This window comes from Salvia miltiorrhiza, chromosome 7 (genome assembly GCF_028751815.1).
Source record: "Salvia miltiorrhiza cultivar Shanhuang (shh) chromosome 7, IMPLAD_Smil_shh, whole genome shotgun sequence".
Lineage (NCBI taxonomy): Eukaryota > Viridiplantae > Streptophyta > Magnoliopsida > Lamiales > Lamiaceae > Salvia > Salvia miltiorrhiza.
Window position 1 is genome coordinate 2948859 of NC_080393.1, and position 72089 is coordinate 3020947.

The following is a 72089-nucleotide window of genomic DNA, read 5'->3' on the forward strand; positions in this document are numbered from 1 at the left end:
TTATTTTACATTTTTATCCGTCCATCAAATTTAAAATACTCGTAGAACTATATACTCTCTCTGTCCTGTAAAAATAGTCCTAATTTTTCTTTTTGGGTTGTCTATAAAATATAGTCCTAATCCATTTATGAACACTACCCCACAATAGATTACCCTACATATATTAACTTATTTACCTATTCTACCACATGGTGGGACCCTCTCTTCACTCACAATACAATTAATTATCATATTAACACTACATTTATGGTGAGATCCTTACTCCACTCATAACAAACTTAACCACTTTTATTAAAATTCATGCCACTTCCTCCTAGGACTATTTTTACAGGACAGAGGGAGTAATATTTTATTTCATCTGTCTACAAAAATCATAGTGTAATTTGAGGTATATATTTTAATAACTAGATGAGAGATGTGTATAAAATGGAGAAAAAAAATCATTAAATTTGATGTGTCAAATCAAAATTGATGTGTTAAATGATTGATTTTTTTATATAAATATTAAATGTGAATGATAAAATTTAATTTTCAAAAAAGGAAAACTTGTCACTCCATTTTATTGGACACACGAAATTAGTGATAAAGTATTTTTTGTTCCCGAGAAAATTAAAATAACTAGAATATTCACTAGCCAAGTTTAAAAAAGCAATATTGCCTTACTACTACTCTAATCAATTACTTGATCATAAAATAGAATTCAACAATAAAATATCACCAACTAACCATCCATCAAATAATATGAGGCAATTTGTACGAGCTCTTTCTTATTTTTCATTAACGGCACTACTGCGAATTCACCCTCAATTCTTTTCTGATTCTTCTCCATGGAAAGGGAACACCTCCAAAACTAAGTCTTACACATAAATCTTACATTATATACGAAACCATGAAAGGATATGATGTATACCCAATTGATGCACAGTCCCTCAAAACAGAACATAGTTACTACATAGCACAAAAACTTAACACCTTCACTTACTAAAGACATAATTGAAACAACAAAAAGTCTTGTAAGTATGTAGATTCAAAAATATATACATATAGGATAACAAAACAGTAGTTCAAAACAGAGAGGAGTTAGTTCATCATCATCACCACTTCAAATGGAAACGACTCTTCCGCTGGTTCGGTATTTCATCTTGCAGTAGAAGAGGCCGCCACTCTGCTGCATCGTCGTCGTATACTTCCATGTTTACTTCCTTGAGATCAAACTGCCCAAACACATACTGCTCACAATTCGGACCTATAAGGCTCTCACAAAGATTTCTAATGGACTGATCGTCCAACTTCCACCAACTGCGACCAAGCCAGCAATGAGTCACGAACTTGGGGCGACATATACCAAAAAGACCAATCAGAATGCAACGCGCATCATAGTTTGCCTCGAGCCTCAACTTCTCCACTGATACGGGTTTCGCTACAGCTTGAAAGTCATCCACATCAGCAATCCCACGCGGCTGTGACCCAACAATACTTATAGTGAGATTGATTCTTGATTGGTTCAACTGAGCCAACAACTTCTTCAAATCTAGGTACCATGAGGAGGTCTCAATGTGATGGCGCTCAATCGATATATGAGACTCCGATTCATCCCTTGCTTCTATAGAGATGGACGGTATGCCCAAACCTGAATAGCTAAACACGACAAGATTTGGAACTTCAAACTCGAGTTCCAATGCAACTGCCTGCACAATGCTTATGCTTTGGAGTGAAAAGCTCGTTACACGTATTGCTTGCAATCCGTAGCCATGGCAGGAAACAAGGCTCAGATCATTCAAGCAAGGGAAGCGAGTTTCCAAGTCGAACAAGAATGTATCAACACGCACTGCCTCAAGATGCAAACGCTTAAGCTTATGAAGCTCGGGCACATCCTTCCCACTCAATCCAATGCAACGATTCGTACAAATATAAGAATGTGAAAGTGACAGTTCCTCGATCAAATTGCAACAGGAAATTATATCTGCAAGCATATCTTCACTTTTCAAAAGCACACGGTCTAAGCTGAGTGCCTTGAGCATCGGGCAGATGACGTGTCCATAAATTTCACACCCACTTACAGATAATCGGAGGAGGGTTTCAGAACGGAGAGTGTATGCAGTAGGGAAGAATTCGAGTTTGAGATCAGTAGCTCCCATTTTCATGGCATCCATGATCAAGTTACGGGCAAGACGTTCAGAGCTACTCGTACATCCCTGCATTTTTAGCCTCAAACTCTCTATCTTCAAGTTCGAGTCTTGATACCTTCGCATGGTCTTCACTGCAAATTTTGAGAACTCTTCCAATGCTTGATTTTTGAAGTTGCGTTGATTGAAGGCGAGAGCAGGACGAGTTAGCCAAGCGTCGTACCATGATTTACAGAGAAGAGTGGTTTGAGCAGCTTCTTTCGCACTCAAGAAAGACTGTATGAGGTGAATCATGGATTCCGGCAATGGGGTTTCGATTCGATTGCTCTTTCTCTTTTCCATTTCAAGACACAACCACTGCAAGCTTTTAACTAAGAAACACAAAATCAACCACAAATACAATAAATAAATTTATCACAATCAACAATCCAACGGGACAAACTGTCTCCGAAAGTAAGAATTCTTTCTAATCGATTGAGTCATTACTTTTATATGGAAAATAATCAGTCTATTTGACTATTATCAAGTATACATATGCCTTTAACTAGGGCTAATTTTCATGAGATAAGTCACAATATCATCAACATGGGAAATATATATGAAGAAAACCACTCACGAGATTCAAATTAAAATGCAATTAAGAAGCAAATCATTTCAAGATTCAAAGTAGAACGCAATTAAATAAACAAAACAAACATTTGGGTCAAATGACTGACCTTTTCGAGACCAAGCATACAATCTGTAGAGCTGCTCAGGTGACTGTGAGTGATTAATGAAGCATCAAAATCTTCATATCAACCTTGCAACAGCTATGTTGAGAGGAAAAGAAAGAAAAAAGAAGGAAGAAAATAGAGGGTAGTGGAAGAGAAAGAGGCGTTGGAAGAGAAATAGGAAAACCAGAGTTAAAATTTAGAGGTACCCCTATGATGGAATGAGTACTTGAGCAAGTGGAATTAATGCCACCGACTCACCATCGTCCACTCCATGGGAAACATAACTTCCATTAATTCTACTTAATCACCCCCTGATATTATGTATTTTTTTAAGAATATATCTTTGACATATATGTATTTTTAATTTTTAAATTATCTCAGGTGCTCCCTCCATCTAGAAAAAACTTTCTAGTACTTTTTTCACCTATTTCATATCTTATATTCATATTACTTAATTTGTGTTGCAGCATAAGAGCATATTATAATTAACTTGAATAAGAGCTTATAAACTATAAGCTCCAAAAATAAACTCTTAAACAGCTTATAAGCTTCAAAAATAAATTTCAAGAGCTTATAAGGTCTCAAAAAAGTAAATTCATCTATCCCAACTTATTTTTTATAATCTCATATGCAACAATCTTTTTACAAATATTTTTCAACTATAATTTATTATTTTTATCATATATGATTCAAGTTCATTTTTCTTCGATTTTCTGTGTAAAAAAAATTCTCTTTCTAACAAAAAAATTCTCTCTCTGACTTATAAGCTCAATTATCTAAACACTTATGACAATTTATAAGTTCTTGAAACATCTCTTGGAGCTTATAAGCTCTTTAAAATAAGCTTAGCCGAACACCCTCCATATAACAAGTAATGAATTCAATTAATTAAATCTCTTTCCGACATCTAAAATCACTCAACCAAACGTGGGCTGAGTAAGTAGGCTTTGCTCTTGCCTTGTTGAAAATTCTGTCTTGTAATAGCATAGGCATAGAAAAATTCTTAGTTTGATTTTTTTAGGGTATCTTCCTTTAAGATCCCTGTCTACACCAATCTTTTTTGGGTAAAGGTCACTTTCTGTCCCATCGTTTCAACGAATTCTCAAAAATGTCTCACCCTAACGATAATATCAAAACGCAATAATATCACGCGTATCCCGTAAAAATTTTCCGGGAATCGGAAACTTACGTGGATTGCCGGACTTACACCATGGCAATTCCATGTGGACTCATTTAATCTAGGTGGAATGATTTTTTTTTGCAGCCATTTTATTGACCCTAAACGGCACCGTTGATGCAGCCGTTCTTCTTCTTCTTCTCCTCTTCAAAGAACGCAGCACTCTTCGTCAAATCTAAAGGAAAATCTAAAGGAAATTTCAGCATGTAGATGTATTTTGTGCTTCTCCCTAAATCCATTATGTTTCGAAAATCCATTTGGAAATTTGGAAATTCTGGGCAACATGTATTCTGTACAGCAGATTCGAAAATTTTGGGAATTTTCGAAAAAATTCTGGAAATTTTCGAATGAAATTCTGAAACAAATATGTAGAAAGAAGCTGAAGAAGTAGCATTGAAGAACATCGCGATTGGGGACGGCGATACCTACCGAAAATTTTGAGCCGCCACTAGGGCTTCTTCAGCAGCCGCCAACGTTTCCTGCGCAATTTGAAGAAGACGAAGGAATCCGCCGCGATTTTAGGAAGACGAAGAAAGCCGCCGACGCGATTTCAATAAAATTCTACTTTAGTATAATCCGATTTGAAGAAGGCCGCCGTGAATTGAAGAAGACGAAGACAACAACGTTTCTGCGTCTGAATTTTTCTTTAAAGAGGAGAAGAAGAAGAAGAACGGTGCCGTTTAGGGTCAATAAAATGGCTGCAAAAAAAATTCATTCCACCTAGATTAAATGAGTCCACGTGGAATTGCCATGGTGTAAGTCCGGCAATCCACGTAAGTTTCCGATTCCCGGGAAATTTTTGCGGGACACGCGTGATATTATTGTGATAGGTTGGGTACCGTTTTGATATTATCGTTAGGGTGGGACAATTTTGAGAATTCGTTGAAACGATGGGACAGAAAGTGACCTTTACCCATCTTTTTTTATCTTTTTCATGATCTGGTGGGTATGCCCAAGGTAGTTTGTAATTTATTCTCTCTCTTTTTTTCTACTTTATTTAATAATATTGCATTTTTCATCAAAAAAAAAATTAAGTTGGTCTGGATACACATAACTACCCGATTAATGCACGGTCCCTCAAAACTGAACATAATTACCACATAGCACAAAAACTTAATAACTTCACTAACTAAAGACATAATTGAAACAACAAAAAGTCCATAATTACGTAGATTCAGGAATATATACATATATAGGAAAACAAAGTAGTTCAAAACAGAGAGGATTTAGTTCATCAGTCATCACCAGATTCACCACTTCAAGTGGAAACGACTCTTCCGCTGGTTTGGTATTGCATCTTGCAGCAGAAGAGGCCGCCACTCTGCTGCATCGTCGTCGTATACTTCCATGTTTACTTCCTTGAGATCAAACATATCCTGCTCACAATTCGGACCCATCAGTTTCTCACGAAGGCTTTTAATGGACTGATTGTCTAACTTCCACCAACTGCGACCAAGCCAGCAATGAGTCACGAACTTGGGGCGACATATACAAAAAAGACCAATCAGAATGCAACGCGCATCATATTTTGCCTCAAGCCTCAATTTCTCCACTGATACAGGTTTGGCTACAGCTTCAAAATCATCAGCAATCCGACATGGCCGTGACCCGACCATATTTATAGCGAGATTGATTCTTGATGGGTTCAGCTGAGTCAACAACTTCTGCAAATGTAGGTGCCATGAGGAGGTCACAATGTGATAGCGCTCAATCGATATATGAGACTCCCATTCACCCCTTGCTTTGATAGAAATGGACGGTATGGGCACGTCTGAATAGCTAAACACGACAAGATTTGGAACTTCAAACTCGAGTTCCAATGCAACTGCCTGCACAATGCTTATGCTTTGGAGTGAAAAGCTCGTTACACGTATTGCTTGCAATCCGTAGCCATAGCAGGAAACAAGGCTCAGATCATTCAAGCAAGGGAAGCGAGTTTCCAAGTCGAACAAGAATGTATCAGCACGCACTGCCTCAAGATGCAAACGCTTAAGCTTATGAAGCTCGGGCACATCCTTCCCACTCAATCCAATGCAACGATCCGTACAAATATAAGAATGTGAAAGTGACAGTTCCTCGATCAAATTGCAACAGGAAATTATATCTGCAAGCATATCTTCACTATTCAAAAGCACACGGTCTAAGCTGAGTGCCATGAGCATTGGGCAGATGACGTGTCCATAAATTTCACACCCACTTACAGATAATCGGAGGAGGGTTTCAGAACAGAGGGTGTATGCAGTAGGGAAGAATTCGAGTTTGAGATCAGTAGCTCCCATTTTCATGGCATCCACGATCAAGTTACGGGCAAGACGTTCAGAGCTACTTGTACATCCCTGCATTTTTAGCCTCAAACTCTCTATCTTCAAGTTCGAGTCTTGATACCTTCGCATGGTCTTCACTGCAAATTTTGAGAATTCTTCCAACGCTTGATTTTTGAAGTCGCGTTGATTGAAGGCGAGAGCAGGACGAGTTAGCCAAGCGTCGTACCATGATTTAGAGAGAAGAGTGGTTCGAGCAGCTTCTTTCGCACTCAAGAAAGACTGTATGAGGTGAATCATGGATTCCGGCAGTGGGGTTTCGATACGTTTGCTCTTTCTCTTTTCCATTTCAAGACACAACCAGCTTTTAACTAAGAAACACAAAATCAACCACAAATACAATAAATAAATTTATCACAATCAACAATCCAACGGCACAAACTGTCTCCGAAAGTAAGAATTCTTTCTAATTGATTGAGTCATTACTTTTATATGGGAAATAATCAGTCTATTTGACTATTATCAAATATACATATGCCTTTAACTAGGGCTAATTTTCATGAGATAAGTCATAATATCATCAACATGGGAAATATATATGAAGAAAACCACTCACGAGATTCAAATTAAAATGCAATTAAGAAGCAAATCATTTCAAGAGATTCAAAGTAGAATGCAATTAAATAAACAAAACAAACATTTGGGTCAAATGACTGACCTTTCGAGACCAAGCATTCAATCTGTAGAGCTGCTCAGGTGACTGTGAGTGATTAATCAAGCATCAAAATCTTCATATCAACCTTGCAACAGCTATGTTGAGAGGAAAATAAAGAAAAAAGAAGGAAGAAAATAGAGGGTAGTGGAAGAGAAAGAGGCGTTGGAAGAGAAATAGGAAAACCAGAGTTATAATTTAGAGGTACCCCTATGATGGAATGAGTACTTGAGCAAGCTGAATTAATGCCACCGACTCACCATCGTCCACTCCATGGGAAACATAACTTCCATTAATTCTACTTAATCACTCATTTGACCCAAATGTTTTTAAATTATCTCAGGTGCTCCCTCCATCTAGAAAAAACTTTCTAGTACTTTTTTCACCTACTTCATATCTTATTCATATTACTTAATTTGTGTTGCAGCATAAGAGCATATTATAATTAACTTGAATAATAGCTTATAAGCTATAAGCTCCAAAAATAAACTCTTAAACAGCTTATAAACTTCAAAAATAAGTTTCAAGAGCTCATAAGCTCCCAAAAAAATAAATTCATCTATCTCAACTTATTTTTTATAATTTCATATGAAACAATCTTTTTACAAATATTTTTCAACTATAATTTATTATTTTCATCATATATGATTCAAGTTCATTTTTATTCAATTTTCTCTCTGTACAAAAAAATTATATTTATAACAAAAAAAATCTCTCTCTAACTTATAAGCTCAATTATCGAAACACTTATGATAATTTATAAGTTCTTGAAACATCTTATAAGCTCTTTAAAATAAGTTTAGGCAACACCCTCTAAGAGTAATGGTTAACTCATTACTCAAACCAAACAACAAGTAATTCATCTAAAGTAAACTATATGAGTTTTAAATTATATATAACTATATTAGTTTTAAATTTTTCTATTATATGTGCATTAGAATTTTAAATTTTTTTAGCATAACTATATTAGTTTTAAATTATATTTTATTAAAAAATTAATTTATTCATGTAATTATATTAATTTTATTGAAGTAAACTATAATACAAAAATTAAAATGCATATATATATATATAGCTAGGAATAATAATAATAATAGTGAGGTCCATAAATAATTAAATATGAGGTACGTAGTGCTATAGTGGATAAATATAAGATACTCCCTCCGTCCCACGAAGCATGACTCAGTTTCCTTTTTGGCTTGTCCCAGGAAGCTTGACATGTTTCTAAAAATGGCAAAAAAAATTACCTTTTATTCAACTTTTAACTTTTTCACATACCACACTAAAACACAAAATATCAATTTTTTAATTATCGTGCCGAAAAGAACTGAGTCATGCTTCATGAGACGGATGAAGTAATTAAAAAAGAAGATAGTTGTTGATGTGACACACATGTGACACCACTATAGGGTAGCACCATCGTGGCTTAGTTGAGTAAGAGTTGGTGCTGTCGTAGCACTTTTGTTAATGTATCCAATGAAATTCGAACCCACATCCATGGTATAGAAGAATTAAGACATACATCGAACCCACATCTATGGTATAGAAGAATTAAGACATACACTGTTGTCATTGTGCTACAACGTCGCCTTTTATTTTAATCTCTGAATACAAAAATATATACGCTATTTTACGCGACTGGACTCCTATATGAGACGAGTCGTATATACACTATTTTACGCGACTGGACTCCTAGATGAGCACTACAAAAAAACGCGCAAATAGCGACGAAAACTACCGACGGCGGCGCCGCCGCCGGCAATTACCGACGGCACGGCGGCGGCAAAAACGGCGACCCGCCTTTTGACTATTACCGGCGAATTACCGACGGCAAAACGGCCGCCGCTAATTAGCGGCGGTTACGCCGTCGCTAATTTAAATATATATTAATATACATATATATTATTTATTACCGACGGCATTTGCCGTCGGTATTTACCGGCGGCAATCGGCCGCCGCTAATCGCCACCGCCGGTGACATCAGGCGATAGCACAACCGCCGTCCGGCCAACGTTACCGACGGCATTTTTTCGCCGCTAATTACCGACGGCAAATGCTAATTACCGACGGCATTTGCCGTCGGTAATTAATTTTATTTTATTTTAATTTTTTTTAAATTTTTTTTAAATTTTTTTTTTATTTTTTTTTTATTTTTTATTTTTTTTTCATTTTTTTTAAAATTTTTTTTCATTTATCATCTAATAAATTGATCAAAGATAAAAATACAAAAACATTCAAATCAAATATATATTGAAATAAAAGTGAAAATTTAAACATTGATTATTACTAATCTAAGATTATTACTAAGAATTCAAGATTCTTAGTAAGAATCTTATAATTATAACTTAATAATGTTAATTTGATTAGTGATTCACTCATCAATCATCACTAATCCAAAATTATTACTAAGAATTCAAGATTCTTAGTAAGAATCTTATAATTATAACTTAAGAATGTTAATTTGATTAGTGATTCACTCATCAATCATCACTAATCCAATATTATTACTAAGCATTCAAGATTATTAGTAAGAAACTTATAATTATAACTTAATAATGTTAATTTGATTAGTGATTCACTCATCAATCAACACTAATCTAATATTATTACTAAGAATTCAAGATTCTTAGTAAGAATCTTATAATTATAACTTAAGAATGTTAATTTGATTAGTGATTCACTCATCAATCATCACTAATCCAATATTATTACTAAGCATTCAAGATTCTTAGTAAGAATCTTATAATTATAACTTAAGAATGTTAATTTGATTAGTGATTCACTCATCAATCATCACTAATCCAATATTATTACTAAGAATTCAAGATTCTTAGTAAGAATCTTATAATTATAACTTAAGAATGATAATTTGATTAGTGATTCACTCATCAATCATCACTAATCCAAGATTATTACTAAGAATTCAAGATTCTTAGTAAGAATCTTATAATTATAACTTAAGAATGATAATTTGATTAGTGATTCACTCATCAATCATCACTAATCCAAGATTATTACTAAGAATTCAAGATTCTTAGTAAGAATCTTATAATTATAACTTAAGAATGTTAATTTGATTAGTGATTTACTCATCAATCATCACTAATCCAAGATTATTACTAAGAATTCAAGATTCTTAGTAAGAATCTTATAATTATAACTTAAGAATGTTAATTTGATTAGTGATTCACTCATCAATCATCACTAATCTAATATTATTACTAAGAATTCAAGATTCTTAGTAAGTAACTTATAATTATAACTTAAGAATGTTAATTTGATTAGTGATTCACTCATCAATCAACACTAAGGTTATGAATGGTGTATAAACTAGATTGATAAAAAAAAAAAAAAAATTCAAAAATTCAAAAATTAATAATAAATTAATTAATAAATATTTTTCCGACATAAAAATAAGAACGGAAACGAGCCCAATCCGTAATTAACAACATTTTTTGTATATCATCTCGACATATTCTAAGGTTATGAATATATATGATATTGTATATTGAAGTAGACTTTAAATGAATTAATTGATACTATATATATCAATAATACGAGTGTTCTGTACTGGTGACCATTCGAAAAGAACTTCAAGGTTAAGCGTGCTTGACTTAGAGCACAACTAAGATGGGTGACCGACTGGGAAGTTCGTCTAAATTATGCAATACTGTATAAATACCGAAATAAATTGTGGATATACAATAAAATAAATAAATAAATAAAATAAATAAAATTAAAAAATATTACCTAGGGCAAATGCCGTCGGTAATGCCGTCGGTAATTACCGACGGCATTTTGCCCTCGGTAATATCGTGAACAACCCCGGCGTGTGCGCCACCACCGTCCGGTGGAAATTACCGACGGTGATCTCGCCGCCGCTAATTACCGACGGCAAACGCCGTCGGTAATTTTCCGGCAAGTCTCCGCCGTTCAACGGCGGTATTTAACGGCGGAAATGCCGGCGGCTTCGCCGCCGTTAATTGCCGGCGGCGGCCGATCGCCGTCGGTAATGGCGTTGCCGACGAACCGTTTAGCGACGGCGAGTTGCCGCCGGTAACGCCGCCGGTAACACTATTTACCGGCGGCCGTCTTTTGTTACCGACGGCATTTCGCCGTCGGTAATCAACGATTTTTTTGTAGTGGAGACGAGTCGCATGCAAGTATTTGCATATTTGTTTTAATTTTTATTTTTGTCGTATTATTATTAGATCGTGTTTAGTTAGGTTTTTACTGTATCTTATTATTTTTGTGACATGTTAACATGCATGATTCAAATTATATTGTTATCATTTTTTTGTCGTGTCAATACGATTCAAATCATATTGCTATCATTTTTGTGTTGTGGTTGTGTAGATCATGTGTATTCATGTTCAAAACAAACACACCCTTGTAGTTCATTCTCTAGCTTATAATATTCTTCTTCTTTTCTTTTCTCTAATTTATAACAATTGTATCTCCTCTTATAACATTTTGCCGAAAGCAAATTAAATCCGTCGAAATTTTCTCGTTTCACACGGCTTTACCCACAAAATTCAAAGGATACAGCCAAAAACAGCAAATTTTCTCGAAATTTTCTTGTTCAAACGCCAATATATATATATAGAGAGAGAGTTGCAATCTAATGAGAGTAATATCTTTCATGGGAATACTAATACTCCCTCCGTCCCACTTCAAATGTCCCACTTTCCATAATAGGGTGTCCCACTCCAAATGTCTCATACCTTATTTGGCAATACACTCTCTCTCTATACTTAATATTTAAACAATTTCCACCAACCCACTTTATCTACTTTATACCCACTTTATCTACTTTATACTCATTTCTTAATCTCCGTGCCAAAAAGTAAGGGGACATTTGGAGTGGGACGGAGGGAGTAACAAATAAATTGATCAAATCTATAATAAATCAATGCAACACATAAAAAACCAAAGAGGAGCCGATGATCAGTGATCACCACTTCAAGTGGAAACGAACCTTACGTCCCAATGGTGGAGCTCTTAGTGCATCTTGCAGTAGAAGAGGCCGCCATTCTGCTGCATCCTCCTCGTATACTTCCACTTTCCCTTCCTTGAGATCAAACACCTTAAACATATTCCGATTCCTCTTCGGACCCATCAGTTTCTCGCAGAGACTTTTAAGGGACCCATCAGTTCCTCTTCGGATCCAACCTTCACTATTAAGCCAGCAAAGAGTTACCAACTTGGGGCGACATATACCGATATAGACAACGTATAATACGACCTACAACATATTCTGCCTCAACCCTCAAATTCTCTACTGCTACAGGTTTGGCCACAGCACCAAGTATATCACTCACGCTACCAGACCCAATATTTATAGCGAGATTGATTCTTGATGAACTCAGCTGAGTCAACAGCTTGTGCAAATCTCGGTACCATGACGACGAGATCCGAAAGTGATGGCACTCCATGGATATATGAGACTCCCATTCATCCCTTGCTTTGATAGAAATAGAAATGATGGACGACAGTACATGCTTGTCTGCTGAATAGCTAAATATAGCAAGATTCGGAACTTCGAATTCGATTCTCGATGCAAGGCACTGCACCATGCTTATCCGTTTGAGTGAAGAGCTCGTCAAAAGTGTGGGGGGGCAGGAGCAGAGAACGAGGCTCATATCCTCCAAGCAAGGGAACCGAGATTCCAAGTTGTCGAAGAAGGAGTTACAAACAATCACCATCTCAAGATACAATCGCTTGAGCTTATGAAGCTCGTGTATATTCTTCCCACTCAATAGTGTTCTATAATTAGAAATATTATTAGAAATATCATAAGAATTTGAAAGTGACAGCTCCTCGATGGAATTGCAGCAGGAAGTTATACTTTCAAGCAAATCAGCACTTTTCAAATGCACTCTGTCCAAGCTGAGTGATTTGAGCATCGAGCAGTTGACGTTTCCATCAATTTCGCACCCACATAGAGATAGTCGGAGGAGGGTTTCAGATCCGAGCACCTCCTGCGGCATAACGATTGTGGGCATCCACATGGTAGGAACGAATGTGGGAGGGATAAATTCGAGATTAAGATCAGTAGCTCCCATTTTCATTGCATCCACGATCAATCTGCGGGCAAGAGGCTCAACGGTACAATCGGTAATTGTACATCGTGGCATTTTTAGCCTCAAACTCTCGATCTTCAAGTTGGAATCCTGATACCTTCGCAAAGTCTTCACTGCAAATTCCGAGAACTCGGCCGATCTCCGGTGGAAATGTCTGAGCACAAGCACGGGGCGAGTTAACCAAGCATTGTACCATGATTTGGAGATTAGAGTTGTTCGAGCAGCTTCTTCTTCACTTAAGAAAGACTGTATTAGGTGAATCATAGCTTCCGGCAATCGGATTTCCATTCGCTTGCACTTTTCCATATCAAGAGACGACTGCAAGTATTAATCTTAACTTATAAATACAAATCAGCAGCAACATAACCAAAATCAAGCACAAATACAAGAATTAAATCTATCAACTTTCAAACATATATAGGCAGGAAAAGACCATGGTATTCAATTAGGAAAATTTACATATATGAAGAAAATCAATGAGTCAATGGTGCTAAGAAGCAAATCCTTTAAGGTGATGCCAAGTAGAATTAGGGATGTCAATCGGGCTAGCCCACCAGGTTTCGGGCTAGCCCTATCGGGTTTCGGGATAATCGGGTGCGGGCTAATCAGGCTGGAGATTTTGTCGAGTTATAAATTTTCAACCCTAACCCTAAACGTTCGGGTTTCGGGCCAGCCCATCGGGCTAGTCGGCTTAAATGCGTAAAAATAAAATAATCATTTTTATTTTGTTATTTTTAATGATCTAATGTATAATGTATAAAATATACATAAAAAGATATAAATTATATAGCAAACATGAAATGCAAAAATATAAGATATTGAAAAAAACATCAAATATACATAGAAATCAAAGATATAAATTATATAGGAAATATGAAATGCAAAAATATAAGATATTGAAAAAAACTTCAAGATTACATAATATATAAAATAAGTTGGTAACAATTAAATGTTCAACTTTGCTAACGAAAAAACAATAAAATATCCAACAATAGTTTGAATTCATAGAATCAAAGCATCTCAAAGTGAAATAATGAGACTATATAATATTTTGTCTTTTTTATTTTTATATCTAAATATTCAATAATAGCCCATCGGGTTAGTCGGGCCGACCCTATCGGGTGCCGGGCTATTCGGTTATGAGTAATCGGGTTGTAACTTTTATCTAGTTGAAAATATTCAACCCTAACCCTCTCGGATAGTGGGTTAATCGGGCCATCCCACGAGTTTCGAGTCAGAGACATCCCTAAGTAGAATGCATAAATAAGCAAAATAATTATTTGGGGTCAAATGACTGACCTTTTCGAGAAGAAATATCCGAATTCAACCAAGCATTCAATCAGTAGATAAAAGAAATTAATCAATCATCAAAATCTTCATAACAACCTTGTAAAGTTGCAACAGCTATATATGTTGAGAGGAAAATAGAGGGTAGTGCCGTAGTGGAAGAAAGAGGCGTTGGAAGGGAAATAGGAAAACTAGAGCTATAATTTAGAGGTATCCTATCGATGTGGGATGATTACTTGAGTTGGCGTCGTCTTATGTTGTGGCTCTCCATGGAAAACATATCTTTCATTAATTCTACCTAATCATTGGTTTCAAAAAGGGAAAATTGCACCTAAATACACAAACTTTGTCGAAAATCCATATTTGACGCGAAGTTAGAAATTTACATTTTAATACACCAATTTAAGAAGTTGTTCAATTTTGACACATTTTTCAATTCCGGCGACCGGCATTCTGACGTGGACGCCGGAATGCCAGTGTCGCAGCCACGTCACACACCCACTCTCTCTCACTCTCTACACGTCACCTCCCCCCTCCCCCCCGTCGGACCCTCCCCCTCCCCAGAACCGCGTCGCACCACCGCCGCCAAGCCCTCCCTCCCGCCGTCAGCCACTTCCCCCTCCCCAGAACCGCGGCGCACCCGCCATCTCCACCAACCAAACCAACCGGATTTCCCACCACCACCGTTTTCCCTCACCTCCACCATAACCACCAAAAACGCCATATCCACCGTCACCAAATCTCCACCATCATCGTTTTTTTTGGTTTGCACAGATTTGCAGATCTAGGGTCTGTGCTTGGCCGTGAGCGGCGGCGGCGGCGGCGTGACTCAGGATCGAGGGAGTACAGGCACGGAGGCAGCGAGGATCTGCTGTTGATGTCGGAGGTCAGAGAGAGCGGAGTCGATTTTGGGCTGCGGGTGGTGGGGGAAGTGGCGGCGCGGTTCTGGGGAGGGGGAGGGTCCGACGGGGGGAGGGAGGGTTTGCGGCTGAGGCCCTGTGGGGCTCGACGGCGGCAGTGCGGTGCGACGCGGTTCTGGGGAGGGGGAGGGTCCGACGGGGGGAGGGAGGGTTTGCGGCTGAGGCCCTGTGGGGCTCGACGGCGGCAGTGCGGTGCGACGCGGTTCTGGGGAGGGGGAAGTGGCTGACGGCGGGAGGCTGGGCTCGGCGGTGCGATGCGGTTCTGGGGAGGGGGAGGGTCCGACGGGGGGACGGGGGGGAAGGTGACGTGTATAGAGAGAGAGAGAGAGTGGGGTGTGAGAGAGAGAGAGTGGAGTGTGTGTGTGTGTGTGACGTGGTGATGATGTGGCATTCCGGCGTTCACGTCAGAATGCCGGTCGCCGGAATTGAAAAATATGTCAAAATTGAACAACTTCTCAAATTGGTGTATTAAAATGTAAATTCCTAACTTCGCGTCAAATATGGATTTTCGGCAAAGTTTGTGTATTTAGGTGCAATTTTCCCTTTCAAAAAATAAGAAATCCCTTGATATTAGTATTTTTTTTATATAATATATCTTTTTTTTAGATTCAGTGTATCTTTCAAATATATGGATTCATTTTTTATTTTTTTTAGTATGTTCGGACTATTTAATTTTTATAATTTACAGTTATTTGCTCCTAATAACCTTAATAATATTTTTAATATAAAACTTTTTTTTAATTATGAATACTCTTAATAATTTTTTATTAATCAAATTTTATCAATAATCGAGAAAAGTAAACAGCTATCGATGAATCACATAAAATTAATGAATTAGTGTCAAGTCTTATCAATTTATGTTCTTATCAAATAATAAATCTAATAATTTGAAAATAATAAATCAAATAACATGGAAAATAATATCTAAAATAATAAATCTAATAATAATAAATCTAATAATTTGAAAATAATAAATCTAAAAATTTATTAAATCTAATAATTTATTAGTTTAAAACAATAAATCAAGTTAAATATCCATTCGATGTTAAAATTTAAAATATTCTGAATAATTTAAAAATTAGAATAAAATAAAAAAATTAATTAAACATAATTTAAAAATACTTAAATATTTATATGTATATAAACGAAAAATTAAATAAAATAAAAAAATAAAAAATAAATAACTCCAAAAAATAAAAATAAAAATATTAGCGATCGAAAATTTCAATCATTAATTTCCGATCATTATACGCGTGTTTTCTTGTAGTGGTAGTTCATTCTCTAGCTTATACTGTACTAATATTCTTCTACTTTTCTTTTCTCTAATTTATAACAATTGCATCTCCTCTTATAACATTTTGCCGAAAGCAAATTCGACGAAATTTTCTTGTTTTAATTCACGCTTACACAATTGAAACAACAAACGCCAATATATATAGAGAGAGAGAGAGTTGCAATATCTTTCGTGAGAATAATAATAACAAATAAATCAATAAATCAATTAATGAGATGAAAATTTTTATCCACTCCATAATTCGAATTTAAATCAATAATTCCGCCCTCTTCAAAATTCGAACTAAGATGAGAATAGCTATTCGTTTGTTACATTAATTTAGTCATATATTTTTATTCGTTATTCTCATTTCATATTATTAATTCAAATAAATATATATGAGCCATATGTATAGAATTAACACGCTACAAGAGTGTAGATTAAAGAATACATATAACAAAGTACTTCAAATATATAGGATAACAAAATACTTGGAACAACAAACGGACTAGAAGTCTCTGTCATCAGTCGTCACCCACTTCGGATCCTCTGTACCACTTTTGTGTGTCACAATCAAAACTACGTAGTTTTGATACCATTCATAATAAAACACAAAAATAGAGATATATATGCACAGTCCGACTCATCGGCTCGGCTTCACGCAGCAAAATCAAATCTCTCTCTCTTTCCCTGCAAAGAGCAAATCTTCTTGTTTATCCATCTTTTTTTTTTCTTTTTGAAAACTGCATCGGTTCGTAAGGAAATCTTTAGTCCTCCCTCTATTCTCTGGACTCAAACTTTTCGTGAATCCCACAGTCACGATTCTATTCAACATCAAAATTTCTTAATTGTTCACTGATGCTTCTATTCACACAGTTCTTCTCTTCCGATGAACGCCAACTGCTCGATGAAAGTTCTGTAAGAGAATCGTGTATTCTCGAGGCTTCGATTGCCTGTGGTGTGTTGCTAGTAAAGACAAATGAAGAAAACATCAACCCTTCCACATCTTCTTCTTCCATATGATGGCATGCGAATAGAAAATACTCAATACCATGAACCAAGCTTTAACTTTTAACATAAAGAACTACAACTTTTATGGCCTTGTGAAAAAGATAATATTGCAGTAAGGGAAAAGTTTTTCATAGATATCCATAGATGATTTTGCAGCAGCGAATTCCTGATTTTACGGTAGAGGATTGAAATTTTTCAAAAGATAAACAAGAAGATTTGCTCTTCGCAGGGGAAGAGAGAGAGATTTGATTTTGCTGCGTGAAGCCGAGCCCATGAGTCAGCTGTGCATATATATCTCTATTTTTGTGTTTTATTATGAATGGCATCAAAACTACGTAGTTTTGATTGTGGCACACAAAAGTGGTACAGAGGATCCGAAGTGGTCATCACCACCCATAACATAATACATACAGATTCAGGAATCCATATAACAAAATACATAGTTCAAAGCACAGAGAAACGAACTCATTAATGATCAGTGATCACCACTTCAAGTGGAGACGAACATTACGTCCCATTGGAGGAGTTGTTAGTGCATCTTGCAGTAGAAGAGGCCGCCATTCTGCTTCATCTTCATCGTATACTTCCATTTTCCCCTCATCGAGATCAAATATTCTCCGACCCCTCTTCGGACCCACGAGTTTCTCACAGAGGCTTTTAAGGGAGAGTTCGTCTGATTTCCAACATTCACTATCAAGCAAGCAATGGGTTACCAACTTGGGGCGACATATACGAAATAGACAACGCAGAATGCAACCTGCATCATATTTTGTCTCAACCCTCAAATTCTCCACTGCTACAGGTATGGCTACACCACGAATATCATTCACGATATGAGCCCGTGACCCAACCATATCTATAGTGAGGTTGCTTCTTGATGGATTCAGATGAGTCAACAACCTGTGCAAATCTCGGTACCATGAGAAGTAGGTCTCATTGTGATAGCACTTCATATATATATGAGACTCCCATCCCTCCCTTGCTTTGATAGAAAGCAACGGTATGCCAATGCCTGAATAGCTAAATACAGCAAGCTTCGGAACTTCAAACTTTAACAAGAGTCCCCATGCACGGAGCTGTACAATGCTTATGCGTTTGAGTGAAGAGCTCGTGATATGTATCCCAGTGTTGTAGCAGTGAACAAGGCTCAGATCCTCCAAGCAAGGGCATTGAGATTCCAAGTAGGTGAAGGAGTTACGAACAGTCACCCTCTCAAGATACAATCGCTTAAGTTTATGAAACTCGTGTAGATTCTGCCATCTCAATTCAGTTATGTAATTAACAATGGGAGAATTTGAAAGCGACAGTTCCTCGATGGAATTGCAGCAGGAAGTTATGATTCTAAGCATATCATCCTCTCTTTTAAAAAGCACGCTGTCCAAGCTGAGTGATTTGAGCATCGAGCAGTTGACGTTTCCATCAATTTGGCACCCACTTACAGATAATCGGCGGAGGGTTTCAGATCCGAGCACCTCCGCCGGCAGCGCGAATCCGGAAGGGAAGAATTCGAGTTTGAGATCAGTAGCTCCCAGTTTCATGGCATCCGCGATCAATTTGCGGGCAAGAGGTTCAGAGCTGTTTCTACATCCTCGCATTTTGAGACTCAAACTCTCGATCTTCAAGTTCGCGTCATGATACCTTCGCATGGCCTTCATTGCTAAGTTCGAGCACTCGGCCGCCGATGATTTCCGATGGAGATTTCTGAGCACGAGCACGAGCACGGGACGAGTTAGCCACGCGTTGTACCATGATTTGGAGACAAGAGTGGTTCGAGCAGCTTCTTTTTCACTCAAAAAAGACTGTATCTGCTGAATCATGGCTTCCGGCAGCAATCGAGTTTCGATTCTCTTGCACTTTTCCATATCAAGACACGACTGCAAGTATTGATCTTAACTAAGAAATACAAAGCAGTAGCAACATAACCAAAATCAAGCACAAATACAAAGAAATAAATCTATCAACTTTCAAACATATATATAGGCAGGAAAAGACCATGGTATTCAATTAGGAAAATTTACATATATGAAGAAAATCAATCAGTCAATATATGGTGCTAAGAAGCAAATCCTTTTAGGTGACTCCAACTAGAATGCATAAATAAGCAAAACAATTATTTGGGGTCAAATGACTAACCTTTTCGAGAAGAATTATCCGAATCCAACCAAGCATTTAATCTGTACGTAGATCTGCCATGTGAGTGATTAATCAAGCATCAAAATCTTCATAACAACCTTGTAAACTTGAAAGAGCTATGTTGAGAGGAAAATAGAGGGTAGTGCCGTAGTGGAAGAGAAAGAGGCGTTGGAAGAGAAATAGGAAAACTAGAGACTATCGATGGAATGATTTCTTTGAGTTGGTGTATCTTTGAAATATATGGAATATATTTATTTAGATTCAGTGCATCTTTGAAATATATGGATTTATTTATTTATTTGAGTATTTTTAGACTATCTAATTTTTATAATTTACAGCTATTTATTCATAATAACCTTAGTAAAATTTTTAGTATAAAACTTTTTTAATTATGAATACAATTAATATTTTTTTATTAAACAAATTTTATCAATAATCGAGCAAAAAAAAAAAGAAGAAGAAAAAAGATAAAGTACATTTTATTCATCAACCTCCATCAATTGTTTGTATATTTGGTTCAACCCATCTAAACAACTAAACAGGGTAATTTTAAACACAACATAAAAATATGATACAAAATCACATAAAATTAATGAATTAGTGTCAAGTCGTGTCCTTATCATGTCGACTGAATAAGAATACGATAATTTTATGTCGGATTCGTGTAATCCGTTAAAATTGATATTACTCCCTCTACCCATAAAAATATTATCATAATTTGTCATTTTGATCCGTCCACAAAAAAGTTGTTCTAATTTATTTTTATTTATAATGTGTGAGTCTCTTTTATTCATTTGGGGCCTCATTCTTCACACATTAACTTAATTAAATTTTTCTGCTTTTATTTATTTGTGGGCTCATTTCTCCACTCAATAAATAACACAATACGTTTTTTCTTAAAGCTCGTGTCTCCCATCCTTATGACAACATTTCGTGCACGGAGAGAGTATTATTTAAATGAAATACTCCCTCCGTCTCACGAATCTTGAGTCATTTATTTTCGGCATGAGATTTAAGGAATTGGAAATTAGTTTTTTAAGTGTGTAGGTAATAAATTAGAAAAGTGATTAGATATGTAAGCTTTGTATTTTAATCCTTTTTTATTTTATTTTTTTAAATGATTTTTAATTAATTGAATATATAAATTTAAATTACATTTTTGTTTTTTTTAATGCAAAAAAAAATTAAATAAATTTTATTTTCATTTTTTAATTTAAATTACATTTTTGTTTTATTTCTCATTTTTTTCAAGAAGCTTCCTTGTAATCAGGCAGATTTTAATTAGTACAATTAGGAGATTTGATTAACTTAACTTAAATTATGCAACCCTTATTTTTTGCCTAATTTTTACTATAAATAAATGTGATAAAAAATTTCCATCTTTTCTTTTTCCTTCTTTTCCCATAATAAACGTACAAAGAACACACCCTTATTAGTCAAATTTACCAATAACACAAAAAAATAAAGAAAAAGATAAAATATACTATTTATTTCGTCAACCTCCATCAATATTTGTATATTTAGCTAGCAGACCCATTCAAACAACTAGAGCTGGTAATTTTAGATACGACAAGAAATCATGATACAAAATCGCATAAAATTGATGATTTAGCGTCAAGTTTTATCGTGTCCTTATTGTGTCGACTTGATAAGGATACAATAATTTTGTTTTGAATTCGTGTAATTCATTAAAATTAATATTATAATGGGTTAATGACTGGAAATACACGAAGTTTCACCGAATTTGCATTTTGCACATTACCTTAAAAATTAGCTCCACAATACATCATCTTCTGATTTAATTGAAATTTGCACAAAGCAAAAGTTCCGATTAAGATTAATTTTGATCGGCCATGATGTGGACAACATTTAATATTACATGGCATGACACATGGAGTTTTTTACATGCTGGCATGTAGGTAAAACGACGTCATTTTGGATAGAAACTAAGTTGTCTTCACTTTTGATATTTTGAAGAATTTTCTCAAAAAAAAAAAAAAAAATTGAAGAACCCTCCTCCCCTCTCATAGGCCGACCAATCCCTGCACTCCAACACCGCCATCATTGAGTTGGCCGATGAGACCGATGTTCAAGAATCAGAGGCCGCGGATGACGACGACGAGGATGAGGGGGCAGGACGACGATTCCCAGCCCGTAGACAAGACGTTTAACAAAACACTAAATAAAATTGAAGTCCTTATGGTCTCAAAAAAAAAAAAAAAAAAAAAAGTTGAAGGCCTTACTACCGTAGTCCCGTGTGCACAAAAAAATTCCATCAAAAAATAATTTATTTCTCTTTTCGTTTATGAACAACCGAGCATCAAAGTTCATAACTGTAAGACTAAAAAGTTACAAAAAAAAAAGAAAAAGAAGCAAGAGCTGAAAAACCTTAATAACTAGTAAGAGCACTCACAACGACTAACTCGATGTGATTACTCGAGTCAACCAATCTGATAAGTCGCTCGATGCAGCCTCCCCGACTCGAGCTATGATTCGTTCCAACGAGTCATAGCTCAATGATCATTATGTATGACGCATGTATTACACGCTTGTTTAAATTTGAAAGGGTTGGAGCTCGACGGCTATTTTAGCCTTTTTATTATTAATAGTAGTATTATTTTTCTTCTACTCAACTGCTACTTCCTTTTTTTTACTCACTCTTCAAACAAAAAACTTACTATAAGTCTTTATGATCAGTCAACACCACTTCAAGTGGAAACGAACTTTACGTCCCGTTGGAGGAGTTGTTAGTGCATCTTGCAGTAGAAGAGGCTGCCATTCTGCTGCATCCTCCTTGTAAACTTCCATTTTCCCTTCCTTGAGATCAAACTGCCCAAACATATTCCGATCCCTCTTCGGATCCGTCAGTTTCTCACAGAGGCTTTTAAGGGAGTGATCGTCTGACATCCACCATTCGCGATCAAGCCAGCAATGACTTACCAACTGGGGGCAACATATACAACATAGACAACTTGCCTCAAGCCTCGTATTCTCCACTGCTACAGGTTCGCGTCTTACATGAACTTTATACACGCCAGCAATCCTCTCTGTATGATACCGTGACTCAACCATATTGATAGTGAGATTGATTCTTGAGGGACTCAGTTGAATCAACAACCTCGGCAAATATCGGTACCATGAAGAGGTTGCAAAGATACACCACTCCACAGGTAGTAGTATAAGACACTCGAATTCATCCCTTGCTTTGATAGAAAAGGACGGTATGTAACTAGAGCCTGAATAGCTAAATACAGCAAGGTTTGGAACTTCAAACTCGACTTTGAATACAAATAATGTCTGCACAATGCTTATGTGTTGCAGTGAAGAGCTGATAATGCGTATTTCTTGAGATCTGTAGTAGTGGCAGCGAACAAGGCTCATATCCTCCAAGCAAGGGAACCGCGATTCCAAGTCGAAGAATAAGGAACTATCAAAATCCAACATCTTAAGATACAATCGCTTAAGCTTATGAAGCTCGTGCATATTCTTCCCACTCAATATTATTCTAGGCTTAGAAAAATAAAAATTTGAAAGTGACAGCTCCTCGATGGAATTGCAGCAGGAAGTTATAATTCTAAGCATATCATCACTTTTCAAAACCACTCTGTCCAAGCTGAGTGATTTGAGCATCGAGCACTTGACGCTTCCATCAATTTCACACCCAAATACAGATAATCGGAGGAGGGTCTCGGAAAGGAGCACCTCTGGTGGAAGAACGAATGAGAAGAATTCGATTTTGAGATCAGTAGCTCCCATTTTCATGGCATCCACGATCAATCTGTGGGCAAGAGGTTCGAAGCTCATTCGATACCCCGGAAATTTCAACCTCAAACTCTCGATCCTCAAGTTGGAGTCTTGATACCTTCGCATGGCCTTCAATGCAAATTTCGAGAACTCGGTATCCGATGTTCTCCAATCGACATTTCTGAGCACGAGCACGGGGCGAGTTTGCCAAGCGTTGTACCATGATTTGGAGATAAGAGTGGTTCGAGCAGCATCTTCTTCACTCAAGAAAGACTGTATCAGCTGAATCATGGCTTCCGGCAATCCGGTTTCCATTCGTTCGCCCTGAATCATGGCTTCCGGCAATCCGGTTTCGATTCGTTCGCCCTGAATCATGGCTTCCGGCAATCTGATTTCGATTCGTTCGCCCTTTTCCATTCCAAGACACATCCACTGCATGTATCGAATCTTAACTAAGAAATAGAAAGGCAATAGCAAAACCAAGCACAAATACAAGATATAAATCTACCACCATCAAATAATACAACGGCACAAACAGTCTCAAAGAGTAAGAATTCATTCTAACTTGTTCAGTTATTTCTTTTATATGAAAAGAATCAATCTATTTGATTTATGTGTTTTGTGCAGTAAATACTAGTGTACACGAGTGTCTTTATGCCTTTAACAAAGGGCTGATTTTCATTATATACGTCTGAACTGAATAGCATAAACAGAGATGAACAGCATCTTTCAAACATATATTCAATTAGGAAAATGTATATGAAGAAAAACACTGAGTCAATGGAGCTAAGAAGCAAATTCTTTAAGGTGATTAAAAGTATAATGCAATTAAATAAACATAACAAACATTTAAGGTCAAATGACTGACCTTTTTGAGAACCCGAAGAATTATCTGAATCTTCATATCAGCCTTGAAAATTTGCGACAACTCTGGTGAGATAAAATGGAAAAAAAAAATGAAGAAAACAGATGCAGAAGTGGTAGTGGAAGAGAGAGGCATTTGAAGAGAATGGGAAAACTAAACCTAAAATTTAGAGGCACCGTTGTCGCTGAAATGGTTACTTGAGCAAGTGCAACGCTTTTCTCCCACTAATAAACCTAAAGAGGTAAAAATTAAATGTAAATAAAGTATTATTAGTGATGAAGTATATATAATTCCACCCCTAAAAGAAAAAAAAAATTGATGATAGCCCAAAAAAATGTTAAGAAGTTATTTAATGGATAAAGAGAGTAACAAGTTTATATATTTGAACAGGGCAGAAAAAATCGCTAAAGCTATGTTATTTTAGAGGGAAATCCAACTCCCAAATCTCTATACCACGATTAGATCAAACATAGTTTAAACTATGCAATTTTTTTATTTAAAAGGAAAATTTACAGTACAAAATTTTGGACATTCGAAAATCGAATCAAAACCAAAATTTGAAGTTGGTTCGAAGAAAATTGTTGGTCGAATTTGGTTGAGAATTCTAAAAATTTCAATTGCAATGTTTGATTGAAAAATGCTCCCTTCAAACATGAGATCAATCCAACGTAATGTTTCATTGCATATACAATTGCCTCATTGGTACAAAGAGAAATCCAAGGTTGTCATAACCGATCTATTATCGTAACTAGTACGACCATTTGTGCGATGCACGATGAACATTGAAACTAAATGATATATTTAAATAAATAAATAAGTATGAATATCAATAAAATCAAAATATAAATTTTCAATTTTGTATAAAGCGTAATGATAATTATTTTTATTAAATAAATTTAAAAATTAATTTATGATAAAAAATAGTATGGCACATTATTATTATTATAAAGTATTATGTATCATAATAAATAAATATTTTCATATAAAAATATAAATAAAAAGTTACTCTGTAAAATTATAATGAAAAAAAATATTTTAAAACTTTCATAATTTATTCATTTTAAATTCATTTTTAATTATTTTTATACTATATTAAACTTAATACGTACTATTGAATATTTTTTCATGAATCAATTATTTGACAATACGTACAAAAGAATTAAAATATAAAAAAAAAACAAAAAAAAAATTAGTGGAAAAATTGGTGAAAGAAGATTGAGAAAAAAAGCAAAGGCTCGAGTCTAACTGTCTATATAGGAATCAATTCACATGACAAAACAAATCATCAAAACAATGACTATATAAAAATCGTCTTAAAAGAACACTTCAAAGCTAAAACCAAAAAGAGGTGGTATTGGGTACATTCACCCTTCACTTAAACTTTAACCCTCACTCTAATTTGAACATATATCCTGACCCAATCTATATAAATAATATTATTTTAAATACGTGTCAACTCGGTTGTACGGTACACTCAGGTGTATCCAAGATTTTGTGAACCAAAAAACTGATCTTGGTTGATGGAAACTACTATGAAAATAAGACAATAAGTCCAACCCAATGAAAAATAGAATCCAACAGTCGAACCCAATGCAAATAAACCAAATTAACATGGCAAATTAATAGCTAGTATCCTAAATAATAAACTAAAAAAAAAAAAAAAATCATTCATCAAAAAGGCTCGAGTCAATTTTTCCATCCATGAAAACTGCCTTCCATGGGTGAAGCTCCACATTCACTTTTTCAACTACTCCCTTGCCAGTGAGCTCGAGCAAGTATTTCCAACTTTCATCAAGCAAGCAATGGGTTACCAACTTGGGGCGACATATACGAAATAGACAACGCAGAAAGAAACCTGCATCATATCTTGTCTCAATCCTCAAATTCTCCACTGCTACAGGTATGCCTACAATAGGAATATCATTCACGCCAGCAATCCTCTTTGTATAAGGCTCTGACATATTTGTAGTGAGATTGATTCTTGATGGACTCAGCTGAGTCAACATCTTGTGCAAACCTCGGTACCATGACGAGGTCTGAAAGTGATCGCACTCCATTGATATATGAGACTCACATTCATCCCTTGCTTTGATAGAAATGGACCACGGTAGTAGGCTCCCGCCTGAATAGCTAAACACAGCAAGATTTGGAACTTCAAGCTCGAGTTTTGATGCATCGCGCTGCACAATGCTTATGCGTTGGAGTGAAGAGCTCTTGACGCGTATTGCAGTGCAGTAGCAGCTAACAAGGCTCATATCCTCCAAGCAAGGCAACCGAGATTCCAAGTCGTTGAAGAAGGAGTTATCGACAGCCACTGTCTCAAGATACAAACGCTTAAGCTTATGAAGCTCGTGTATATTCTCCCCACTCAATAGTATTCTATGACGCTTAAGAATAAGAAGCTGATGCACATTCATCCCACTCAATAGTATTCTATGATTAGAAATACAAGAATTTGAAAGTGACAGCTCCTCGATGGAATTGCAGCAGGAAGTTATACTTTTAAGCATATCAGCACTTTTCAAAACAACATTGTCCAAGCTGAGTGATTTGAGCATCGAGCAGTTGACGTTTCCATCAATAATTACACACCCACTTACAGATAATCGGAGGAGGGTTTCAGATCCGAGCACCTCCGGCGGTAGAACGAATGTGGTAGGTTTGAATTCGAGATTAAGATCAGTAGCTCCCAATTTCATGGCATCCACGATCAATCTGTGGGCAAGAGGTTCACCTCTACTTGTACATCTCTGCAATTTTAGACTAAAACTCTCGATCTTCAAGTTGGAGTCTTGATACCTTCGCATAATCGCCGATGATCTCCGATCGAGATTTCTGAGCACGAGCACCGGACGAGTTAGCCAAGCGTTGTACCATGATTTGGAGATAAGAGTGGTTCGAGCAGATTCTTCTTCAGTTAAGAAAGACTGTATCAGCTGAATCATAGCTTCCGGCAATAGGGTTTCGATTCGTTTGCGCTTTTCCATTTCAAGACACAACTACTTCAAGTGTCAATCTTAACTAAGAAATACAACGCAATAGCAACATAACCAAAATCAACCACAAATTCAATAAATAAATCTGTCAACTTTCAAACATGTATGAGGAGAAAAAGACCACGGTATTCAATTACAAAATTTATATCTATATATATGTGTGAAGAAACTCAATCAGTCAATGCTTCTAAGAAGTTCTAATCAGTCAATGGTTCTAAGAAGTTCTAAGAAGCAAATCCTTTAAGGTGATTCCAACTTCCAAGTAGAATGCATAAATAAACAAAATAAATATTTGGGGTCAAATAACTGACCTTTTCGAGAATCCAAAAGAATTATCCGAATCCAACCAAGCATTCAATCTCTGTAGATCTGCTCATGTGAGTGATTAATCAAGCATCAAAATCTTCGTAACAACCTTGTAAATAGAGGGTAGTGCCGTAGTGGAAGAAGAGGCGTTGGAAGAGCTATATATATATATATATATATATATATATATATATATATAATTTAGAGGTACCCTATCGATAGGGTGATTAATTGAGTTGGTGCCGTCTTCTTCAGCACTTTTTATGTTGTGGCTCTCCATGCGAAACATATCTTCCATAGGAGTATCTTTTTTAGATTCAGTGTATCTTTTAAATATATAGATTCAGCAATTGATATGTATTAATTGTTATTTTTTATTTATTTTATTTAACAATTATTTGGTCACTTTATTTTGGACTTTAATAATTAATTTTTTCTTTATCTTTTTTTTTTAATATAGCCACTTTTGTTGGCAAACGATATGTATTAATATTATTTTTTTTCTTCATTTTATTTAACATATCATCATGTCATTTATCTTGGACTCTAACCACTCCCTACGTCCCACGAATCTTGATGCAATTCTTTAATTTAAAAGGAAAATTTACAGTACAAAATTTTGGACATTCGAAAATCGAATCAAAACCAAAATTTGAAGTTGGTTCGAAGAAAATTGTTGGTCAAATTTGGTTGAGAATTCTAAAATTTCAATTTATTTGGTTTCGAATTTTAGGTTTGGTTGAAAAATGCTCCCCTCAAACATGAGATCAATCCAACACAATGTTTCGTTGCATATACAATTGCCTCATTGGTACAAAGAGAAATCCAAGGTTATCATAAGTTCATAACCAATCTATTATCGTAACTACCACCATTCGTGCGATCGATGAACATTGAAACTAAATGACATATTTAAATAAATAAATAAATAAGTATAAATATTAATAAAATCAAAATATAAATTTTCAATTTTGTATAAAGCGTAATGATAATTATTTTTATTAAATAAAATTTAAAAATTAATTTATGATAAAAAAAAACTACACATTATTATTATAAAGTATTACGTATCATAATAAATAAATATTTTCATATAAAAATATGAATAAAAAGTTACTCTATAAAATTATAATGAAAAAAAATATTTTAAAATTTTCATAATTTATTCATTTTAAATTCATTTTTAATTATTTTTATACTATATTAAACTTAATATGTATATTGAATATTTTTTTCATGAATCAAATTTGACAATACGTACAAAAGAATTAAAATATAGAAAAAACAAAAATAAAAAATTAGTGAAAAAAATTGGTGAAAGAAGATTGAGAAAAAACCAAAGGCTCGAGTCTAACTGTCTATATAGGAATCAATGCACATGACAAAACATCTCATCAAAACAATGACTATATATAAAAATCGTCTTAAAAGGACACTTCAAAGCTAAAACCAAAAAACTGATCTTGGTTGATGGAAACTACTACGAAAATAAGACAATAAGTCCAACCCAATAAAAAATAGAATCCAACAATCGCACCCAATGCAAATAAACCAAATGAACAAGGCAAATTAATAGCTAGTATCCTAACAAAAATGAAGAAAAAAAAAAATCATTCATCAAAAAGGCTCTAGTCAATTTTTCCATCCATGAAAACTGCCTTCCATGGGTGAAGCTCCACATTCACTTTTTCAACTACTCACTGGTGAGCTCGAGCAAGTATTTCCAACTTTCATCAAGCAAGCAATGGGTTACCAACTTGGGGCGACATATACGAAATAGACAACGCAGAATGCAACCTGCATCATATTTTGTCTCAATCCTCAAATTTTCTGCATCATATTTTGTCTCAATCCTCAAGTTCTCCACTGCTGCAGGTACAACACGAATATCATTCTCCACTGCTACAGGTTTGCCTACAACACGAATATCATTCAAGCTACGAGCCCCTGACCCAATATTTATAGTGAGATTGATTCTTGATGGACTCAGCTGAGTCAACAGCTTGTGCAAATCTCGGTACCATGACGAGGTCCGAAAGTGATCGCACTCCATCGATATATGAGACTCACATTCATCCCTTGCTTTGATAGAAATGGACGGTGGTACGCTCCCACCTGAATAGCTAAACACAGCAAGATTTGGAACTTCAAGCTCGAGTTTTGATGTATTGCGCGGCACAATGCTTATGCGTTGGAGTGTGGTGCTCTGGTGTTTTAATGCATTGCGCTGCACAATGCTCATGCGTTGGAGTGAAGAGCTCTCGACGAGTTTTGATGCATTGCGCTGCACAATGCTTATGCGTTGGAGTGAAGAGCTCTTGACGCGTATTGCAGTGCAATAGCAGCTAACAAGGCTCATATCCTCCAAGCAAGGGAAGCGAGATTCCAAGTCGTTGAAGAAGGAGTTACGGACAGCCACTGTCTCAAGATACAAACGCTTAAGCTTACGAAGCTCGTGCAGATGCATCCCATTCAATAGTATTCTATGATGCTTAAACGTATGAAGCTCGTGCACATTCATCCCATCCAATAGTATTCTATCATCAGAGATACAAGAATTTGAAAGTGACAGCTCCTCGATGGAATTGCAGCAGGAAGTTATACTTTTAAGCATATCAGCACTTTTCAAAACAACATTGTCCAAGCTGAGTGATTTGAGCATCGAGCAGTTGACGTTTCCATCAATTACACACCCACTTACAGATAATCGGAGGAGGGTTTCAGATCCGAGCACATCCGCCGGCAGAACGATTGTGATAGGAACGAATGTGGTAAGTTTGAATTCGAGATTAAGATCAGTAGCTCCCAATTTCATGGCATCCACGATCAATCTGTGGGCAAGAGGTTCACCTCTACTTGTACATCTATGCAATTTTAGACTAAAACTCTCGATCTTCAAGTTGGAGTCTTGATACCTTTGCATAGTCGCCGATGATCTCCAACCGAGATTTCTGAGCACGAGCACCGAACGAGTTAGCCAAGCGTTGTACCATGATTTGGAGATAAGAGTAGTTCGAGCAGCTTCTTCTTCACTTAAAGAAAGACTGTATCAGCTCAATCATAGCTTCCGGCAATCGGGTTTCGATTCGTTTGCGCTTTTCCATTTCAAGACACAACTACTGCAAAGTGTCGATCTTAACTAAGAAAAGAAATACAAGGGAGTAGCAACATAACCAAAATCAACCACAAATTCAATAAATAAATCTATCAACTTTCAAACATGTATGAGGAGATAAAGACCACGGTATTCAATTACAAAATTTATAGTTTTAAGAAGTTCTAAGAAGCAAATCCTTAAAGGTGATTCCAACTTCCAAGTAGAATGCATAAATAAACAAAATAAATATTTGAGGTCGAATAACTGACCTTTTCGAGAATCCAAAAGAATTATCAGAATCCAACCAAGCATTCAATCTCTGTAGTGCTCATGTGAGTGATTAATCAAGCATCAAAATCTTCGTAACAACCTTATATGTTGAGAGGAAAATAGAGGGTAGTGCCGTAGTGGAAGAGAAATAGGAAAACTAGAGCTATATATATATATATATATATATATATATATATATATATATATATATAATTTAGAGGTACCCAATCGATAGCATGATTAATTGAGTTGGTGCCGTCTTCTGCAGCACTTTTTATGTCGTGGCTCTCCATGGGAAACATATCTTCCATAGGATCTTTTTTTAGATTCAGTGTATCTTTTAAATATATAGATTCAGCAATTGATATGTACTCTTAATTGTTATTTTTTATTTATTTTATTTAACAATTATTTGGTCACCATTGTCGCTGAAATGGTTACTTGAGCAAGTGGAACTCTTTTCTCCCACGCCAAAAAGAAAAAGAAAATTGATGATAGCCCAAAAAAATGTTAAAGAAGTTATTTAAGGGATAAAGAGAGTATGTAACAAGTTTATATATTTGAACAGGGCAGAAAAAAATCGCTAATGCTATGTTATTTTAGAGGGAAATCCAACTCTCAAATCTTTATACCACGATTAGATCAAACATAGTTTAAAATATATGCAATTCTTTGATTTAAAAGGAAAATTTACAGTACAAAATTTTGGACATTCGAAAATCGAATCAAAACCAAAATTTGAAGTTGGTGAAGAAAATTGTTGGTCGAATTTGGTTGAGAATTCTAAAATTTCGAATTTTAGGTTTGGTTGAAAAATGCTCCCCTCAAACATGAGATCAATCCAACACAATGTTTCGTTGCATATACAATTGCCTCATTGGTACAAAGAGAAATCCAAGGTTATCATAACCAATCTATTATAGTAACTACGACCATTCGTGAGATGCACGATGAACATTGAAACTAAATGATATATTTAAATAAATAAATAAGTATAAATATTAATAAAATCAAAATATAAATTTTCAATTTTGTATAAAGCGTAATGATAATTATTTTTATTAAATAAAATTTAAAAGTTAATTTATGATAAAAAAAAACTACACATTATTATTATACAGTATTACGTATCATAATAAATAAATATTTTCATATTAAAATATAAATAAAAAGTTACTCTGTAAAATTATAATGAAAAAAAAAATATTTTAAAATTTTCATAATTTATTCATTTTAAATTCATTTTTAATTATTTTTATACTATATTAAACTTAATATGTATATTGAATATTTTTTCATGAATCAAATTTGACAATACGTGCAAAAGAATTAAAATATAGAAAAAAACAAAAATAAAAAACCAGTGAAAAAATTGGTGAAAGAAGATTGAGAAAAAACCAAAGGCTCGAGTCTAACTGTCTATATAGGAATCAATGCACATGACAAAACAACTCATCAAAACAATGACTATATATAAAAATCGTCTTAAAAGGACACTTCAAAGCTAAAACCAAAAAACTGATCTTGGTTGATGGAAACTACTAGTATGAAAATAAGACAATAAGTTCAACCCAATAAAAAATAGAATCCAACAGTCGAACCCAATGCAAATAAACCAAATGAACAAGGCAAATTAATAGCTAGTATCCTAAATAGTAAACTAAAAAAAAAAAAAAAATCATTCATCAAAAAGGCCCTAGCCAATTTTTCCATGCAAACTGCCTTCCATGGGTGAAGCTCCACATTCACTTTTTCAACTACTCCCTCGCCAGTGAGCTCGAGCAAATTTCATCAAGCAAGCAATGGGTTACCAACTTGGGGCGACATATACGAAATAGACATTGCAGAAAGCAAGCTGCATCATATTTTGTCTCAATCCTCAAATTCTCCACTGCTACAGGTTTGCCTACAACACGAGTATCATTCACGCTACGAGCCCTTAACCCAATATTTATAGTGAGATTGATTCTTGATGGACTCAGCTGAGTCAACAGCTTGTGCAAACATAGGTACCATGACGAGGTCAGAAAGTGATCGAACTCCATCGATATATGAGACTCACATTCATCCCTTGCTTTGATAGAAATGAACCACGGTACGCTCCCGCCTGAATAGCTAAACACAGCAAGATTTGGAACTTCAAGCTCGAGCTTTGATGCATCGCGCTGCACAATGCTTATGCGTTGGAGTGAAGAGCTCTTGACGCGTATTGCAGTGCAGTAGCAGCGAACAAGGCTCATATCCTCCAAGCAAGGCAACCGAGATTCCAAGTCGTGAAAGAAGGAGTTATCGACAGCCACTGTCTCAAGATACAAACGCTTAAGCTTATGAAGCTCGGGCAGATCCTCACCACTCAATAGTATTCTATGACGCTTAAGAAAAAGAAGCTGATGCACCTTCATCCCACTCAATAGTCTTCTATGATTAGAAATACAAGAATTTGAAAGTGACAGCTCCTCGATGGAATTGCAGCAGGAAGTCATAATTCTAAGCATAGCAGCACTTTTCAAAGCAACATTGTCCAAGCTGAGTGATTTGAGCATCGAGCAGTTGACGACGTTTCCATCAATTACACACCCACTTACAGATAATCGGAGGAGGGTTTCAGATCCGAGCACCTCCGCCGGAAGAACGAACGTGGTAGGAACGAATGTGGTAGGTTTGAATTCGAGATTAAGATCAGTAGCTCCCAATTTCATGGCATCCACGACCAATCTGTGGGCAAGAGGTTCACCTCTGCTTGTACATCTCTGCAATTTTAGCCTAAAACTCTCGATCTTCAAGTTGGAGTCTTGATACCTTCGCATAGTCGCCGATGATCTCCGACCGAGATTTCTGAGCACGAGCACCGGATGAGTTAGCCAAGCGTTGTACCATGATTTGGAGATAAGAGTGGTTCGAGCAGCTTCTTCTTCACTTAAGAAAGACTGTATCAGCTGAATCATAGCTTCCGGCAATTGGGTTTCGATTCGTTTGCGCTTTTCCATTTCAAGACACAACTAAGTGTCGATCTTAACTAAGAAATACAAAGTAGTAGCAACATAACCAAAATCAAACCACAAATTCAATAAATAAATTTATCAACTTTCAAACATGTACGAGGAGAAAAAAACCACGGTATTCAATTACAAAATTTATATCTATATATATATGTGTGTGAAGAAACTCAATCAGTCAATGGTTCTAAGAAGCAAATCCTTTAAGGTGATTCCAACTTCCAAGTAGAATGCATAAATAAACAAAATAAATATTTGGGGTCAAATAACTGACCTTTTCGAGAATACAGAATAATTATCCGAATCCAACCAAGCGTTCAATCTATAGATTTCCTCTTATTAATCAAGCATCAGAATCTTCATAACATCCTTGCAAAGTTGCAACAGCTATATTTGTAGAGAGGAAAATAGAGGGTAGTGCCCTAGTAGAAGAGAAAGAGGCGTTGCAAGAGAAATAGGAAAACTAGAGCTATATATAATTTAGAGGTACCCTATCGATACATCATTAATTGAGTTGGTGCCGTCTTCAGCAATTGATATGTATTAGTAATTGCTAGTATTTTTTATTTATTTTATTTAACTGGTCACTTTATTTTGGACTTTAATAATTAATTTTTTCTTTATCTTTTTTTTTTAATATAGCCACTTTTGTTGGCAAACGATATGTATTAGTATTATTTTTTTTTCTTCATTTTATTTAACATATCATTAGGTTTGGGCACAAGAATTAAGAAGTTAAAGATTAGTGTTTTAACTGTGCAGGTAATAAAGTAGAAAAATGGTAAAGTATAAAAGTGTAATTAATAACCCTTATTTTTTGGCTAATTCTTACCATATTTAAAAATGCTTCAAGATTCGTGGGACGATCGAAAAAGGAAATTGCATCAAAATTCGTGAAACATAGAAAACATTATTTTTTCTTTATCTTATAAATACTTCTTATTTACAAAAAACTACTTAAAATTCAATTTCAATCACAAATCTCATAAAACATTTGAATTTGATAATAGATTGTGGAAGGGGAAGAAACATTTTTTTTATTTAATACTTGAGTAGGTGTAAACTTGCTTGGAAAATTCAATGAATTAACAAAACCTCGTTGTAGAGAAAAAAGTATCATTGCTCCCCCTAAAAATAGTCCATATAAAATATCTACATATATCTTTATACAGTGATAACCATATAAACTCTAAATCATAATTTTTACCTATATAAATACAAACTTTTAATTTTCACAATAAAATGCTTTTACAATCACTCTATGTTTATAACATTCTTCCTCTCCTCTTCTCTTCAATTTATAACAGTTGCGTTCCCTCTTGAAATAAAATACTTCCTCCGGCCGCGATATCGTTTCCACATTGTGGAAAGCGCGAGTTTTAAGAAAATGGGTGGATAGTAGTGGATATGTAGTGAGTAGAGTTTGGGTCCCACTATTATTGTGAGTGGAAGTTTGTGGACCCTACTTCTATAAATGGAAGTGGAAACGATATCGCGGACGGACCAAAATGGCAAATGTGGAAACGATATCACGGACGAAGGGAGTACATGAAACAAAGAACAGACTACAAGTCTGTAGATTCAAGAATACATATATAGACCAAAATAGTTGAAAGCACAGAGGAACTCATTAATGATCAGTCATTTCATCACCATTTCAAGTAGAAACGAACCTTACGTCCCATTGGTGGAGCTCTTATTGCATCTTGCAGTAGAAGAGGCCGCCATTCTGCTTCATCCTCCTCGTATACTTCCATCTGTCCTTCCTTGAGATCAAACCGCTCAAACATATTCCGATCCCTCTTCGGACCCATCAGTTTCTCACATAGACTTTCAAGGGAGTGATCGTCTGACTTCTTCCCACATTCGCGATCAAGCCAGCAATGAGTTACCAACTTCGGGCGACATATGCAAAACAGACAACGCAGAATACAACCTGCATCATATTTTGCCTCAAGCTTCATATTCTCCACTGCTACAGGTTCGCCTACTACATGAACATTATACACGCCAGCAATCCTCTTTGTACAAGGCCGTGACCCCACTATTTTTATAGTGAGATTGATTCTTGATAGACTCAGCTGAGTCAACCGCTTGTGCAAATCTCGGTACCATGACGACGAGATCCGAAAGTGATGGCGCTCAATAGATATATGAGACTCCCATTCATCCCTTGCATCGATAGAAAGGGACGGTATGCCCACGCCTGAATAGCTAAAGACAGCAAGAATAGGAACTTTAAACTTGCCTATCAATACATTGACCGGTTGCTCAATGTTTATGCGTTGGAGCGAAGAGCTCGCAACCCATATTTGTCTGTAGCCATGGCAGTTAACAAGGCTCATATCCTCCAAGCAAGGGAACCGAGATTCCAAGTCGTCGAAGAAGGACTTATCAACATCCACCATCTCAAGATACAAACGCTTAAGCTTATGAAGCTCGTGCAGATTCGTCCCACTCAATAGTATTCTCTGATTAGAAAAAAAAGAATTTGAAAGTGACAGCTCCTCGATGGAATTGCAGCAGGAAGTTATGATTCGAAGCATATCATCACTTTTCAAAAGCACACTGTCCAAGCTGAGTGATTTGAGCATCGAGCAGTTGACGTTTCCATCAATTTCACACCCACTTACAGATAATCGGAGGAGGGATTCAGATCGGAGCACCTCTGGCGGCAGAACAAATGTGAAGAATTCGATTTTGAGATCAGTAGCTCCAAGTTTCATGGCATCCACAATCAATTTGTGGGCAAGAGGTTCAAAGCTCCTTCTACATCCTTGTATTTTTAACCTCAAACTCTCGATCTTCAAGTTGGAGTCTTGATACCTTCGCATGGTCTTCACTGTAAATCTCCAGAACACGGCCGCCGATGATCTCCAATGGAGATTTCTGAGCACGAGCACAGGACGAGTTAGCCAGGCGTTGTACCATGATTTGGAGACAAGAGTGGTTCGAGCAGCTTCTTCTTCACTCAAGAAAGACTGTATTAGGTGAATTATGGCTTCCGGTAATGGAGTTTCGACTCGTTTGCACTTTTCCATATCAAATTCAAGAGACAACTGCAAGTATTGATCTTAACTAAGTAATACAAAGCAATAGCAACATAACCAAAATCAAGCACAAATACAAGGAATAAATCTACCATCGTCAAACACTAAGACAGAGCAAACAGTCCCAAAAAGTAAGAATTCATTCCAATTGGTTCAATTGTTTCTTTGATATGAAAATAATCAGTCTAATTTTCAAGAGATAAATCTGAATCAATTAAACAGAGATGAAGAGCATCTTTCAAACATGTATGAGCAGAAAAAGACCATCCTATTCAATTAGGAGAATAATTATGAAGAAAATCACTCAGTCAATGGTGCTAAGAAGCAAATCCTTCAAGGGATTCACAACAGCATCTACACAAAATTTGCACAGATTCACTCACAACAACAACATTTGCCAACTGTCAACAGCAGCAGATTCACAACAGTTAACAGAAACATTTCGCACCATTACAATTCACAAAATTAGCAATAATGGCAAACAATTTATTTCAACCGTAAAAAGATTCACAACAGTTTCTTTCAACAAAACCGACAAAACATTAAGTCATTCACAATTTCTTTTGTAATCCAATATTAATCAACTAATTTAATTAGCTCTAAAATTTCCTCCCAAAAATAACTAATCAAGTGCTGATTAACAAAATAAATCAAGTCAAGTGTTAGAAATTAGAGCTTCGGAACATAGGGCTAATGCTTATTTACCTGTTGTGGCCGGCCGGATTCAGGCTGCTTGGTCGACGGCCGACGGGAAGAGGCGGGCGGAAAAGGGGGATGGCGGCGGGCCGCAACTGGGCCTGCTAGGCTGCTACTTCTTAAGGGCGGAGGGAGGCGCCGAGTCGCCAATGAGGAGGCCGCCGGCAGAGGGTACGGACCGCGGGGACGGCCAGACGGGCTGTGTGTTCAATTGGTTTCTGCCGTCTGAAGCGAAATGTGTGTGTCGCGCTGGGTGAAGGGGTGAGCAAACCCAAATTGAACCGCCCGAATCCACCCGGACGGATGGATTCGATCCGAACCGGACCGACTCAGTATATATATACTGTTCGATCCGGGTTAATTTTATAGGACTAAATTTTTTCGGGTCGATCTGGGTTTGAATCTGATCGAATCCATCGAACGCGGATCGACCCATATATTTATAAATTACTAATTATTTAATATATATATTTAATATTTGTAAATTGTAATAATATTAATAAAATCTAAATTCAAATGTCTACATTGTAATCCGAAAATTGGTACTCCTAAGCTCAATATTTTAAAATTTTAAAAATTTTAAATTTTTTTAACTGAATCTGTCTTTGAGTCAGATATTGTACATAGAGGCGGATATAGGAATTGAGGTTAGGGGATGAATTTATTGATCTACGACGTATGAAGACATTTACATGAGGGTTTGGGTGCGGGAGCTCGCGAAGCAAAATTTTTTAAGCATTTCGTACACTTAATTTTCATGCATTTTTTAACAATCACTTAATATAATAGATGATTGTTTACAATTCAATTAATTCAATATCAAGTAGATTGAAAGTATACAAAAACATACTTTTATGCATTATTTAAAATATATATATAATTCATTTTTTAAACAAATAAACTAACTTTCATTGTTAATGATTAGTATTTTTACTTTTAACATTCTCGGACTCAAATTCAACATTAAAAATTAAATAAGAAAAAAATAGGATAAAAATAACATAAATATAACAAATCAATGTACAATTTCAAATAATTAATATGGATAGTTGGATATACTATAAATAATGTATTATATTTTTTCTTCTATTTCTTATATACATATATATATATATATAGATATATAAAATAAAATAAAATATATATACAAAAAACTCAAAAATTGGGAGGGGCTAATACATATATATAGATATATAAAATAAGAGAAGGGCTAAAATAAGAGCATTTCTTAAGATATAAAATAAGAATCATTTTCCGCCCTTAGATCATCAAGATCTACGGTTGATTTGTAATCCTATTGGATGGATTTATAGTCCTAAATCGAATCCCAAAGGTAACAAAAATTTATTTCTGACAATTCATACATTTATTTGTTTTTCACAATTCATACATTCATATTGATAGTGAGATTGATTCTTGAGGGACTCAGCTGAGTCAACAACCTCTGCAAACATCGGTACCATGAAGAAGTTGCAAAGATACACCACTCCACAATAGTAGTATAAGAGCATCCGCAGTGGTGACCCGATAGGGGGACTTGAGTCACCCGCCAATCGGGCCGCCCCCTGCAGCGAAGCTTGACTCGATGGGGTCCCGATAGATCGGGTGTGCCCCGATAGGCGTTAATGTTAGGCGCGTGTTTTACACGCTATACATTACGATTTAAAAAAAAAATCAAATTTTATTTACTTGCTTTTCACTTTTTCATAACTTTCAATATTAATTATAACACTTTTTCATCACTCTCAATATATTCAACAACTTTTTCTCTACTCTCAATACACTCAACAACTTTTTTCTTAAAATCTGTGCCACTCTCCCCTAAGAAGTTCTTTCATGGAGAGAGATGCAATTATTCCACCCAAAAGTAGTCAATAGAAATACTATAGAGTTATGAGTCTAATGACCATGTAAACTCTGAACCATAATTTGTACCTTTATAAATAAAGATTTTTTATCTTCACAATAAAATGCTCTTACACGGAGTATAAAAGTATACAATTATTCACAGTTGCATCCCCTCTTGCGGCATTTATCCGAAAACAAATTCCTCCATATTCTATCGTTTTCACACAATTTCACCCACAAAATTCAAAGCATAAACCAAAAACAACAATTTTTTTTAAAAATTTCTCGTTGCGCACTCAGTAAAGACATAATTGAAACAACAAACATGAATATGAATATATACATATAGGATAACAAAATAGTACTTGCGAAAAATATACTCCAAGTCTGTAGATTCAGCTACATATAACAAAATACTTCAAATATATATATAGGATAACAAAATACTTGAAACCACACTACAAGTCTGTAGATTCAGGAATACATATACATACCAAAATAGTTCAAAGCACATAGGAACTCATTTACGATCAGTGATCACCACTTCAAGTGGAAACGAACTTTACGTCCCATTGGAGGAGTTGTTAATGCATCTTGCAGTAGAAGAGGCCGCCATTTTGCTACATCCTCATCGTATACTTCCATTTTCCCTTCCTTGAGCTCAAACATTTTCCGACCACCCTTTTTTGGACCCATCAGTTTCTCACAGAGAGTTTTAAGGGAGTGATTGTTTGACATCCGACATTCACAATCAAGCCAGCAAAGAGTTACCAACTTTGGGCGACACATTCGAAATAGACAACGCATAATACGACCTATATCGTATTCTGTCTCAACCCTCATATTCTCCACTGCTACTGGATTGGCTACAGCACGAATATCATTCAGGCATCTATTTGTACAAGGCCGTGACCCCACTATTTTTATAGTGAGATTGATTCTTGATAGACTCAGCTGAGTCAACCGCTTGTGCAAATCTCGGTACCATGAGGAGGTCTCATTGTGATGGCGCTCAATCGATATATGAGACTCCCATTCATCCCTTGCTCTGATAGAAATGGACTGTATATTGTGACGTATGTCACTTCCTGAATAGCTAAATACAGCAAGATTTGGAACTTCAAACTTGAGTTCTGATGCAGCGCCCACAATGCTTATGCGTTGGAGTGAAGAGCTCTTGACTTGTATTTCTTGCCAGTAATAGCCGCAGTCAACAAGGCTCAGATCCTCCAAGCAAGGGAACCTTGATTCCAAGTCGTAGAAGAAGGACTTATGATCACGTTTCAAAAACACTCCGTCTCCGTCCAATATGAGTGATTTGAGCATCGAGCACTTGACGTTTCCATCAATTTCACACCCACTTACAGATAATCGGAGGAGGGTTTCAGATCCGAGCACCTCCGCCGGCAGAACGAATGTAGAGCTGAATTGGAGTTTGAGATCAGTAGCTCCCAATTTCATGGCATCCACGATCAATTTGTGGGCAAGAGGTTCAAGGCTACTTATTAATCCCAACATTTTTAGCCTCAAACTCTCGATCTTCAAGTTGGAGTCTCGATACCTTCGCATGGTCTTCGCTGCAAATTTCGAGAACTTGGCCGCCGCCGATGATTTCCCATGGAAACTTCTGAACACGAGCACGATCACGGGACGAGATAGCCAGGCTTTGTACCATGATTTGGAGATGAGAGTGGTTCGAGCAGCTTCTTCATCACTCAACAAAGACTGTATTATGTGTATTATGGCTTCCGGCAATCGGGTTTCGATCCGTTTCTTCTTTCTCTTTACCATTTCAACACACGACTACTGAAAGCTTTAACTAAGAAATACAAAATCGACCATTGAGAGGAAAAGAGAGAAAAAGGAAGGAAGAAAATAAAGGCAGGGGAAGTGGCGGAAGAGAAAGAGGCGTTGCAAGAGAAATAGGAAAAGTAGGCCTATAATTTAGAGGTACCCCTATGGAATGATTACTTGAGCGAGCAAGTGGACTTAATGTCACCGCCGTCAGCACTCTCCATTGGAAACATAACTTGCATTTTTTCTACTTTTAAGCATTCCCTTATTGTGTATTTTTCCAAGATATCTGTCGACCAAAATTATGCTATGGTTGGCATAGTCTTTGATAAAATAGATGATTACTATATGGTGTGGATTCTATTACAATATGATCGCAACTCATTAAATTTTCGATTCGATTCAGAGAAGATAATTATCTATGAGTGTTTGTTCTGCTATGTCGATAATAAATAAAAGTCATGGATAATCTCTTTCAAATGTAGAATTAGAGCATTCGCAATGGGCTTACTTGATAGCATACTTGATAGTGGTTGTGTTATTGAGTAGGACCAGTAGGTAGTGCTGCATTGGATAGCCTACTTGATAACATTAATTTTGATTTTTATGTTTTTCATTTAAATTTAATTGCATAATTTAAATAACATATTTTTCTATTTTTTAAATACGTCATTAAACATAAAATTTAAAAACACCTAAAACATAAAAAAAAATTACATAAAAATTAACAACACCTAAAACATCATATTACCCCATCATTAAAATTACATAATTAAAATCCTAGTCTAGACCACGACGCCTGAGCACGTCGGCGACCACGGACGCGTGCAATGCCCTTTCTGCGTCCGTCATGTGCGTCGTATCCGCGTTCAGGAGCTGCATATCGAGCTCTCTCTCCTTGATATCGTTCCTCCGCTGGTACTGGGCGGTGAATGCCCTCATCTGCTGGTCGGACCTGTCCAACCTCTCCACTATTTTCGGTGGAGGCTCTGAGCTCGTATGCAACGCTGCTGCCTTCCCTTTCCCCTTTGCCGCCTTCACCGCCTTGTTGCCAATGGGCCGGGAAGAGGAGATCTCCTCGCCCGACGCCGAGGTGGTGAAGCCGCCCTCTTCCGTAGTCTTTGTCCTCTTGGAGGCATGCACGTCTCCAACGAGGTACATCGACTTGAACTTGGGATTGTTCCGTAGAACTCTCCACGCGTTCCAATAGTTGAATGCAGCTTTTTGTGGGCTTCGAGCCTTGAAGAGGATTTGGGCCTTGTCACGAATCATATCGTCAGAATGACCGGAAGGCCAATTATTGTTCATCTCCACCCAAATAGATTCCCAGAGACGCACATCCGCGCTCACTCGGGCCCAGTGGCCTTGAAGTTGATGGATCTTAAGGTCGACGCCGATGATGGGGTTCACACGTGCGCGGATCCGGCCCCAATACGCCTCCCCCTTCTCATCCGTCCCACGGATCGCGTCATTGGTCTCCTCCGCCCAAACTTGGACGATAAGATCCGTATGCTCAGGAAGGTAAGTATGACGGATCCTTACTTCCTTGTCGTGCTTGATTTTGGTGGCCACTTCCTTCCTCCGGCCACCCTTCTTTGGTTTGGAGGCACTCTGCTCTGCACTGACCGGTCCTCCTCGGGTGGGGTCTCCTCCAAGTTGATTCTTCCCATATCGGGGTGATAATCGGGGGAGAGATCGGGGCACCAATTAGGATCATAGAAAGGATCCATGAAGGAAGAAAATTCTTGAAGAGAAATGGAGGAGAAGAAAATTGGAGAAGAAGAGATGTGAAGAAGAATGGAGGAGATGGGGTTTTTTAAAGAGGAGAAGAAGGAAAAAAAAAATTGGAAACGGTCGGTCAAAGCACGCATATTGAGGAAAAGCAGTCAAAATTCGAATTTAAAATTCAAATTTCTATATTTTTTTTATTACGGCGCGTGCATTGCACCCGTCTTCCCTCTCCCCCTCTCCCCCCGATCGAGCATACTCGAAGGCTCGAGTAATGCTCGAGTATTCGCCGTCTGCAACGCCATACACGATCGGCAACGCCTTACTCGAGTAGGCACTCGAGTAAGGCGTTGCTGATGCTCTTATACCCTATCGAAACCCATTTTTAATTATAGACAACTATACGCGACAATCTCAAAAGTTACTAAAAAAAAGGTCGTACACAAGACACAAGTATGATGAAATTTTCGATAGATTATAAGGTAATTGCAAATTTAATAATTTATTAAAACTTTTAAAGTTTAAGTCATTAGTGATATTATCTAATTTATTATTTTCTTATTTTTTTTTATTACTGGTTCCAACTACTACATAATATAGTTATGTTTCAAATAATTGTTTCAATTTTTCTTTTAATATTTTTTTGAATCGAAACTCTGCTTACATATAAATTTCATAAGATATTTAAATTAGGTCGGTCAATTTCAAATAAATATTATAATTTTCTACTTTAAAATAATTTCATTAAATTCTTTATTTTAGTGAAAAAAATTCATAAAACAAAAAATACATTAATAATTTCATAATTTATATTTTAATAAACCTCGATGCTTACTAGTTCTTTATTTTATTTTTTATAAAACAATATTACTTTGATAATTACTATCCCACTAACTATTATAGTTAGGGGGTGTTTACTTTGGTGTATAAGGCTTGACTGATTTGTTGGATAAGCCTTGATTGATAAAAATAGTAAGGTTAATTCCTTGCTTACTTTCATGGATTGCAACTTTGGGATATTCCAATGCTCTTGATTATTTTTATCCTCCAAGCTAGTTTTACTTGATTCTTATCTCTTCAAAAGGATGGGACTGGAGTAATCCTACTCTTGAGAATAAAAATACTCAATCATCAATTTTATCAATCATTCAAAGTAAACGTTCCATTATATAATTTTTTTCTATGCATGTAGCCTTTTTTTTGTTTGAGCGAAATCCATAGGTGATATTCGGTTGACAACTATATTATTTTACTTTTTTAATATCCATTCAAATTTAATATAGCTTGCATGTAAGGTATTGAAGTCGATTATATCCTTAATTAACAGAGATTATATCCTTAATTAACAGATCTTTTTGGCTGCTTGCATGTAAAGCAATGAAGTCAAATATATATATCCTTAATTAACAAAAAAGAAGAATAAAAGAAAATCGAAGTATTGAAGTCAAATATATCATTAATTAATTTTAAAAAAAATAGATATATCCTTAATTAATTCTTAAAAAAATAGATATATCCTTAATTAACAAAAAAAAAAGAAGAATAAAAGAAAATCGAATCCAATAAAAAAAGTCTCACGATCCGATTCTAGTTAGGGTTTAGCAATGGACAAAGTGCCTCCAAAAATCATTCATCGCATGCATACAACATTTTCTCAAAGGAAAAGAAGCTGCTCAAACGTCGGTACCATTACGTGTTGGGAAAGTGGTGGCACTCAATAGATATACGAGACTAAACAGATTATATAATGTTCTTTGTTTGTTCTCTAAACTAGTTTTATTATTATCTACTTAATTAAAATAGTAAAACAAAAATAATCTACATTTTTTAAATTAGGATATTTTAAAAATAAAATTAAATAAATATTTTATATTATATAAAATAGCTCTAACATAAATAGTAGCAATAAAATAAAGATGAAATTATTTTATAGTTGGTGGCATATCAAATGAATGGTCAAGATATTGACAAAAAAAAAAATATCCAATGAAAGCTATTATCTATTTAAAATTTTAACCAAAATATTTAGATATTTTTTCTTTCAAATTTTCTATTAGTGCAGAATGAGTTTTTAGAACTATTAATTACTTTTGACGGGTTGGCGTTGATAGAAGTTCAGCCTTTTCTAATGAACATTTCTGGCTCCGCCATTGCTCACAACCCTAATGGTAGCGAACAAGACTTATATCCTCCAATCAAGGTAAGCCATGACGTAGTTATAAATCTCCATCACCTCAAGATACAAACAAGGTAACCCAGATTTCAAGTAGTTGAAGAAGTGGTTACTAATAATCCACCTTCTCAAGATACAAACGCTTAAGCTTATGAAGCTTGTGCAAATTCTTCCCACTCAGTAGCTTAGTTGATTCTTCCCACTCAGTACCTTAGTTGAAGAAGTGGTTACTAATATCTCAAGATACAAACGCTTAAGCTTATGAAGCTCATGCAGATTCTTCCCACTCAGTAGCTTAGTTGATTCTTCCCACTCAGTACCTTAGTTGAAGAAGTGGTTACTAATATCTCAAGATACAAATAACGCATAAGCTTATGAAGCTCGTGCAAATTCTTCCAACTCAGTACCTTTCTAGGCTTAGAACTAGAGCTATCAAACGGGCCAAGTCGGGCCAGCCCGGCCCGGGTCCACTGGGCTTTCAACTTTTACCGGGTCGGGCTAGGCTAGTCCGAAATTTGTCAGGCTACAAAATTATAGGCCAGCCCAATTAATTTGAAAAAAGGCGGTAATGTTTTACCGTTCTACAACTGCTTTATACTCCCTACGTTCCATTATAAGCGAGACTCTTTCTATTTTGGGCGTCCTACCATAAGTGAGACTCTTTCATTTTTAAGTAAAAGTTTTACTCTTAAAACACATCACTTTTTCACCTACACACAAAATACACTTCACTTAATTTTCGTGTCCAAAAAAAAGGTCTCACTTATAGTGGGACAGAGAGAGTATTATATTTATTTCGTTTATAAAATATATTCTGCCTTTTATATTTTAAGATGTACATAAAAATTAGGCTTTTTATTTTTGAAAAATCAATTATAATTTTCATTTGAAATATAATTAATTATCATTATAAGTATCACTCCTCCCATCAATATTCTATTTCAATTATCAATATAATTAATTAATTATATATATATATATATATATATATATAGGGTCAAGTTAAACAGAGAATTATTATATATTTCACTTTGAACAAGTCTATATATGTTACGAACAGATCAACATAACAAACGAACAGACGTATTTAGTAAAAAAATAGAAAAACTCGCCACCAGCAGAATTCGAACCCGGGGCAAATTGTTGTTCATGCGGTACATTGATTTGTTCGTAAAAATTGTAGATCTGTTCGTTTTTGTTTCATGAATTCTCTATTATCTAAATATTTAGCATTCTCTGTTTAACCTTTCTATATATATATATATATATTTCTATATTTTCAACATACAAAAGCATATATATAAATTTGATTTTAATATTTATTAATATATTACATATATAATACTTTATCTATTTAAATTATGAAATTATAAAATATTAGGACCAAGAAATAATTAGTAATATTGTGATATGAAAAGAAAATTATAAATATTTAATGTTAAATTTTGGTAATACTGTACGATATTATAAGGTCTTGTTATAATTGTGATTAAATTGAAAATTGATGTATTTTCTAATCAGGTTATAAAGTCAGGGTAAAATTGCGATTAAATTAAACCTTGATAATGACTTAATATATTAAAATACCCACTTCCATAATATGTTTATGAAAAATACCCACCCCTTACTAGGGGTGGGTATTTTTCATAAACATATTATGGGGGTGGGTAGTTTTAATTCCACCCCTATATTTTACAGTTAAATTATGTGCTCATGCATGTTATAAACCAGAAAATTGACAAACCATAAGTATTTTTCAGCAAAAACCTCCACTACAAAAATAACGGACATTACCGGCGGCGATTTGCCGTCGGTAGCGAGACACGACCGTCGGTAGCCAGAGCTACCGACGGCGCCGTCGTCGATAAACGGTGGTCGGTAAAACGACCCTACCGATGGCGATTACACACCACTGGCAACTAACGGCGGCATTGTCGCCGCCGATTATTGTCGGAGCACGGCGGAGCATTGCCGGAGCTTTACCGACCGCAAGCGCCGCCACTAGCTAACGACGACAACGGTGCGGTCGGTAATACTCGCCGGAAACCGCATGGCTACCGACGACGGCGGTCGCCGCCGCTGATTTACAGCGGCAACGACGCCGTCGTAGCCCACCGATCTATGCCGGACGTTTGCCCTGCGCCGTGTCGGAATACTACCAGCGGCAATACGTCGTCGGTAGTATTAATATTTATTTTATTTATTTATTTATTCTATTTATTTATTTATTTATTTATCGTATATCTACAATTTTTTTTTCGTATTTATATCGTATTGCATAAGTTAGACGAACTTCCGAGTCGGTCACCCAACTTCCCAGTGGGTCACCCATCTTACTTGTGCTCTGTGTCAAGCACACTTAACTTTGTAGTTCTTTTCGACTGGTCACTAGTACACAACAGTCGTGTTATTGATATATCTATACCTATTATTTTTTATTTAAAGGCTATATACTCAGTCATATATTCATAATGTTAGAATATGTGGAGATATTATCTTAAAGATGTTGTTAATTACTGATCGGGTTCGTTTCCGACGTTATTTTTATCGTCGTTAAATATTTATTTATTTATTTATTAATTTTTTTTTAAATTAGTGTACTTTATATATATAACATACATAGTTCAAATAAAACACTTGAAATATATATATATATATAGTTCCACAAAACATAAATGAGAAAATAAAATGCAAATGTAATTTTGTTCGAAAGCATAAATATAAAAGTCTAGCATCATGATCATCGGGGAGACACCTAAGCCCAAGCATCGTCATCAGGGGATGGAGATCGCTGACCACTAAGCTTCCTCATTTGCTGCTCCATTTCATGAAAGCGCCGCATGAGGGCTTCACGTTCCGCTTGCTCGGCAGCCTATCGTTGTTGTATTGCAGCCATCTCTGCAGCCTGCTCCTGTTGTTGCTGCCTCATATGCTCATAAAGTTGCTAAGACACCACTGATGAAGTGCCTGTGCTGTGGGTAGACACCCTACTAGCCTGGCTCAGTCCGGCACTCCTGACGCCGTAGATCTGTGACTTGTCCGGATGTACCACCTCCATAAACACCTCATCTAGCATGTGCTCTCGTCCTGTCTTCGCGGCAATTCGATGAACCTCCATTTGATTCATACATAACATTAATGCATAATTGTTAGAAAATAAATACATTCACAAAATATTTGAATAAACTTAAACACTTACATCAATTTTTGCATCTCTCTCCGACGTATAACTTTCGTCGGAGTACATGTGGAGGCGGTGGAAGGTGGCATAGTTCGGCGCATCCTGGGGGAAGTCAGGCTTCAAGCTCTGTTCATGAATGTATATAAAATAAATGTAGCACGATCATTGTATCTCGCGTACATCCACATACGATTATCACTCATTCTTGCAAATTCTAATTGAAAAAAGTAAATAAAATATCATAAATTACTTGAAACGTACAAAATTTCGCCAGCATAACCCTACTATCCTATTCCCAAGTTCTCGCACCCAAACAGCTATGGTAACCACATAGTGGTTCTAATTTACTAAGCCTATAATACTTGGTCTACCGGGCCCCCCGAACCAATAATACAACGCAATAAAAAACACAGTAATCAATAAATTCAAAACAATCATTTGTTGGGAGAAGATCCTTAAAAATAATCAATTTATATCCCAAAGGGAGAAGATCCTTAAGAAATTGATTAAATTTATCCCACAATATATAATAACAAAACATTTCATAAACGCATAACATATTTAAACTATTATAAATTAACAAAATTATCCAACATATATAAATTATTCTAACAAATTCATTAGATATAAACTAACAAATTAAACTAATTTATTAAAATTAATCATGCATAATATTTAATAAATTACACTAATAATTTAAATTAAATCATGCTTCATAATTTATTATAAACTAACAAACTTAATCATTCTTCATAATTAATTAACTAATATAACAAATAAATCTATCTAATTAACATTAATAAATAAATAAAAAAGAGAAAAAGAAAGCGTACCGTGGTGGTTTCCGGCGGGTTGTCATGAAGAAGGCAGCTTAACGGGGTCGTCGAACTAACACGAAAATTATTTAAAATTAATTAATTATATATATATATATATATATATATATATATATATATATAATGACAAAGAAAGAGAGAGAGAGAGAGAGCGATAGAGAGAGAGAGAAATACTTGGGCACGGGTAGCGGGGTGGCTGGACGGCGGCGGCGGCTTCTGGAGCAGCTGGGGAGGGGGGGTTTACTGAGTGGCGCGCGGAAATGGGAAAGAAAAAAAAGGTCCAGATCGCCCTAATATTCAACACTACCGACGGCATTTTACCGTCGCTAGTTAGAGGCGGCAAATGCCGTCGTTAGAAATAAAAAAAATACTTAAATATTAATAATATATATACTACCGGCGACGCCGCCATCGTTAATCACCGGCGGCCGGTTTGCCTTCGGTAGTTGGCCGGTATTTAAAAAAAATCGGGTCGGCTGCTTTGCCGCCGTCGGTAGATCTGGACGGTAATTCGCGTATTTTTTGTAGTGCTCTAAAGTATTACTCCTAGTGATGAAATATATATAATCTCAGTCCAAAAAGAAAAAAAAAATTGAGGATAGTCCAAAAAAAATGTTAAGAAGTTATTTAAGGGATAAAGAGAGTACGTGACAAGTTTATAAATTTGAATAGGGCAGAAAAAAATCGCTAAAGCTAGCTATGTTATTTAAGAGGGAGATCCAACTCCCAAATCTTTAAACCACGATTAAATCGATTAAATCAGACATAGTTTAAACTATACGCAATTGTTTGATTTAAAAGGAAAATTTTATAGTACAAAATTTTGGACATTCGAAAATCGAATCAAAACCAAAATTTGAAGTTTTGTTCGAAGAAAATTTGTTGGTCGAATTTGGTTGAGAATTCTAAAAATTTCAATTTATTTGGTTTTGAATTTTAGGTTTGATTGAAAAATGCTCCCTAGTCCCTTCAAACGTGAGATGAATCCAACACAATGTTTCGCGTTGCTTATACAATTGCCTCATCGGTAGAAATCGAAGGTACGGAAATGATCGTAATGCATAAAATTTATTATCATAAAAATCATTTTTATTATTTATTTCATTTGTATGTATTATTTTTTATTGCAAATTTATAATTAGAAAATTAAACTGAATGGTAAGAAAAGATGTCACAGATTTATCACATTTTAGTGGTCACTACCTACTTTTGTTTTCTCTTTTTATTACCCTTATTTTCTAGGGCGAAACAGAAATTATTCCACTTTCATCTCCGTTTTATATGTGAAAATATTATCACATCAATATTTCAAGATAAAATCACCATGAATTTAAATAAAAATAAAGGGAAATGGGTTGCACGGTTTTTTTTTTATATAAATTAATAATATTAAATAAAGAAATTTTGAATAAAATCACCATGAATTTAAATAAAAATAAAGGTGATGAGGACGAAATCCTCCTTCAACGCATGACATTATATTCCTTAATATTCATTTGTTTATTCTCTTTATTATTATCAATGACAAAAAAAACTTACAGCACAGGTTAAAGTGAGGATTCTGGACAAGCGGATAAGGATCCCACCTGCACAGTCAAATACAAAAATGGCATAACCCGAACAGGCATATTAGCCGAAGAGGAACCTCAACGTGTCTGCGCAGGATATCGAAGATCTACCTGCGCGAATTTTTATTTTTTCTTATAAACCAGTACAACAATTAAATAAAGAAATTTAAAGGTTGTGTCACAGGTGACTCGATCCCAAGACCTTTGATTTTGGACATTAACTGCTTACCGCTTGGCCAACACACACATAATTACGCTTATTTTTTCTTCCACAAAATATTGATTAATTTTGAACTCGTTTGATCCTCCAATCTCATACTTCAAATATTCAATCATATTCGTGTAAGTAGGAATCAATGCACATTAACAATGACGACAAAACAACTCATCAAAACAATGACTATATGTAAACATCGTCTTAAAAGGACACTTCAAAGCTGAAACCAAAAAACTGATCTTGGTTGATGGAAACTACTATGAAAATAAGACAATAAGTCAAACCCAATAAAAATAGAATCCAACAGTCGAACTCAATACAAATAAACCAAATTAACAAGTCAAATAGCTAGTATCATAAAAATATTAAACTAAGAATTAAAAATAAAAAAAAGTTTCATTGATCAAGAAAAGGCCCAAGTCCCCATCTAAGTCGGAAGTGAACAAATTTCCATCCATGAATATCCCAAACTGCCTTCCATGGGTGAAGCTCCACATTCAATTTTTCTACTACTCCTTTGGCAGTGAGCTCGAGCAAGTATTCGTGGACCGGATCAAGTAGTGATGGATAATAATCTCGAATTATCAAGTTGGGGCGACAAATCCAAAATAAATTATCTAGAAAATTATGGGATACTATACACCCATCTAGTGTCAAATTCTCCACTACATGTGGGTCCCATTCGATCGATCGTCTACAATCGCTAGACTCCCCCACAATAATATTTATTGTGAGAGAAACTTTGGAGCCCTTCAATTTTTCCAGTAATTCATTCAACGAAGTGAACCATTCAACATTAGGGTAATCGCACGTGACGTGTATGTCAGACTCCGAATCCGAACGAGCTGTTTTCAAGTCGAGCCGGGACCAGCCGCGCCCCATAAACCTAAATTTCCGAATATTTGGAACATCAAACTCCGTGACGTAGAGGCTTCTCTCCTCCTCCAGCCATACGCTGACGCGCTCTAACGAATCGCTGCAAATCCGAATATCTTTGAATCCGTCGCAATCCGAAATCACCAATTCTTTCAAAGAGGGGAATTCGGAGAAGGCGGCGGCGGAGGCGAACAAGTCGCCGTGAACGATCAAATTCCCCAAATACAAATACTCGAGTTTTTTATGCTGAAAGTTGGGCGTAAGCAGCTTGAGCTTGAGCTTGCGAAACTCTCCGCTCCGGCTCATCAATCTCAGGCCGTCGAATTTGAGCGTCTCGAGCAAGGGGAATTTCGAAATCAAATCAAAATCATGCCTCAAATCGATTAATGATAAGGTGAGGGATTTGAGTTTGGAACAGCTTGTGTGTGTGGGATCAACTAGGATGGAGCCAACGAGGCATAAGGTGGCTAGGGTTTCGGAACGAAGCGAGAAAAGGAACCGCTTGTTCCATGCAGACATCGTGATGTCGAGATCGACGGCCCCTAATTCCGTCGCTCTCGCCATCAACTCGTCGGCAAGAGAGGCATCTTCCGAGATCGATAGAGTCAAAGCGTGGATCTTTAGGTTGAGATCTCTGTACCTCTGAATAGTGTTGGTTGTGAATTCGTGAAACTCGTCGGCGCCTCCTCGAAAGAGGCTTTGTTTGAAAAAGAGAACGGGGCGTGTGAGCCACGCGCCGTACCAAGACTTGCAGAGGATGGCGGTTCGAGCAGCTTCTTCTTCGTTTAGAAAGGATTGAATGCGCTGAATACTTTCTTCAGGAAGTTGATTCGCCATCGCTAAACCTAGAATAGTATTTTGACGAGTTTCATATATATGTGATAGAAAAGTTTCCCATAGTCCTAATCAAATTATATAAACACCAATTTAATTTACTTTTAGAAACGTTTCCCTAGATCTTGTTGTTAATTTGCTTGCAGTATTGAAATCGATTATATCCTTAATTAACAGATCTTATTGGTTGCTTGCATGTAAAGTAACAGATCTTATTGCATGTAAAGTAATGAAGTTAAATATATATATCCTCAATTAACTAACAAAAAAGAAGAATAAAAGAAAATCGAAGTATTGAAGTCAAATATATCCTTAATTAATTTTTAATAAAATAGATATATCCTTAATTAACAAAAAAACAAAGAAGAATAAAAGAATTAATTTTTAATAAAATAGATATATCCCATGTTTGGAATGAAATAGATATATCCTTATATATCCTTAATTAACAAAAAAAACAAACAAGAATAAAAGAAAATCGAATCCAAAAAAAACAAAGAAGAATAAAAGAAAATCGAATCCAATAAAAGAAGTCTCCCGATCCGATTCTACGTAGGGTTTAGTCATGGAGAAAGTGCCACCAGAAATCATTCATCGCATACAACATTTTCTCAACGGAAAAGAAGCTGCTCAAACCAGCATCCTCTCCAAGTCATGGCGCAGCGCGTGGTTCACGCGCCCCGACCTCGTCTTCAACCAATCCTTCTTCCCATATTGCAGCTTCAAGAAGCTTTCTGAATCCGCGGAGGAGACTATGCAGAGATACGCAGATATCAATCTCACCATCCAAACTTTCATGCTAAAATCCTATAAAATCACCGACGTCTACGTCGCTCGCGAGTTGCTGGTGAAAGCGATGAAGTTGGGTGCCGTTGATCTCGACATCACTTTATGGTACACCCCTTTGATTCTGCCAGATGAGGTGCTTCAATCCAAAACCCTAGCTAGATTATCTCTCACTGGCTCCGGTGTTAAGCTCAATACAGAGGTAACTTACTATTCCAAACTCAAAACCCTAAAATTGAGAGATGTAAGAGGCGATTTGCTCACCGATTTGATTGCGAGATGCCCGTTTATCGAGGAATTAACGCTTGAAAGCACCCCTACTGCACTGGACCTGTTTGACAATAAGCTTGAGTGTTTTTGTTTGCTAAATTTTGATATTATGAACAGCTTATTTAGCCCTAATAAGTTTCGTTGCCTGAAAGAATTGGTGATTTGGGGTGACCAGAAATACGAAAATATAAGTATTTGTATCCCATCACTGGAGCGCATAAGCATACACTTGAAACCAGAGAGTTTGTGGAGAGGGGAGTTTGAAGTTCCAAACATTCGAAAATTTGAGTTCCACGGTTCGCATAAGTCGAGCTTCGATTTCAGGGCAACGAGGCGTGGAGAATGGGAGTCGGATCTACACGTAAGACTCTCTCAATCCGAGGCTGATCCGTCGTGGTTCTGTTCGTTGCAGCGGCTGTTGAAAGGGTTGAGCCTCTCGAGAGTTTCCCTCTCCGTCGATGTCTGTGTTGAGTCGTACAAGCCGGAGAAGAGCGGTGACGGCCGGCCTATACCTGCTGTGGAAGTGGAGAATTTGAAGCTGAAGGGTTATGAGGTAAGCACTGGTTTTCTGGATAATTTGTTTTCGATTTGTCACCCGAAATTCGTAATGGGATCAGGTTGTTTTAAGGCGAATTATGAGATGAATGAATACTTGTTTGAGCTTGTTTGCATGAGGAAGAGGGTAATTGAAGACATGTAGATGGAAATTTTGTTCACTTCCAACTGAGATGGAGATCAAATTTATTAGACTCTTTTGGTGCTTTTCTTTTATAATTCTACTAGATAGAGTAATTAGTCTGTTTTTCTCTCACAATCTCTAGTCATATATACTCAAAGATTATTTTGATTATGTGTGTATTTGTTGATTTAGCGGTAGAGTGATAAAAATATCCTAATGACATTTTATTGTAAATTTGCCAAGAAAAATTAATGAAACAAAACCTGAGTGAAGGGGAAAAAAAAAGTACAAATGCTCCCCCTAAAAGTAGTCAATATAAATATTTATGTATATCTCTATACAGTGATGACCATATAAACTCTAAATAGTAATTTCTAAACTCTAAATCTTAATTTGTACCTTAGGGAAAACTATTTCATATCTTGTTTCGGTGATTGCTGTAGACATAATCAAAGTCTCACAATTGAATAAGCTAGCCATTGATTGACTCTTCCTTCGACATAAATCTCAATTGATCGAACCACGTAAAATTTACTTGTGTTCTTTAGATTCTAGCTGATATCTTGATTATCGTACTTATCTGTTTGTGTTCTTTAGATTCTCGCTGATATCTTGATATATCAGTGTGTGCGGTTGTTTCAATCTTGAATCAAGATTGATAGATTTCATCTAGCTGCTAATCTGTAGATTGATTTCCTAACATATAGGATAACAAAATACTTGAAACAACAAACAGACGAAAAGTCTGTAGATTCAGGAATGCATGCACGTGTATATAACAAAATACATCCTCCTCGTACACTTCCATTTTCCCTTCATTAATTGAGATCGAATATTCTCCGACCCCTCTTCGGACCCATCAGTTTCTCACACAGACTTTTAAGGGAGTGCTCGTCTGATTTCCAACGGTAAGCAATGAGTTACACACTTGGGGCGACATATGCGAAATAGACAACGCAGAATGCAACCTGCATCATATTCTGTCTCAAGCCTCATATTCTCCAGTGCTATTGATATACGAGACTCCCATTCATCCCTTGCTTTGATATAAAAGCACGATTCGCCCCCGCCTGAATACGTAAATACAACAAGATTTGGAACTTCAAACTTGAGTTCCAATGCAGCTATTGGCTGCACAATGCTTATTTACCTGTTGTGAACTTGTGGCCGGCCGGATTCAGGCTGCTTGGTCGACGGCCGACGGGAAGAGGCGGGCAGAAAAGGGAGATGACGGCGGGCCGCAACTGGGCCTGCTAGGCTGCTACTTCTTAAGGGCGGAGGGAGGCGCCGTGTCGCCGATGAGGAGGCCGCCGGCAGAGGGGACGGACCGTGGGGACGGCCAGACGGGCTGTGTGTGTTCAATTGGTTTATGCCGTCTGAAGCGAAGTGTGTGTGTCGCGCTGTGTGTAGGGGTGAGCAAACTCAACCTGAACCGCCCGAATCCACCCGGACTGATGGGTTCAATCCGGATTGGACCGACTCAGTATATATATACAGCCCGATCCGGACCAATTTTATAGGATTGAATTTTTTTCGGGTCGGTCCGGGTATGAATATGATCGAATCCATCGAAAGCGAATCGACCCATACATTTATAAATTAATTATTTATATATATTTAATATTTATAATAATATTAATAAAATCTAAATTCAAATTTCTACATTGTAATATGGAAATTGGTAACTCATAAGCTCAATATTTTAAAATTTTTGAACTGAATCTGTCTTTGAGTCATATTATACATTGATAAGATTAGAGAAATAGGATATTCAGACGTACGTGGAAAACTTTGTAATAAAATGGTTTGGTGATATTTGTTTCTTTTTCCTATCATGTTGTGTAATTTTTTTTAAAAAATATTGTTAATCGCTGACTGATAGATTGATATCTTAATATACATGTGAGAAATAAATCTATAAGATCAAAATCATGTATATGCATTCATCCATGAGTCGGAGTTGAACCGAATCGGACCTATTGCTCGGGTTCGGTCTAATCTGGGTCAGTCCATTCTCAAAATTCGGTCCGAATCGATCCAAAATTTTAAAAATTTTAGTCTATCAAATCCAACGGGTTGGTCCGGATCCGCTGCTCACCCCAAGGTGTGTGTGTTCAATTGATAATTTCTAAGACTATGTTTTTAGTATCCCACGTTTTGCCTTCAAACCTACATTCATTTTGTTTCTTTAGTGGTCACTAGCTACTTTTTTTTTACTTTTTTTTATTACCCGTATTCTTTAGGGTGGAAAATAAATTATTCCACTTTCATCTACGTTTTTATATGTAAAAATATTATCGCATCAATATTCCATAATAAAATCACCATGAATTTAAATAAAAATATAGGAAAATGAGATGCGCGAATTTTTTTTCTTCCACAAATAATATTGAACTGTGACATGTTGAACAAGGGGTATAAGTTAATCTAGAATTTACGTAGTATTATACCCTAATTTTTTGGGTATCGGGTATCCTATATCCGATTTTTTCGGATTGAATAATCGGGTACCCTATACCCGAACTCTATCTTGGCACCCCTAATCTATAGTACAAACCTGAATTTGAATATGTATTGTTGGAGATGGGAAGAAAAATAAAAGAAAGAGAATATATTAATACATCATTTTAACAAAAATCTTAAAATAAAAAAGTAGTGTTGGAGATGGTCTAAAACATGCAAAATAGCTAAAGCGATACATGTTGAGAGGAAAACAAAGAAAAAGAAGTGTGCGTGTGTTGGTCAAGCGGTAAGGGGTTAATGGCTAAGGTTAAGGGTGCGTTCACTTTGATGGATGGAAAAATGAGGGATAATACAAATTTATGCCTTTAAATATCTTCTTTTTTATCCCACATTTTACACAAAAGAGAAGCTCACCATTTTTCCTTCCTTATTTTCACTTCAAGGAGGGATAATATTATCCCTTCAAAAATGAAGGGATAATATTATCCCTCCTTGAAGTGAAAATAAGGAAGGATAAATGGTGAGCTTCTCTTTTGAAAAGACATTTAAAGCTATAAATTTTGGTTATCCCTCCATTTAGAGGGATAAAAAGCAAACACACCCTAAAAGTCTTGGGTTCGAGTCCCCTATGACACGATTTTTTAATTTTTTTACTCCCTCCGTCCGCCAAAAGTATGGCACTTTGGCTGGGCACGAAGATTAATAAAATTGGAGATGATGTTGATGTAGTGGAGAAAAAGTCTTGGGTTCGAGTCCCCTATGACACGATTTTTTAATTTTTTTACTCCCTCCGTCCGCCAAAAGTATGGCACTTTGGCTGGGCACAGAGATTAATAAAATTGGTGATGATGTTGATGTAGTGGAGAAAGGGTCCCACCACTTTTTGAGATGTGTGGTTGAGATTGAATTTGGGGTGGGTTTTTTGTAAATAAAGAGTGTTTGTAAGGATAAAATATAAAGGTGGATGGTGGGACCATGGCTTAAAAAGGAAAGTGGAATACTTTTTGCGGACGCCAAATATAGTAATTGTGCCATACTTTTGGCGGACGGTGGGAGTATTTAATATTGTAAATTTATTGGAAAAAAAAAAACAAAGAAAAAGAAACGAATAAAATAAGAGGCAAAATAGTGGCGGTGGAATAGAAAGAGGCGGTGGAAGGGAAGTAGAAAAACTAGGCCTATAACTCTAACGTAGAGGTACCCTTATGGAATGATTACTTGAGCAAGGGGAATTAATGTCACCGCCGTCAGCACTCTCCATGGGAAACATAACTTGCATTTTTTCTACTTAATCATTCCCTGATATTGTGTATTTTTTCAATATATCTACTAGTGCATAACCCGTCGAAATTCGACGGGAAATTATTTTAAATTATTATTTAAATTATACGATGCTCTCTTCATCCTCTAAAATCATGCATACCTTTTTTTTTTTTTTTGATACGACCCCTAAATTTATGCATACCCTATTTTTAGACACTATCTCACATATAATTTTTACAATTTTATCTTTTTAACTTACACTATTTACTAATAATCTATTTAACAATACCCTCGCTGTAGGACCATTTCTCCACTATCATTACTACAAACTTCCATGCATAATTTTGGGGGACGGGAGAGTATTTTTGTATAAATAATTATTTATATATAAATTATTTTTAAATTTATTTAATTTAAGGTAATATAGTTGAAATTATATTAATCTGAATCATATTCCTCAATTAAATGTTAACATTTTGTTAGAATAATAAATATTTTTTTTATATAAATTTTTATTTAATAATATTTTGAAAAAATGTCAATATTGAAGATTTTATTTCATTTGAGCATCATCTCGTCTAAACCACCCTATAGGATCATATCATCATCTAAAGCCCGGAAGACGACAACTAATGTTTGAACTCCAGATTTTTTAGCATCATCTCGTCTAGACCTTAAAATACAAAAACTGAACTTTTTATGCGTCAATTTTTTTAACATCACTATCTGGAGGTTTAAAATCAAATTAGACTTGTGAGATTGTATGATTTAGAGCTTCTAATATCATAACTAACTTGTAAACATCATTTTGTATGGAACTTTAAAAAATTTCAACAAACTTCTACGCATTATTAGTAGAGATGTCAATCGGGCCAGCCCACCGGGTTTCGGGTTAATCAGATGCGGGCTAATCGGGCTGGGGATTTTGTCGGGTTATAAATTTTCAACCCTAACCCTAAACGTTCGAGTTTCGGGCTAGCCCATCGGGCTAGTCGGCTTAAATGCGTACAATAAAATAATCATTTGTATTTTGTTATTTCTAATGATCTAATGTATAATGTATAAAATATACATAGAAATCAAAAATATAAATTATATAGCAAGCATGAAATGCAAAAATATAAGATATTAAAAAAAAATATCAAGATTGCATAACATATAAAATAAGTTGGTAACAATAAAATGTTCAACTTTGTTAACGAAAAAACAATAAAATATCCAACAATAGTTTGAATTCATAGAAAGCATCTAAAAAATACAGAAAAGTAAAATGATGAGACTTTATAATATTTTGTCATTTTTTTATTTTTATATCTAAATATTTAATATTAAGTATTCGGGTTTCGGGCTAGCCCATCGGGTTAGTCGGGCCGGCCCTATCGGGTGCCGGGCTATTCGGTTACGGGCTAATCGGATTGTAACTTTTATCGGGTTGAAAATATTCAACCCTAACCCTCTCGGGTGGCGGGTTAATCGGGCCAGCCCACGGATTTCGGGCTAGATTGACATCCCTAATTATTAGCTTCAAATATTATAATTATGTTCCAAGAATCATTTCGTTTAGAGTTTGAAAGAACAAATTTAACTTGTGAGCATCATCATTTAATTGGGTTTCGAGAATCATCTCGCTTGGAGCAATTCAAATTGTATTAGTCTCAATCATTCCACCAATTAAATATAGATTTTTAATTTGGAGAGTAAGAGCTTCTTCTTGTATAAGTTTTATTTTAGTGAAACCTTATAAAAAAAATCAATGTGAAATGAGGTGATTTATATGAATTATTCACTCGATTGAGATTATTATAAATTTAATACATAATTAAAGATTTATAATGTATTTTAACATCATATCCTCTATTGTTCTTTATCTAAATTCTTCATTTATGCATTACTAATTTCATAATGTATCTATTATCTATTATTATTATTATTATTGAGAAAACTGAAACAAATAAAGTTTTTAGATATGAGAAATATATTTTTCTTCCCTATACAAATAAAATGTACGGATATATTTTATAAAAAATAAAAATAAAAATAAAATTTTAATTTTTTTAGGGAAAATTTTTAATTATTTTGATAAACATAAAATAAGATTTTGTTTTAAAGTAATCATGTTATAGAATTTGTTCCTTATTATTCAAACATGTAAATCAATGACCGAACCCGTTTATAATTTACATACACGTGCATGTCTCAATATAAATTCATATAATATAATATATTGCAACGTATACATATAAATATAATATATATATATATATATATACGCTTTTGAGAAATTTAAAATTAATAACAAATATACATCTAATCACTAACATTCAATTAAAATAATTTATTGTATATAAATTATAATTTTTTTCTTGTCAGACATGTAAATCTAATTTTTATCGAGATAAAATAAATAATAAAATTTATTAATTTAGATTATATGTAAGTTTTATTATTATTATTATTATTATTATTATTATTATTATTATTATTATTATTATTATTATTATTATTATTATTATTATTATAATAATAAAATAAATAATAAGATTTATTAATTTAGATTATATGTAAAGTTAATAATATTATTATATATATACATTTATAATTAATTATATTTATTAAAATTGATGAATCTTTATATGGAATGTAATAGTTAATTAATTAATAAATGATGAAGATTATATATGGTAAATTTTAAAATGGTGAGATTCTAGATATGCCACATAGGTTAAGGCTTAATCCTATTATATAATAGATAGACCAAAATTATGCTATAGCCGGCATAGTTTTTGATAAAATAGATTATTTTTATAAGGCGTGGATTCTATTATTATACTCACTCCGTTAATTAAAAATAATTTGTATTTTATTTTTTTTATCATTTTATTATACTTTCTTCGTCCGTCAAGTTTATGTCAAATTGTTTGGGCACAAAATTTAATAAAATTGGTGATAATTTTGATGTAATGAAAAAAAGATTCCATCATTTTATGAGATATGTGATTGAGATTAAAATTTGGATGAATTTTTTATAAATAAAAAGTGTTAGTAATGATAAAATATTAAAGAGGATGATGGGACCATTGCCTTAAAATGAAAGTGACATAATCTTGACGGACGTCCGATATAGTAATTGTGACATAATCTTAGCGGACAAAAGGAATATAAATCATCTATTTTCATAAATAGAAAAATTTATACCTTAAAAAAGTGTATGTCCTATCACTTTTAATTAATTTACATGTTTTCCTTAATTCACGTATTTAAATTTTGAGCCATTTATAATAGGACAGATGAAGTATTTATTCCGTTCATAATTAATATAATTAATTATCATTATAAACATTACTTTCTCATTCCACGAAAGATTGTCTTAATTTGTCATTTTGATTTGTCCGCAAAAACTTGTCATAATCTATTTTTAGTAATAATTTGTGGGTTTATTTCTCCATTCACTAATATGTGGGTCTTATTCTCTACTCACTAGCTTGATTAATTTTTTTTACTTTTCTTTATTTGCGGGTCATTTTATTCACTCAATAATAAATAATCAAAAGTCATGTCAATTACAAATAAACAAAAATTTAGTTGGAGGAGTTTACCATTGAAATTCAAAATCAATCGAAACTTCATATAATTCGCCAAAAATGTAAAAATCAAAATTCGCGAAAAATGTGTAGATTTTTGACGTTATTTATCTTTTTTATTTTATGTTGAATTGAGTGGATCATTAATAAAGTATAAATTTTCTATAATTAAATGTAATGAAAGATTGTGTATGCGAACGAGGAAGAAAAAAAAAATTATTTAAAATTTGAGCTAGTATAAACTTGCAAGAAAAATTGAATGAAAAAAACTTAGTTGAATGATTTTTTTTTTTAAATATGCAATTATTCCACCCAAAAGTAGTCAATAGAAATACTATAGAGTCATGAGTCTAATGACCATGTAAACTCTGAACCATAATTTGTACCTTTATTATTATTATTTTTTTTGAGCGGAAAGACGAATACATATATTACTTCATATCGGAAAAAGCAATATCCTAAAGCCAGGCAGGAAACGCCGACTTCCAGATGAAAGCATCCGTACAAGAGACACCAACACTAGCAAGCTCGTGAGCAGTTCGATAAACCTCACGGCGTGAATGAAGAAAATCAAGAACCACAGTTTCGCAAGCATGAGCAAAAGCCTCCAAAAGATCGTCGCATAGACTATGTGCCATGATGAGAATCATGGAGTGTGTGAATAGAAGAAGGGAGTCCGAGAAAATAACCACCGGCCCGTAGTCATGTGGGAGACAGAAACCCACCGCAAAAATAAAGATTTTTTATCTTCACAATAAAATGCTCTTACACGGAGTATAAAAGTATACAATTATTCACAGTTGCATCCCCTCTTGCGGCATTTATCCGAAAACAAATTCCTCGATATTTTATCGTTTTCACACAATTTCACCCACAAAATTCGAAGCATAAACCAAAAACAACAATTTTTAAAAAAAAATTCTCTTTCGCACTCACTAAAGACACCATTGAAACAACAAACATGAATATAAATATATACATATAGGATAACAAAATAGTGCTTGCGAAAAATATACTCCAAGTCTGTAGATTCAGCAACATATAACAAAATACTTCAAATATATATAGGATAACAAAATACTTGAAACCACACTACAAGTCTGTAGATTCAGGAATACATATACATACCAAAATAGTTCAAAGCACATAGGAACTCGTTTACGATCAGTGATCACCACTTCAAGTGGAAACGAACTTTACGTCCCATTGGTGGAGCTCTTGTTGCATCTTGCAGTAGAAGAGGCCGCCATTCTGCTACATCCTCCTCGTATACTTCCATTTTCCCTTCCTTGAGCTCAAACATTTTCCGACGCTTTGTTGGACCCATCAGTTTCTCACAGAGAGTTCTAAGGGAGTGATTGTTTGACATCCAACATTCACAATCACAATCAAGCCAGCAAAGAGTTACCAACTTTGGGCGACACATACGAAATAGACAACGCATAATACGACCTACATCGTATTCTGTCTCAACCCTCATATTCTCCACTGCTACTGGATTGGCTACCGCACGAATATCATTCAGGCATCTATTTGTACAAGGCCGTGACCCCACTATTTTTATAGTGAGATTGATTCTTGATAGACTCAGCTGAGTCAACCGCTTGTGCAAATCTCGGTACCATGAGGAGGTCTCATTGTGATGGCGCTCAATCGATATATGAGACTCCCATTCGTCCCTTGCTTTGATAGAAATGGCCGGTATGTCCCTTCCTGAATAGCTAAATACAGCAAGATTTGGAACTTCAAACTGGAGTCCCGATGCAGCGCACTGCACAATGCTTATGCGTTGGAGTGAAGAGCTCTTGACATGTATCCCAGTGTTGTAGCAGTGAACAAGGCTCAGATCCTCCAAGCAAGGGCATTGAGATTCCAAGTAGGTGAGGGAGTTACCAACAGGCACCCTCTCAAGATACAATCGCTTAAGTTTATGAAACTCGTGTAGATTCTGCCATCTCAATTCAATTATGTAATTAACAATGGGAGAATTTGAAAGCGACAGTTCCTCGATGGAATTGCAGCAGGAAGTTAAGATTCTAAGCATATCCTCTCTTTTCAAAAGCACGCTGTCCAAGCTGAGTGATTTGAGCATCGAGCAGTTGACGTTTCCATCAATTTTGCACCCACTTACAGATAATCGGAGGAGGGTTTCAGATCCGAGCACCTCCGCCGGCAGCGCGAATCCAGTAGGGAAGAATTCGAGTTTGAGATCAGTAGCTCCCAGTTTCATGGCATCCGCGATCAATTTGCGGGCAAGAGGTTCAGAGCTCCTTCTACATCCTCGCATTTTTAGACTCAAACTCTCGATCTTCAAGTTGGAGTCTTGATACCTTCGCATGGTCTTCGCTGCAAATTTCGAGAACTCGGCCGCCGATGATTTCCGACGGAGATTTCTGAGCACGAGCACGAGGGCGGGACGAGTAAGCCAGGCTTTATACCATGATTTGGAAATAACAGTGGTTCGAGCAGCTTCTTCATCACTCAAAAAAGACTGTATTATGTGTATTATAGCTTCCGGCAATCGGGTTTCGATACATTTCCTCTTTCTCTTTTCCATTTCAACACACAACAACGGCAAGCTTTAACTAAGAAATACAAAATCGACCATCGACCATGGACAGGAAAAGAGAGAAAAAGGAACGAAGAAAATAGAGGCAGGGGAAGTCGCGGAAGAGAAAGAGGCGTTGCAAGAGAAATAGGAAAAGTAGGCCTACAATTTAGAGGTACCCCTATGGAATGATTACTTGAGCAAGTGGAATTAATGTCACCGCCGTCAGCACTCTCCATTGGAAATTCAAGTCTAGGGATATTGTGTATTTTTTCAAGATATCTCTGACCAAAATTATGCTAATGGTTGACATAATTTTTGATAAAATACTCCCTCCGTCCGTCAAAAATAGGACACTTCAGCTGCGCAGGAGATTTAATAAAATTGGTGATCATTTTGATATAGTCAAGAAAGAGTCCCACCACTTTATGAGATGTGTAGTTGAGATTGAATTTGGGATGAGTTTTTTAATAAATAAAGAGTGTTTATAAAATTAAAAGATTAAAGTGAATGGTGGGATCATTTCTTTAAAAGGAAAGTGGTACACTCTTTACGGACGTCCGATATAGTAATTGTGCCCCACTTTTAACGGACGAAGAGAGTAGATGATTATTATATGGTGTGAATTCTATTATTATATTTATTTCGTTCATAAAAGATATTCTGCCTTTTATATTTTAAGATATACATAAAAATTAGGCTTTTTATTTTTGAAAAATCAATTATATTTTTTATTTTTAAAATATAATTAATTATATATATTCAAGAAATATATATTTCTTGAATATATATAATTAATTATATTTTCTAAATTTTCAATACACAAAGGCATATATATAAATTTGATTTTAATATTTATTAATATATTACATATGTATTTATCTATTTAAATTATGAAATTATAAAATATTAGGACCAAGAAATAATTAGTATATTGTGAGATGAAAAGAAAATTATAAATATTTAATGCTAAATTTTGGTATTATTGTACAGAATTATAAGGTCTTGTTATAATTGTGATTAAATTGAAAATCGATGTACATATATTTTCTGATCAGGTTATAAAGTCATGATATAATTGCGATTAAATTAAAACTTGATGTATTTTACAGTTAAATTATAAGGTCATGTTATAAACCAAAAAATTGACAAACCATAAGTATTTTTCGACAAAAAACTCTAAAGTATTATTAGTGATAAAGTATATATAATCTCAGTCCAAAAAGGAAAAAAAAATGAGGATATATAGTCCAAAAAAATGTTAAGAAGTTATTTAAGGGATAAAGAGAGTACGTAACAAGTTTATAAATTTGAATAGGGCATAAAAAATCGCTAAAGCTAGCTATGTTATTTTAGAGGGAGATCCAACTCCCAGATCTTTAAACCACGATTAAATCAAATATAGTTTAAACTAGGGTTAATAGCCGAAAAATAAACGAACTATCACTAGATTTGCATTTTGCACACGACCTTCACAAATAGCCACAGAATACATCACCTTTTATAGTTGTAATTTGCACATGCGTTGACCATCCCTTAAATTCTAGATGACGTGTCTCCTGGAATTTGCAGACGTGGACGAACCGGCAATCAAATAAAACGGCGTCGTTTTTGTCAAGCTTTTTAAAAAAATTAAAATTAAAAATCAAATCTGCAAACGTCGTTGACCTCTCTCTCTCTCTGGCCCTTCCCTCTCCCCCTGACCCCCCTCTCTCTCGGCCAGACACCATTGGCGAGGAGCGCCAAAGGCACCCCCTCTCTCCTTTGCTCCAGCGAGCAGCCAGCCGGCCTCACCTTCCCCGACTTTCCTTTCTCTCGTCTCTCACAGACAGACCAAACACACACACTGACCCACCCTTGAGAACTCACACACACAACGCACAACCTCGGGTCGCCGCCTCCCTCTGAAATCCGGCGACGACACAGCCACTGGCCATGTCTCCGCCCCTAGATCCACTTCTTCGATTCCGGCGACCGCGGTCTGTGGCTTCACACCACCACTCTCATGCCCTAGCTCCTACCTCTCTCCTTTTCCACCGGCTATGTCAGCGCCACCCCAATCCACCGCCACCGCCAGATCTGCAATCCATCGCCACCGCCTGATACTCACAGAAGTGGAAGAAATCCTCAGATCTGCAAATACTCAGTCCCAATTTCGCCTTCCATTTTCACCCCTTTCTTCACCAATGATCGTCTAAAAAAGTTTGATCAATCTCACACCATTAAATTCCTTCACACTATGCATCTATAGAGCCTTTGTTTCGTTCTACCTACAGAGCTTGATGAGCCAGACCACAAGGGAGTCGAAAAACCAGCCGCCACCAGTCACAGCTGCGGCGACCTCGCCCTCGACCACCTCCGCTGCTCACTGTAGAAGACACCGGAGGACTGGAGGATTAATGGTGAAGAGAAGGATTAATTAGGGCTTTTAATTTTGTCAATTTCTCTATCTCTTATGCCACATGTAACAAAAAATTATATTATTTTTAATTTTCATGCCATGCGTATTGCCACATCATTAAAAATGCCACGCGTACTACCACGTCGTTGCCGGTCAACTTTAATTATAGCCGAAATTCTCGTCGTGTGCAATTTACGATAAAATCAAAAGCTGATGTATTATGGGGCTATTTTTTAAGGTGATGTGCAAAATGCAAATTCGGGCAAATTTCGTGTATTTTCTGGCTATTAACACTACTAAAAATCAAAATAGGGATAACGGTTCATACATAACGGTTTTGGTCAAAAACCGTTATATATGAGCGCACTTTTAATAATACATAACGGTTTTACAAAACTCTGTTATGTATGTACTGTTATCCAAATGTATTTATAACAGTATCAAATTAAGCGTTACGTACTAGCGTTATCTATTAGTGATATATATAACGATATTACCAAACCGTTAAGTTATACGTTATCTATGAGCATCTGTTTTATAACGGTTATTTTAGCGTTAAGAAAATCGTTATATATGAGTAGTATTTATTTATTAATTTTATTTTTATTATTAATTCTAATTTTTAAATAAGCTAAATACCCCCCCTCCCCTTAATTTCAAAATCAGAAACCTAGGGTTTCAGTTTCACTTTGAGTTTCTGTTTCTCCGGTGAATCTCGCCGTCGCCTCCTCCGCCTCTGCTAGACCGTCCCTCACATCCTCTGCTCTCGCTGTTTCAGGTATTCCTTCTCTCTTGCTCATTCTCTGTCCCCTTGCCATCTACGCTTCCTCTCCCGATCCCATTCCGCCCCCTGCTCTCGTTCGCGGCGGTGCCATGAATCGCCGCTGCGTATGCAGCGCTGGCGGTCGCCGCTACCGCCGGTGAGAGCTATGGCGGGGACAGATTTACTGATGGTTTGTGCCCTAGCTATGGTATCCTCGTCGTTGCTCCTGCCGAAAGTTCTCCCACTCCGTCCCCCAGATTATCTCTCCTGCATCTGCCGCCCGCGTGCCACCAGTTTCGGCGCCATCAGCTACAGCTTCTGAATCAGATCTTCCTTCTATTTCTCTTGCTTTTAAAGTAACCGCCGCTAGAATCTGAAGTTTTCTTTTGTTTTTCTGAGCAGGAAATTGAAGGATTTCTCAACCGCCTCGTCTTTAATGAGGCGGTCAATGAAGTTGTCTCCCTCTACCCTGCCACCAGGGAGAAGCTCTAGATTTTTGTTGGAGATACTATTTGGATCAAGGTTTACTTTTAATTGCAGGTATTTTCAAAAATTTAGTGTTGGGGTTTTTCTTTGTCGACTGTTTTTTGTCTATTTATTTCTGGAGATTAGAATGAATTAGGAGTTAGCTAATACAATTTGGTTGGTGAGGAAATTAGAATGAGTAAGGAGGAGTTCCCGCCGGGAATTTTCGGACGGAGGCACAGGTGGAGAAGCTGGTCGGCCGGTTTAGACCGGTTTCACAGCAGCTGCAGGATAAGAAGTGCCTGAAGCTATCAATCGGAACCACCGTCTGCGCCGCACATGGCACCAGCGACAATGACCTCAGGTTCTACGACGCCGTTGTTGAAGCGGTGAGCTGTTCAATTTCTCTCTTTGTCTACTCATTCTAGTTTCTAGGATGTGATGGTCATACCTTTATTAGCACTTTATTATGAAGTTGAAATTATCTGAAATTGTATTGTATCTAAAAAGGACAAATGATCGTTAATCAATTGAGTTATTGTATAATTCTAGAAACAGGGCATGTTCTTTGGGTAACCAAGAAGAAGTCAAAGAATCCTTTTGAGAATTTTTTAGGTGATGCAGTTTTGTTATCAAATGAAAGTTCATCATTTGAGTGTGGCTTTCTGGTTAGGGTCTCAACTAAGATACCAGAATTTATGATCAATGTGTTTCAATTCTTATATCAATTTCTTTTGTGTTGCATCATCATGTATTCTGTAGGTGGACCGCATCTAATAGACCATCGAGTTGAGTAATAATGGAAGAATTTCCTGTTCTAAGATTTGATAGGTTGGTTTTAGTTTATACTAATTAAAGATGTGAGTGATCATTGAGATGTGGCTTAATGAGGAAGCTTTAGGTAGTGCCATCTTATCTGCTCTTGACCTCATGTTTGATTATTTGGGTATCTGCTTATGCTTAAAATTGAGTTATTTTTTTATGATAGCTTAGGTGGTGCTCCTACATTGTTCCACTTGTTATAATTTTTTATACAACTTCAACTAGTCATATTATTTCTCTAGTTAGTTAGTTAATCTTGAGTTTCACTGTGTGTTGTGTGTGGGCATAAACAGATGGCTTTGTTGTGCAACAGACGGATGTGGATCAAGCAATAGGTTGCTAAAACTTGCTATGTTAATTTCTTAGTGTGTGAATTTGTTAATTTTTGTTAATTTCTTATGGTTCAATGATGGACGAAAAGTTAATGAGATTAGTTGAGTCTTGTATACAATGTATGTGTGTTTTGAATTTAGTTTGATGAAATTGATTGAGTATATGAGTGTTTATATATACTGGAAGCATGCTAGTTTTGATTTAGAGTTTATGAATGACAATTGTTGGACTCGAATCCTGTGCTGTTTTACAGCAGATTAAATCTTATGTTTCGATGAGTTTTCGTGGCTTGATGGAATTGAAATTTTAGTATGTGTATCTATGATATGTCTACTTTGTCTCTGCAAAATTTCATGTCTATTGGATGATGTTTGCTATTTTTAAGATATTTGGGAAAAATGATGACAGAAACTGTCAACTGTTGGTAGGCTTCACCAAAATGTTTATATCTCTTAAACCATGAGGGATTTTGTATCACCGTTTTTTTTAAACGAAAATAGACTAAAATACCTTTCTAAAAAAATAAGTCTTATATTTTTATGACCTCTGAAACAGATCAGTTTATTCTTTCAAAAATGCTCTGTTTTGCTGTCATATTTTTTCAACAGTAAAAGTATCTGAGTTTCATAGTCTATTAGGCAGATCATATGAACGAATTTCCTTTTGAAAATTTTACCAAATCTTCTTGGATATCTTTGGTATAGGCTGATTAAGTTTGATGAATTTTTGTAAAGGTTTGCTTTGTTTTCAGATGGCCTAAACAATATTGGCAGAAACTGTCAATTTTTGACAGCCTGCACTAAAGGAGTAATATCTCTAAAACCTTTAATCTTTTTGGTTAACTATCACTTTTGGAGTAAACTACATTTCATGAAGTTTTTGAAATAAAATGGTATGAAATTTTATGTTAATTGAGTTTGTTGTTATGAATTTTTAAAGATGACACAAAAACAGCACACTTTCTAGATAACAACTTGATCATATTATACACACTTTAACTAAGTATGGAAAATGTTGTCAAGACATGAAGGTGTTAGCTTTATTAATGTTGGAGGTTATGATCGTGCATATGTGTATGTATGATTTTCTAAGTCTCGAATTTTGTGGATGATACAATATGGTTGATTGTTTATGTGATTAAATGGTGTGAATTGTGAGAGTTATGATTAATGCACATACGTGTTTGTGTTTGACACTCAAATAAATGGTTTCGAGCTTAAATGATAGTGATGTGATAGAAAGTCTTGTGATTGATTGATATATTGAGTTAAAGTCTAGAAATGAGTCTCTCTTTTAGAATATTGTATACATGGTGAAGCTCGTTTTTTGGTTTATGAAAAGATGGAGAATGGATCTCTGGAACTCCACTTGCATGGTAATCTTTATTTTTTCCAAGTATGTTTTTCAATGTGAAGCATCAATTATGTTTATCCCCCGATTCACTTTACTGAATCGATTGCTTCAGGGGGCAATAATTGATTTATGAGTTTATGCAGAGAACTTCATATGCAAATTGATTTGAAGTTGATTTTTTTTTCTTTCCAAATTGATGATTGCATTAGGATTACAAGGAAGCGGCTAGGCTTCGCGATTCACTGGAACTTTTTGAGGAAGAGGAGCCAGCTTTGCGACTTCAAAGGTTGTTGAAAGAGGCCATTTCCCAGGAAAAATTTGAGGTATCCATATATGCCTTATCCACCTTGTTTGGTTTTCCATTTCAATTTTTATCTAGGCCGTGATGAATCCAGAATCTTACAATTGTAATAAGTTTGTAAAGGATATGATGATATGTTAAATTGGATACACAAAGTACTATTATATACTAAGTTAATTTGAAATTCATGATAATCCAATAAAACATTGACTCTAGTTCATGTGAAATCTTTCCATTTGTGAAAACAACTTAGTCTTGTTTGAATAATCGAAATAAAATGAGTTAATTTAATCTGAATGGTATCTGTAACTGTGAACAAATAGCGTGTTTTCATTTGCAGGAAGGTGACTATGAGATGAAGCACATAGGTAAAGTTGGAACTCGGACGTAGAATGTAGCTATTGCCCCCTTTGCTCTGTCCACATTTGGAGATGATATTAGTGTAGAGATTATCCAACTCATATGCAGCTTCTAGTTGTAGAAATTATGATGTTATTTAGATATATTTGACACTTTGATTATGGATGGATAAAGTTATTTGGATGATTAAATATTTATATATGTTTTGGTTGTGGAATATGTTGTGTTTGAGGATATTGTATATTGTATAATTTATATTTAAATTCTGCATTTAAAAATACATAACGGAAATAATCGTTATGTAAAATACAAAAAAAACGTTATGTATAACAACAACAAAGTGTAAGAGACATTTTATAATGAAAAAAATAAGTTTTATAACGATGAAAACCGTTATATATAGTTACAATACATAACGGAAAAAATAAGTTTTATAACGGTGAAAACCGTTATGTATAGTTCCAATACATAACAAAAAAAATACATTTTATAACAGATTTTATTGTTATGTATTACATTCATGCAAAACGGTAATTAACCCTTATGTAAAATATACAAAATCGTTATGTATAGTTACAATACATAACGGAAAAAATACATTTTATAACAGATTTTACCGTTACGTATTACAATCATACACAACGGTATTTCATGTGTTATGTATCATTATAGTGCCGTTATGTATACATAGTATAGATAACGGTATATTACCGTTATGTATGAGCGCTCTCATACATAACACCACTATATACAACGCTTGTTTTGGTACATAGATAACGGAAAATTACCGTTATGTATGAGCGTTTTTTTTAGTAGGTATAACCCTTTAAACTATACGCAATTGTTTGATTTAAAAGAAAAAAAAAATTATAGTACAGAATTTTAGACATTCGAAAATCGAATCAAAACCAAAATTTGAAGTTTTGTTCG

At 35.5% G+C, this 72089-nt stretch overlaps 9 protein-coding genes across 13 annotated transcripts; all 9 read right to left on the reverse strand.

Annotated features, from left to right (window-relative positions):
• Positions 1-1094: 1094 nt before the first annotated feature.
• On the reverse strand, positions 1095-2478 carry LOC130991620 (putative F-box/FBD/LRR-repeat protein At5g56810). The gene has a single exon (XM_057915928.1). It carries the CDS (start codon positions 2466-2468, stop codon positions 1095-1097), a length of 1374 nt encoding a protein of 457 aa, XP_057771911.1. The 5' UTR covers positions 2469-2478.
• A 2788-nt stretch (positions 2479-5266) lies between these two features.
• On the reverse strand, positions 5267-6625 carry LOC130993043 (putative F-box/FBD/LRR-repeat protein At5g56810). The gene has a single exon (XM_057917762.1). The coding sequence runs from the start codon at positions 6623-6625 to the stop codon at positions 5267-5269; it is 1359 nt and encodes a 452-aa protein (XP_057773745.1).
• Positions 6626-11873: 5248 nt separating this feature from the next.
• On the reverse strand, positions 11874-19923 carry LOC130991622 (putative FBD-associated F-box protein At5g22720). Of its 2 annotated transcripts, none has more exons than XM_057915930.1 (2): positions 19697-19923; positions 11874-13390 (listed from the first exon to the last, which is right to left on the reverse strand). In XM_057915930.1, the coding sequence occupies exons 1-2, from the start codon at positions 19730-19732 to the stop codon at positions 12170-12172; spliced, it is 1257 nt and encodes a 418-aa protein (XP_057771913.1). In that variant the 5' UTR covers positions 19733-19923; the 3' UTR covers positions 11874-12169. The 2 variants fall into 2 exon arrangements, with proteins under 2 accessions (XP_057771913.1, XP_057771914.1); XM_057915931.1 differs by lacking the exon at positions 19697-19923 and adding an exon at positions 14372-14420.
• Positions 17952-19443, reverse strand: LOC130991621 (uncharacterized). Its single transcript, XM_057915929.1, has one exon. The coding sequence runs from the start codon at positions 19423-19425 to the stop codon at positions 18046-18048; it is 1380 nt and encodes a 459-aa protein (XP_057771912.1). The 5' UTR covers positions 19426-19443; the 3' UTR covers positions 17952-18045.
• A 2068-nt stretch (positions 19924-21991) lies between the features above and the next one.
• Positions 21992-24391, reverse strand: LOC130991623 (uncharacterized). The gene is made up of 2 exons (XM_057915933.1): positions 24309-24391; positions 21992-23872 (listed from the first exon to the last, which is right to left on the reverse strand). The coding sequence occupies exons 1-2, from the start codon at positions 24342-24344 to the stop codon at positions 22394-22396; spliced, it is 1515 nt and encodes a 504-aa protein (XP_057771916.1). The 5' UTR covers positions 24345-24391; the 3' UTR covers positions 21992-22393.
• A 1578-nt stretch (positions 24392-25969) lies between these two features.
• On the reverse strand, positions 25970-27292 carry LOC130993044 (uncharacterized). Its single transcript, XM_057917764.1, has one exon. It carries the CDS (start codon positions 27290-27292, stop codon positions 25970-25972), a length of 1323 nt encoding a protein of 440 aa, XP_057773747.1.
• A 5134-nt stretch (positions 27293-32426) lies between these two features.
• LOC130991624 (uncharacterized) lies at positions 32427-38022 on the reverse strand. Of its 4 annotated transcripts, none has more exons than XM_057915936.1 (3): positions 37726-38022; positions 34245-37029; positions 32427-33990 (listed from the first exon to the last, which is right to left on the reverse strand). In XM_057915936.1, the coding sequence occupies exon 3, from the start codon at positions 33959-33961 to the stop codon at positions 32732-32734; it is 1230 nt and encodes a 409-aa protein (XP_057771919.1). In that variant the 5' UTR covers positions 33962-33990; positions 34245-37029; positions 37726-38022; the 3' UTR covers positions 32427-32731. The 4 variants fall into 4 exon arrangements, 3 of the variants coding, with proteins under 3 accessions (XP_057771919.1, XP_057771918.1, XP_057771917.1); XM_057915935.1 differs by having other exon boundaries at positions 35644-36935; positions 37726-38011; XM_057915934.1 differs by having other exon boundaries at positions 35644-37029; positions 37726-38011.
• A 10181-nt stretch (positions 38023-48203) lies between these two features.
• Positions 48204-52774, reverse strand: LOC130993045 (uncharacterized). Its single transcript, XM_057917765.1, has 3 exons — positions 51803-52774; positions 48459-48566; positions 48204-48371 (listed from the first exon to the last, which is right to left on the reverse strand). Exons 1-3 carry the CDS (start codon positions 52772-52774, stop codon positions 48204-48206), a joined length of 1248 nt encoding a protein of 415 aa, XP_057773748.1.
• Positions 52775-62946: 10172 nt separating this feature from the next.
• On the reverse strand, positions 62947-64422 carry LOC130991625 (uncharacterized). Its single transcript, XM_057915937.1, has one exon. The coding sequence runs from the start codon at positions 64368-64370 to the stop codon at positions 62985-62987; it is 1386 nt and encodes a 461-aa protein (XP_057771920.1). The 5' UTR covers positions 64371-64422; the 3' UTR covers positions 62947-62984.
• Between the last annotated feature and the right edge of the window lie 7667 nt (positions 64423-72089).

What these genes read in the sequence shown, in the direction of transcription:
- LOC130991625 (XM_057915937.1), bottom strand. Translation starts at nt 64,370, where the DNA reads ATGGAAAAGAGAAAGAGGAAATGTATCGAAACCCGATTGCCGGAAGCT.
- LOC130991623 (XM_057915933.1), bottom strand. Translation starts at nt 24,344, where the DNA reads ATGAAGATTCAGATAATTCTTCGGGTTCTCAAAAAG. An exon ending in TTCTTCGGGTTCTCAAAAAG is followed by an intron (nt 23,873 to 24,308) that starts GTCAGTCATTTG and finishes CGATACATGCAG; the next exon opens with TGGATGTGTCTTGGAATGGA.
- LOC130993045 (XM_057917765.1), bottom strand. Translation starts at nt 52,774, where the DNA reads ATGGCGAATCAACTTCCTGAAGAAAGTATTCAGCGCATTCAATCCTTT. An exon ending in AAAAATTGAAGGGCTCCAAA is followed by an intron (nt 48,567 to 51,802) that starts GTTTCTCTCACA and finishes ATTCATGAACAG; the next exon opens with AGCTTGAAGCCTGACTTCCC. An exon ending in AGAGAGATGCAAAAATTGAT is followed by an intron (nt 48,372 to 48,458) that starts GTAAGTGTTTAA and finishes AATCAAATGGAG; the next exon opens with GTTCATCGAATTGCCGCGAA.
- LOC130993044 (XM_057917764.1), bottom strand. Translation starts at nt 27,292, where the DNA reads ATGGAAAAGCGCAAACGAATCGAAACCCTATTGCCGGAAGCTATGATT.
- LOC130991624 (XM_057915934.1), bottom strand. Translation starts at nt 37,011, where the DNA reads ATGGAAAAGTGCAAACGAGTCGAAACTCCATTACCGGAAGCCATAATT. An exon ending in CTCCACCAATGGGACGTAAG is followed by an intron (nt 33,991 to 35,643) that starts GTTCGTTTCTAC and finishes TGTATTTCTTAG; the next exon opens with TTAAGATCGACACTTAGTTG.
- LOC130993043 (XM_057917762.1), bottom strand. Translation starts at nt 6,625, where the DNA reads ATGGAAAAGAGAAAGAGCAAACGTATCGAAACCCCACTGCCGGAATCC.
- LOC130991621 (XM_057915929.1), bottom strand. Translation starts at nt 19,425, where the DNA reads ATGGAAAAGTGCAAGAGAATCGAAACTCGATTGCTGCCGGAAGCCATG.
- LOC130991620 (XM_057915928.1), bottom strand. Translation starts at nt 2,468, where the DNA reads ATGGAAAAGAGAAAGAGCAATCGAATCGAAACCCCATTGCCGGAATCC.
- LOC130991622 (XM_057915930.1), bottom strand. Translation starts at nt 19,732, where the DNA reads ATGCTTGGTTGGATTCGGATAATTCTTCTCGAAAAG. An exon ending in GGATAATTCTTCTCGAAAAG is followed by an intron (nt 13,391 to 19,696) that starts GTTAGTCATTTG and finishes TAATACTTGCAG; the next exon opens with TCGTCTCTTGATATGGAAAA.